At 37.7% G+C, this 72,089-nt stretch overlaps 2 protein-coding genes and 1 long non-coding RNA gene across 14 annotated transcripts; all 3 read left to right on the top strand.

Moving 5' to 3' along the window:
* The first annotated feature begins 5,434 nt into the window (after positions 1–5,434).
* On the top strand, positions 5,435–10,876 carry LOC108957552. Its single transcript, XM_039308183.1, has 4 exons — positions 5,435–6,164; positions 7,813–8,331; positions 9,226–9,532; positions 9,916–10,876. Exons 1-3 carry the CDS (start codon positions 5,802–5,804, stop codon positions 9,505–9,507), a joined length of 1,164 nt encoding a protein of 387 aa, XP_039164117.1. The 5' UTR covers positions 5,435–5,801; the 3' UTR covers positions 9,508–9,532; positions 9,916–10,876.
* Positions 10,877–22,116: 11,240 nt separating this feature from the next.
* LOC120286151 lies at positions 22,117–28,673 on the top strand. Of its 10 annotated transcripts, none has more exons than XR_005550014.1 (6): positions 22,119–22,837; positions 22,935–23,103; positions 23,606–23,631; positions 24,206–25,246; positions 25,359–26,218; positions 26,311–26,530. It is a non-coding gene; the product is annotated as an uncharacterized LOC120286151 (long non-coding RNA). The 10 variants fall into 10 exon arrangements; XR_005550010.1 differs by having other exon boundaries at positions 23,606–23,657; XR_005550008.1 differs by adding an exon at positions 28,315–28,673 and having other exon boundaries at positions 22,117–22,837; positions 22,935–25,246; positions 26,311–26,387.
* A 9,345-nt stretch (positions 28,674–38,018) lies between these two features.
* On the top strand, positions 38,019–55,265 carry LOC104431149. Of its 3 annotated transcripts, XM_039308065.1 has the most exons (10): positions 38,141–38,269; positions 38,365–38,465; positions 40,402–40,569; positions 42,276–45,160; positions 46,560–47,324; positions 47,576–48,322; positions 48,463–48,900; positions 50,179–50,838; positions 53,643–54,517; positions 54,941–55,265. In XM_039308065.1, exons 3-9 carry the CDS (start codon positions 40,554–40,556, stop codon positions 54,510–54,512), a joined length of 6,381 nt encoding a protein of 2,126 aa, XP_039163999.1. In that variant the 5' UTR covers positions 38,141–38,269; positions 38,365–38,465; positions 40,402–40,553; the 3' UTR covers positions 54,513–54,517; positions 54,941–55,265. The 3 variants fall into 3 exon arrangements, with proteins under 3 accessions (XP_039163998.1, XP_039163997.1, XP_039163999.1); XM_039308064.1 differs by lacking the exon at positions 40,402–40,569 and having other exon boundaries at positions 38,019–38,232; positions 53,700–54,517; XM_039308063.1 differs by lacking the exon at positions 40,402–40,569 and having other exon boundaries at positions 38,020–38,232.
* The last annotated feature ends 16,824 nt before the right edge of the window (positions 55,266–72,089 follow it).

Here is a 72,089-nt window from a genome sequence, read left to right as displayed (position 1 = left end):
TTTTGAATAACCTGAAATTCTTATAACAAGCAAAAGCAAGTAATAATCGAATTGCTTCTAACCTTGCTACTGGTGTGTAAGTCTCGTCATAGTCTATCCCTTCTTCTTGCGTATATCCCTTGGCCACGAGTCTTGCTTTGTTTCTTACGACTTTTCCTTTTTCGTTCATCTTGTTCCTGAAAACCCATTTAGTTCCAATAATAAATTTACCTTTCGGTTTAGGAGTCAACTCCCAGACATCATTAATGCTGAATTGCCTGAGTTTTTCTTGCATAGCTTCAATCCAACTTTCATCAGATAAAGCTTCTTCTATGCTTTTAGGTTCTATTTTAGAAATAAGAGCCACAGCACTACTCTTCGCGCCTTTTGGATCTTGTGCGAATTCCTTCATTAATGTTGCCAATAATGAGATCTTTGGGATGACTGGACTTATGTTTCCAGTTACTGGTTAATTTGTCAGGTTGATGATCACTTTCTTCATTTGAATCTTCAACAATCATTTGTTGCTGGTCTTTCGAAGTCTGAGTTGTTTCCTGAGATTCAGGCTTTGTAGAGTTTGGAGCAGATTCAGATTCTTCAAGATGACTCTGAATAGATTCTTTTTGCGTAGAATCTTGGAATTTGACATTCATTGATTCCTCCACAGATTGATTATTTTTGTTGTAGACTCTATATACTTTGCTTGTGGTTGAATATCCAAGAAAGATGCCTTCGTCTGATTTTTCTTCAAACTTGCCAACTTGATCATTTGTATTTTTCAATATAAAGCATTTACATCCGAACACATGAAAATATGAAACAATAGGCTTCTTTTCTTTGAATAACTCATAGGGGGTTTTTTCCAGAATTGGTCTTAGAAAAACACTATTAATAATATAACATGCTGTAGAAATTGCTTCAGCCCAAAAACGTGATGAGATGTTGCTTTCAATTAAAAGAGTTCTAGCCATTTCTTGAAGCGACCTATTCTTTCTTTCCACAACTCCGTTTTGTTCTGGAGTATATGGAGAGGAGAACAAATGCTGAAAACCAGATTTATCACAAAACTTTGTAAAATCTTGATTTTCAAATTCACCTCCATGGTTTGTTCTTATACTTGAAATAACATACCCTTTTTCATTTTGAACCTTTTTAGCAAACTTTTTAAAGTAAGAGAAGGTTTCAGACTTACTTGCCAGGAAATATACTCAGGTAAATCGTGGTAGTCATCCACAATTACTAGGCAATATTTCTTACCTCCAATACTTTGAGTTCTGGTTAGTCCAAAGAGATCCATATGCAGAAGCTGCAGTACACGATTAGTGGAAATTTGATTTATTGGTTTAAAGGAATTTCTTACCTGCTTTCCCAATATGCATGGTGTACATAGATCAGACTTTTGGTACGATAGATTGGGTAAACCGCGAACAAGCTTCTTTGCTGAAATTTTGGCTATCTGCTTCATATTGATGTGCCCAAGTTTTCTGTGCCATAAGTTCGCTTCGTCTTGAATTGAGATCAGACATTACGATTCATCTGGTTTCACATCCAAGAGGTAGATATTTCCATGTCTTCGACCGATGAATGACTGAGTAGAATCTTTACTAGTTCCTGAACATATTCCCTCTTGAAAGTTGATTTTGAAACCGATATCACACAACTGACTGATACTTAACAGATTGTAGTTGAGTCCTTTCACTAAGGAAACATTGCTTATTGTGAGGTTTCCAATATTTACAGTTCCAAATCCCACAATTCTTCCTTTGATGTTTCCTCTAAATGAAACCTTTCCACCATTTACTTGAACAAGCTTTACGAAACAATTTGAATCTCCTGTCATATGTCTTGAGCATCCACTATTAAGATACCATTTTACCTTTTTCTTGATAGTGACCTGCATTTAAAGAAGAAACTCAAACTTTCTTTGGTACCCATACTTTCTTGGGTCCATTGGTGTTAGTATTATATAAGGTTTTTGCCCATACTTTCTTAACAGGTTTCCAAACCATAGGACATTCTTTTTCAAAATGATCTGTACTATTGCATTTTGAACATCTGAGAGCATTGCGACCTACTGGTTTTACAAAGATATTTTTAAAATGATTTTTGTAAACATCTCTTGTGGGTCTTTGCTTAATTCTTTCCTTTACTTTAGGAAAATCAATTAAAGGAATGGTTTCCGCAGACATTCCCAAACCAGATTTATTGAAATAAGGTCTTTGAATAGAAAGAATTTTTCCAGTTTCTCGAGATCCTATAGAAAATCTTTTAGAAATATTTGAGATATCATTTTTCAAGAATGTATTTTCTTTTGAAAGATTGCCTTCATTTTCTTTCAAGGTAGAAACATTTTTGTCTAAAACCTTGACATTTTCTTTCAAAACATTTTCTTGTTGTTTTAGTGCAGAATTTTCCTTTTTTAGTTCGGAAATCATTTTAAGAGAAGTCTTAAGACTAAAACACAACTCATCAATGTATTTAGAAACTTTAATAGGGATTTTAAAGTTACTCACCTCAAATTCACTGTCTGAATCTGATTCTGTCTCGGAGTTTGTATCTGAATCTGATTGTGCCATCAAACATACATTGGCATAATCATCATCACTTTCTTCACACTCTGTATCACTATAGGTTTCTGCTTTAAGAGCCTTTCGATACTTTTCAGATTTTCCTTTCTTCTTCCTCAGAAGAGGACAGTTGGGTCTGATGTGTCCCTTTTTCTTGCATTCAAAGCAGACTACATCTTTGTTTGTTTCATCATCCTCAACAGACTTAGTTTGTTACTTTTGAAAACTCTGTTTCTTTGGATTGAATCTTCTTCATTTTCTGTTTAGTTTTCTGAATCTTCTTATCATGAGAGCAAGCTCTTCGTCATCCATATCGTCTTCAGAATCTGTGACATCAGAATCATCATTAGATTTTAATGCAATGGATTTCTTACCTTTAGGATCTTCATCTTCGTTGATTCGCTCTACTTCATAAGACTGAAGAGTCCCAACCAATTCATTAACCGAAAGTGGCATGATTCTTTGTGTCTCCCTTATTGAGGTCTTTATGTGATTCCAATCCTTAGAGAGTCCACGCAGAAGCTTGTTTACTTTCATGGGATCAGAAATTGGTTGTCCTTGATTTTCAAGGTCATTCACGATCTCTGTAAAACGACTAAACATGTCAGTGATAGATTCTCTAGATTTCATTTTGAATGCTTCATATTGTCCGAGCAGAATGTTGATTCTGGTTTCTTTCACTCGATCAATTCCTTTATAAGTGATGTGTAATCTATCCCAGACTTCTTTAGCTGTAGAACAATAAGATATTCTATTATATTCAGTAGGTGACAATGCACAATATAAAGAATAAATTGCTTTTGTATTAAAAACTTGTCTCTTGATCATCTCTTCCTGAGTCATTTCACTAGACTCAACAGTATCTTTTCCTCTCTCTGAGATAGGTGCAGCTTTAGGAATGATTCCTTTGTCAACAACATCTCATTCCAGAGGATCCTTTGATCTTAGGAATGCCTTCATCTTGTTTTTCCATATGTTGTAATCATTTCCATCAAAGTAAGGCGGTCTGGTATTGCTTTGCCCTTCTACCAGCCCTGGAGCTAACATACTAGCCATGGATCTTTAACTCTGAAGTAAAATACTTCAAACAAAATGAGTACACATGCTCTGATACCAATTGAGATTGCTAGTACAAGCACCTAGAGGGGGGTGAATAGGTGAAAATAATTCTTCGCGATATAAGAACAATACTAAGCGGACAATAGAAATGAAGTTCTTCTTTAACAAGACGAACTATGATCAAAGTAAAGCAGAGAGTAGGGAAGAGAAAATTGAACACAAGGTTTATAGTGGTTTGGCTTATTTCAAGCCTACGTCCACTCTTCCGCACTGACAGCCCACCGGCTGGATTTCACTATGAACAAAAGAGATGTTACAACAGGTCTTTCCCTTGATTCCACAGTGTAGATAGTCTACCACACTTCCTCAAGGTTTCTCATAATATAAACTCTCTTTTGCGTACAAGATTTTGCTCAACAAATGAATTGACTAAGAACAAAGAGCTTCAGATTTTGGAATTCTTCTATCGTGCACCCACTCAAATAACTAGAACGTCTTCCTTTTATACTCCTTTATGCCATCATACCCATTGGCACTTACCAAAGGAATTCCTCCAATCTACCCGTTGGACGAAATCAATGTGGAAGATCATTCGAGCTATTAAAGGAACATGTCGATAGCCCATCAATCATGCTCGCCCATACGATCAGGATCTTGGTTTCCATAAGTAGAACCTTCCAAGTATACTTCGCCAATCATCGGATCCTTAATCATAATCAAATAAAAGATTCTGTTATATCATATCCAGGCAAGAGATCTTCTCTAGTCGATAAGGTTAAATCCTTAATAAAACACCCAATTCTTGATAACCCTTCTTCGACGGTCTAGAAACTGTCAATGAGAATAGACTTTGAGTCTTGAGTCTGGCAGTCCGAAGGTCTTCAGACTTTGAATAGAAGAGTCTGCAAATCTTCGGACTAGACTGATGGAAACGTTTTGTCAGCTTCAAAATATTCCAGGAAGATTTCTCCAACAGAAAGCACATATAAAGTTAGGTTTAGTTTCATTGAAAGTGGAGGAAAATCATATAATAAGAAAAGGCGGAGAAACTAGAGAGAGATGAAAGAGATAGAAATGCTAACTCAAGCAAGGAAAAAAGATTCATCATATAGGCATACTTAGTAATCAAATCAATTCAACATTAAATCTAAAGAAAATTATCTTCTTGGTCTATATTTATAAGAAACTTAAAATAGAGAGTTCGACTATTAGGAGAAATAATTCTAGATCAATATCCTAAAACTTCCAATAACTCAACTAAAGAACCAATCGGCTAGTGACCTGCCCTCTACCATCCCGTGTTAATTGTTGGATTTCTTTGTTCAGTATGTGTCATGTTTTCTTGGAGTCTATACTTTGTCGCAAAAATTTTGAAGTGTAAGATCCATGTAGCATGGGTTTGTACTAATTGGTTTTTGTTTTACCGTTATCAATACCTAATAATGCACAAGCTATATATTTTTAAAATGTTTCAAAGAAATGGGCGAGTTCATTGGCTATTGTGCATTTGTGTGTTGTAACGAGTGAAATCTAAGATAGGCTAAATTTGAGGTTTATGGGCAACATATGACACGCGAAATGATTATGCTCGTCTAACTAAAGTGGTTATGAGTCATGCTACTGATTAAAGATAGTGCTTGATATATATTAGATGAATATATGCTTTCTATTAAAAAATAGTATGGCAGGAGAATGGTTTTTAGGGTGGCATCTGCCAAAAAGAAAATAATGTGCATATGATTTTCCTTATTCTTGAAACTAGTCTTCTCCTTTTTTAGGGGTACAGAGAGTCGGCTGTAATTAATCAAATTGAAAAATTACAGGTTGCATTTCCTCATATGGAGTCAATGAAGATCTCACATATGGATAACACAAAGAAGATCTAGCTTGATGATCTTCCTTCAAAAGCCTTTAGCAAACTCAAGACATTGGTAGTGGAGTATTGTGAGAAACTTTCATCCATATTTTCATCTTATACTATACTCACAAGATTTCAAAACCTAGAGGAGATAACTATAACCGATTGTAGATCCTTAGAAGTGGTATTTCACATCCAAGACTTCAATTTTAGTGAAGCTTGTTCTACAATCACTTTTCAATTGAAAAAATTAGTTTTGACGCAACTCCCGAAAATGAAAGCACGTGTGGAGTGGACTTCCTCAAGTAGGTCTTACCCTTGAATGCTTAGAATGCATAATGGTTGACAAGTGTGAGAGTCTCAAAATTTTATTTCCAAGCTCAGTGGCAAAACACATGACACAATTGAAAGAACTAGTAGTGCAGGATTGTGGGGTGGAGCAAATTATTGTGGAGGAAGATGGAGTAAGGATGAATGTAGGAGATCTCTTCTTTCCACGATTAACAGACTTGAGATTATTTGAATTGCCGAAACTAAGGAACTTCTATAGAAATAGTCATACTTCAACATGGCCATTCTTGAAGCAATTGCGAGTGAGACATTACAGCAAGATGAGGTCATTCTCATTTGCCTGTGAATTCCATAGCAGCCATGGTACAACTATTGAAGAGAACCAACCTATACTCTTTTCTATTGAAAAGGTATTGTCCTTAATTCTAGCGCTCTCTGTTGTCTTCATTGGTTTATGTTCGTTGTTTTTGGTGCTTTGTTTTTTTCTATAGGAGATTGAAATTGACAAACATTTCATACGTATTAATATTGACCTAAACACACCTGTGAATTGCTAAGAAATTCAAAGATTGTTTGCATATAATTATTTCTGGCTCATATTCTTCAGAATGATCCCCTCTTTTACTTTGAAAAAAAAAAAGGAAAGCTTATTTTTATTGAAATACTTGCATAGATAGTCATGCTTCTAATGAGTCGCTCGTATCTTATAGCTAGGTTTTACCCATTTAATTTAATTTGATCTACACTGTCCACCAAAATTCAAAAAAATAATAATAATAATATTTGGCATATTGCTAGCTTAGCTATGGAACAAAATTCCATGCTTGAACATCAGGAACATAGTTGGTAATTGTCAAGTATCGTAAATAACTTGCTTATCCAGTCACATGTTAGTAATTTATCAATAGGCTTTGAAAAGCACGAACCTTTTTCTACTTTCAAAACTACCAACTACTTCAATGATATACCAAAATTTATTCTTGTGGCTCACCATTGTATTTGACTTTACTAACTTTATTTGAATTTATCCAACTTAATTTGATTGATGTACCAACATCCGTCACATTAAGATACAAACTAATTTTAGTTACTTACTGACCTTTTATCTTGTTAGGCTTTGAAAAGTTCCCACATTTCCAAAAGTACGAACTACTTTAATGATCGATCAATATTTATTTATATATATATATATATATATATATATATATATTCTTGTGACAAACCAACACCTCTCAAATCACTAATTTTAATTTGAAATTACAAACTACAATATGATTATTGTACCATCATTTGTCAAATTATAATACCAACTGATTTTAGTCACTTACAAACTTTTTATCTTATAGATCTTGAATAGTACTTATATCTCTTTATACTTTCATGATCATCAACTACTATAATAATCTACCAATGTCTATTCCGATGGCTTACCTACGCTTTCGAAGTTACTAATGTTTCTAGGAATTTCCAACACAGAATTAGCTTCTGTTTCACGAAATGCGGAAAATGCCCGTCTATTTGGGCTTATCTACCTTTGGTTTGTTTCTTAGGTTGTCTGATGTCTTATTGGCAATCATTTGCTCACTTTGAAGGCATTCTTCTTAGAGTCGTAGAACAGTAAAGCCATGTGCTACTCATGATCTATAATAAAATAGATATGAGAACTGCAGCTTAGAAAACAAAGTGCAACCTACTAATACAACATCTTACTATTGAAACACATCTAGTTACTATATATGAATCACGATTTGGTAAAACAAATAACTTTTGCTTCAAGATTTTGCTATGAACTTGTTGAAATTCACATATTTTTACGTTTGGATTGAATTAGTTGACAATTGAAATAGCTGAAGTATGATTGACAAATAACTGTCTTCTATCCAAATTCACGAAACATATTTTGATTGAATTGGGCGAACCTCAAACAACAAACATCCCTTAAATAGTACTCTTGGGTTGCTTTTCCTCTTTTCCCTAAAACGGAACGACATTTTAGTCATTGGGCCGTAGTTGTGCCCCTTGTCACTTCTGGTGGCCTAATTAAATGCATTCCCATAGGTCATTCCGCAGTTGGAGACATTGAGATTAGCGAGGGAGGATGTTGTGATGCTGCAGCATTACATCTTTGCCAATCTCCAAGGGCTGGGTTTGCAATGCTACCATGATGAAGATGTCGCTTTTCCCTCCAACTTCCTTCTCCAGAGATTCCCCAATCTAGAACTTCTTACTTTGTCTTGTAGTTCCTTCAAGGAGATATTTCCAGAAGATGCGTCTGGATATGGGAGAGCACTTGGAAATCTGAAGAGACTTTGGCTAGAGAAGTTGTGTAACCTGAGGCGAGTCTGGAAAGATGGCTCCTTGATGGTTGAAATTCTCAAACAGATTGAAGCTATGTGGGTTGAGGAGTGCCCGAGTTTATCGATCGTACTTCCATCCCCGACTTCATTCCAGAGATTGATGGATTTAGGCGTAAAGGATTGTGCTGGTTTAGTTCATATGGGGACTTGCTCAGCAGTGACAAGTCTAGTGCATCTTCATTGGCTATCACTAAGAAATTGCGGTGCAATGGAAGACGTGGTTGATATTGCTAGTATAAACACCTAGAGGGGGGGTGAATAGGCGCACAAACAATTTTTCTCAAATACGGAAGCAACAGATTGAAATACGATCGATGTAGAGAGAGTAAGGAAGAGAAAATCAAACACGGGATTTATAGTGGTTCGGCTTATTCCAAGCCTACGTCCACTCTTCCGCACTGACAGCCCACCGGCTGGATTTCACTATGATCAAAAGAGAAGTTACAGCACAGCTTTGCCTTGATTCCACAGTGTAGATGTTCTATCACACCTCCTCAAGGTCTCTCACAAATATAGACTCTCTTTTGTATACAAGTATTCGCTCAAGAGATTTATCTAAACAAATAGGAGCTTCAGACTTTGGAATTCTTCTATCGCGCATACTCCTTAAACAACTAAGAACGTCTTCCTTATATACTCCTTTATGCCATCATACCCGTTGGCACTTTCCAAAGGAATTCCTCCAATCTACCCGTTGGACGGAATCAATTAGGAAGATCGTTCGAGCTATTAAAGGAACGTGTTGATAGCCCATCAATCATGTTCGCCCATACAATCGGGATCTCGGTTTCCATAAGTAGAACCTTCCAATAATATTTAGACAATCATCGAATCTTCAGTCATTGAATCAATCTTGATCAATCAAAGGATTCGATACGTCTTCTCCAGCCACGAGATCTTCTCCATATGATAAGGTTAAATCTGAACAAAACATCTAGTTCGGGATAACCTTTCTTCAACGGATCGTGTCACAATGAGGATAGACTTTGAGTCTTGAGTCGGCTGTCCGGAAGTCTTCAGACTTTTAACCAACAGAGTTTGCTGACCTTCAGACTAGACTGACGGAAACATTTTGTCAACTTCAAAACTCTTCACGGGGATTTCTCCAACAGTGGTGACAGATGATGGAAATGGAGTAGAGGATATCTCTTTCCCTGAGCTGGAAGAGCTGATACTTGACGGTTTACCAAGGCTTGAGAGCTTCTCGCCCATGAATCGTGCCTTCAGATTCCCGTCATTGGTGCGTATTGTCATCACAAAGTGCCCCAAGATGAATATATTCTGCAAGGGTGCCTTGAGGACACCAAACCTAAATAAAGTACTCCTCTTCGAAGAGGATGATGAAGGACGTTGGGAGGGCGACCTTAATACTACCATCCAAACCTTATCAACTTGAAACAATCTACAATGAATTCAGTAAGGTAGGTGAATCTATTTGCTTAATTGTGTCTGCTTGAATCTAGTGCTAAAAGGAAGAAATTTGCATTCTTCAAATTCTATATTAGCTCATATGAAGTCGGTCTTTCTAAAAAGAATGTTTGACTAGGGTTTTAAAGGAATTGTCAAACGATTCGACAATTAGGGCCTGTTGAGCACTTAGATTCCACAATTAAGGCCTGTTGAGCACTTACTCACCCATACATTCTAGCTGTTTGACGGAATGCTTAACATGAACTCTATCGCTGCAGCTTCGAAGATTGTGAGGTTTTATTATATGGGGATGTATTATTACCCACCTTTCCGGTTAATCTTGAGGATTGTCAGTAGTTAGACATTTCTTACAGACAATGTTTGCTTCTTTCAGGTGTCATGCTCCCTACGATCTAAGTGGCTGCTTTCATTTGCTGGAAAGTGTCTCCTATAGGAAGATGTTGATGGAGCTTTTTGTGACGTGTTCACTTATAGTGTGTTGATCATGGTGTTGATGCCTCTTAAGATGGCATCTTTGTGCTGACATGCGGTATTCACAATGAGTAGGTGCTTCATTGAATATTTCATTCTTTTTCTAGTTTGGAATGTCCTCTCTATGTCATTTCCTTGATAATGGTACTGGTGTAGCATAATGGTTGGAATGTGGGGGTGCTCTATCCTTTATCAAATTGTATAGAGATTTTGTATGAGTGTTGGCTATTGGGCAGCATTGTTGAGCACCAAGTTGTTTTTTAGAGTTGGACTATTTGGATGATGACAACAACAGCCATACACTCACCAAAAGGGGAAGAAGTCCAAGAATCCAAATAAGCAAGCAGCGGACCATAGCCTACATGGAGCCATTCAAGCTAAATGTTTTCATCTCCAAGCGCCTCGTCTCGGCTTCACTCACTCACAAGGTCACGTGTAGGCAGGTCGCTGTTGTGAGCACCAATTCTGAGGACATCAGGCTGTGCTCAAGTCTCAATTGGACATACCGGCATGTTTGGCCATAGGCTGGGTTTTGGCAGACCGGACGAGGGAAGCTGATATGTGCAAGCTTGCTATACTCCAAGATAGAGGGACAAGTTTGAAGGAAAAACCAAGGTAGTAGTTCAATCTCTGATCGACAGTGGCATTGATATTACAATTTATCTTAACTGATATTCCCTCCTCCAGCACAATCTTGTTAATGTGCACTACTCCTTATATCAAGATACTGACATCTTTGACATTGTTTTGAGAATATGCAAGATGTGAAAGATGTAGATGATAGTGACTGTTTGTTTGGCAGTAGGGGATTCAGATTTTGTTTTGGCTTTGTCAAAAAATTTACCTTGATTCTTGGATGAGCATTGTGGTGGATATCATAGCTTCATATATATTTCTCCAGTTTGACATGGTGTCGGCATTGACTCCTGGTCTTGAAACGTTATGGATGTTCATGACAGGATGGTTAGTTTGGTTTGACTTCTTTTGGCAGACAATTGTTACAAGGTTAGGTCCACAGTTGTTGATTATCCAAAGTAATATCATAACATGGATTGGCAAGTAATATCCCACACAAATTATTGTAACTTAAGTTAGTTTAGTTGTCTACTGTTTAGTTGTTTTATTAGAGTTCATAAAATAGAGATACATAGATATTACTTTGCCTACCTTCGTGATAAATAATCAATTGACTCAATGTGACATGATTTAGTTATTTTATTCATGTAGAAAATTTTGACACTGGATATAAGGTGTTGTTTAGTCATTCTTTTTGTTCTGTTTCTGAACTTATCTGATCTGCTGCTTTTTAAATGTAAATTATTGCCAATTTACTTTGGTGGGAACTGAGAAAAACATTTTGCACAAGTTTGATGCCATTCTAATATCCCATGGGTTTACCATAACAGTAGCATCGTCCATGTCGATACGAGAGTCTCTAAATTGCCATGAGTTCAAGCTAGAACTTCTTCAGACCATCAAAGAGAGAGAAAAAAGCCTTGGATCCAGTTTTCTACAGAATTCCTTTATAAACCACTCATCCCAGCTTTCTGACATTCACGAATCGCAATAGTATCCGCTTTTTACTCTGATCCTCTCCCCCAGAGGTCGGGCTTTATATCAGGTAAAAGAGAGATATGTCCAAAATCCAATATGCTCACCAGTAGCGTCCAATATTTCTCAAAGAATAGTGAGAGAGAGCTAGTTGATTGAAGGTGATATAATTGCTTCGTGGATCACCAATTTTAGATGCATCCCCTGCCAAAGCAGATGATCTAAGGATCACTCAGCTACTGAGCATACTGTAATTTCATATGTTTTTCGGAAGGTTGGTATGAAGAAGAAATGCCCACTCGCTAGTTGCTATTATCAGATAATGTTTGAACTCTGCTCTTCTGCTTTTGTTGGAGTTTAGTTGTGTTTATAGCTTTTGGTGCTTCATCCTCATAGCTCTTTCCATAAGCGCCAATGTGGACTATGTAATTGGTCTTTAATTGAATTAGGAAGTAATATTCTCTCCTAGCTAGGGAAAATATCATTTAGGGTCCACAATCTTAAGAGTTCTTAGTAATCTGACTCTCAATTGTTTCAAATGAGTTCATAAAATCCATCAAGTAGCTCACAAACTCAAAGTACCATAGTCATTACCATGACATGTTTGCACTTAAAGTACTGCATATCTCTGTACTAGTCAAATGTCCACAATTTAACATGATTTTTATACAATAAGAATGTGCAGTAAAATAATATTTATGAGTTTCTAGGAGAAGCTAGCTATATGCGGTCAGGGATATTTACTGTTGGATCACATTATGAAAATGTTATGAAAATGTCATTTTCCATGCACTTAGTTTCAGTGAAGTGCAAGTGCAAGTCATCTAGATCTTGTCCGCAGCATCTTCTCCTTTCTATTTTCCACGGATGATCGCAAAGCAAAGTCGGAGTTTGATCCTATTGCTTCTTAATAAAAATTTACAAGTAGGCTCGAGAAACCTGGTTACTCGGACTATCCATGCTCAGGAATGTGTTGCTTTCACGACCACTATTGAAATAATATTTCGCTGTTCCCAGTTTAGAAAACAAAGATTTGTTTCTGAAAGTGTAAGCTGTACAAAATCTCTCTTCAAATGTCCTGTTTGATATGGTTCCTTGCCAAATCTTTTCATTGCTTTATCTCTCGTACTCGGGTTTATTAGGATTTTTTCCTGAGAATATCCAGAGGAGTTGAGTGTGGGCTCTCGTCCCATTTCGTTGTCACCATATCCTCTAATATGTTACTTGAGGCATTAGTGACTTGACATCCAGTGAGACTTGCTGCGGGAGAATTCATTAGTCATTGAGTGCTTCGACTTCAATACTAGTTGGAACCATGCACATGTAGGGTAAATGCCTTTCCTCTCAACACCACCTTAGACTACCGGTCGCCTCGAGACATGTAATGGCACGGGACCCACACGGCCTCCATGGTCAGAGGCCAGAAGGTTCCGGACGTCTCAGCCTTCGGCAGGCTTGCGCGGGGCACCGCCACAGGCGGCACTGCTTGCTCACCTGACCATAAACAAGGTGTGTTGGGCGATCCCTAACGCGACCAAGCAAATGGAAGCCACTTGCTCTGAGGAGGACATCTTAGCAGCTATAGATGACACCATTGGTGGCGATGGAGTCGATGTACCGAGCATCTCCCTAGACATTGGCAAGCCTCTCCCTTACACTGAGGACTCTCTAGCCCTTGGCACGTTCCAGGAGATGAGAAACGGCGTCGTGGTGGCATGCGCCATGGGGAACGCCAGCCCTGCCAGGTCAACTCTATCAAACATGTTAATTTGCTCCTCGCTTATTACAGTAAACCTCAGAAGTCCATGGCAGATTTGGAGAAACTTCACAGAAAGATACGGTGCAAATCTTGCTTTACCAGCTTTTCATCAAGGCCGTGAAAATGTCTGTCATTCTTAAATAGCTTAATATTCCACATTCTAACGAGCCCTTTGATCATGTTCAACGCGAATTTTGCAAAAGTTGCCAATAAAGAAGATGATTATGTAGGTCCCAAGGAGTAGCATCATGTAAAAGTTCATTTTCAGGATGGAATCTTGAATCTAACATCTTATTGATTCTTTTTTGGTGAAAGACCTAAGTGTTGATTAAAACACGCTACGATAAGTTAATTTCCACAATGCACTTAAGCACATCTTTCTTAATATTTACATGTTTTTTTCTCTGGCCAGGGTCACTGTTCTTGTCTTACTCGGCATCACCATCTCTCTTATCGCAGCAAAAGAAAAATGAAAAATGAAAATGAATGTCCATAGTCGCAAACCTGCTCATAGCAATCACATAAGCGGTGCTGGTGATCACCATCGAGATTGCTTGCAAGCCATGTCTTGACAGATCAATTAACCTCGATTATGACCCTAGAGATCACGATGGCATGCTCACTTTTGTACCCTGACCCCCGCAACACCAGTTACGTGTGAATTTCAAATGACACTCGACCCCACCATGGCCACTGGCCTCAGGGCTCATTGTTAGAAAGTAGCTATGTCCAAGTCGCAATGGCACAATCAATGAAAAAAAAAGAAAAAAATAAATAAATTACTGTCTCTTTTCATCGGATGACATCATGTCTAATTTCTTCTTTTTGATAGCCTAGTTTGCGACTTGAAAATCATAGGGTGACGTTTGAAAATTTTATTTTTACTCATTGCAGAACTCCTAAAATACTTTGAAGCATGCAAATATTACTTGTGAGTTTTCTCATGACAATTTCAAAATCGTCAGTTCAAATGTTGCTTATTTTTCTTGCTTCATTCTTTAGATTCGAACCATTCAGTATAAATAGCTAGACCAGATGAACCAGTAGAACCACGTACTAGCCCATTCTCCGGTTCAACCTCTGCTTCCATTTTCAAAAAATTGGCTATAATCAAAACCGGAATAGTTGACTAAAAGCCATATGTTCTTTCTTGAAAGGTGGGTACATGAAAATCTTTAATTAAGAGCCCTCACCTTTGGTTCATATTTCTATTCATCAAATTTCTTTAATGGACGACCTCACTTTTAATTTATTAGAATACCATTCGAAGTAAAGTGCAAGTTTATATGTAGATTATAACAATGGGGAATCGGATATTGTTACTTAAAACACTGCTTCGTCCTTTTACTAAGCGAGTGGATCCACCAAAAATATACATTTCAAACATGTGTAAGGAGAGATAGAGTCCTATGCAAACACGTGCTAACCAAACTTCTTCGATTTGAAAACAAGAGAAAAAATGAAATTTACCATACTTGATATAAATGGCTATCTTTTTATACATTCCTAATTGTAGGAAATTTTCTCAAACCATGCCTTTAGTCAATGAGTTACAGATTATGGATCACCTACATGTAAAGAAAAATATGAGTGATTTTCATGCTATCTTGACTCGTACTTCATTATGCTTAGCACATGAAATTGCACATGACTACATTATCTAACTAAATTCAACCCAACTTGTTGGGACTCCATTTACCTCTCAACCTCATGTAATAATTGATGATAGATAAAATGTTGAAAATTCTAGTTCAACTTTCAGCTTGATTGTTTTGTTTGATACATTTGTCATCCTTTTTTAGATCAAGCCATCGTCCTCTTTATTCTGAATAAAGATCACTAGGTACCCAGTTACAATTAATAACTTAAAAGAAAAGAAACTTCTTACTTCTCCATAAACAAGAGAATATAGTAAGCATTGTTGAGCTTTAGGGAAAATCATCCATATCATAGCAAATCATTGATAACCTCAGTTATCTCAATAAGTATCACCAACTCTATACATGTCGTGTCCATCATGGAACAAGAGATGTGCATGATCGTAGATACATCTCCCAATTTTATTTTATTTTTGAATAATAAATTTTCTTAGGACGCATTTAATATTGATGATTATTCAAGTGAGATTTCTAAGTTATCTCCATTATTGAAGGACATTTTGAGAGAAATTAAAGGGGACAAATTATTTTAATAAAAGACAACTCAAAATTTTGATCGATATTTATTAAAGAAATATAAGAAATAGTGCCAAGAGCAACCGAGATCGCTTCACAGCTACATACCTCACTCCCAAAGTGCACAAAGCAGGGATTCAACGGAGTTTGAATTAATATGGAGATTAGTGTGGAGAAAAATTAAAAAAAAATGCAAGAAATATGTAAATTGCATTGAAAAGGCATATTTCCAGGAAAACAAAATGGTCTATTAAAAAGTAAAGATAAACATAGATTGTAGATATGCTTGATTGTGGAAAGAGAGAGCTTTACAATCCCAAAAACATCGGTATTTACAATCCAAATACTAAGAATAACCATTCCCTCCAATACGTACAAGAACCGCCCACATAACTCCAATTTTTCCACCTCTTTGGAGACTCCACCTTCAAAGACGAATGCTGCCACGTGCAAACTCAATCATGGGCTCTCCCTAGTTACTTCCCCCGACTTGCCTGTACATCTGCCTGATTTGTTGCTTGCACTTTCTCTGCTTTTTTCTTCCCCTCTCATAAATTTTGGATTAGCATCCATTATACTTAACTACATTTGGTAATGATAGCTAAGATTTTGTAATTGTTAAATTTTCATCATAGATGTAGCTTCTCTCTCACTTAGTGCTTATGATTTTTTTTTTTAATTTCCTAATAAATTTATCTTCAACAAAAGAGTTGCATCTCATCTTTAGTTCATCCGATCAATCTAAATGTCGCATTAATGGATGATACTTCAGCAACTTTGCAATTTTAACAAAAGGATTAACTCGATAAAAATTATATATAAATTAGAGACCATATTAGGAAAAAAAAAAAAAGTACGTGGACAATATTGAATAAGAAGTAAAGGCACTAGTGCTTCCATTATCCCTTAACATTCACATAAGTTTTATGAAAAGATTTTTCTAGAGGCTGTGTTATATGCTAGTGTATTGCTCCAAGTTCTTTTTCTACAATTGTGAGTGGTCTGAGACTTTCCAGTTCAATAATTGGAAGCCACTAATTCGAATCCTGCCAACTGCATACAAACCACTTTAAATTAAAACCACTTGCATAGGCGAAATGAGTGAACTCAATAAGTTCGTGACACATGTAGGTTCTTTCATGGACCTCCAGATAAATGGGTCTGCATGCTCACATTCCCTAAATTTTTTATAGAAAAATGATCAATCACAACTTTAAAGTCATCTATCACAAAATAAAATAAAAAAATTTACCAACACATCCCAATTAATTAAATCACTTATTAAAATCATCAAGCACAAATTAAAAAAACCTCAATAATGAATGATTTCACACTAATAATCAAGGTAAAATGTAAACCTCACGATCCTCCCTATTGCTTTGCACTTCCCTCTCCACAGTGATTCTGAGTCAAATTCGACATTGACCTTACCCAAGCTTCTTCCTAGAGATTTCCACAAAAATTTCAAACACGGCACAACTTTATTATATTTCTCAATTAATCCATCATCTTCGAAGCATACTACTCATCACCAGCGAAATTTGCCAGTAAAGCAGATGATTATGGGACCATAACATAAGTATTGTGATACATTTCCTTTTTGGCCAAAGACCCAAGCGTTGACCAAGAGGTCTTTTAGCAAAAGAACAATTATTTGAAAAGGTTTACAGGCAAAAAAACCAATTTGCGACCATGTGTTCAAATCAAACTTCTCGATTGCAAGTTGTTGTGTATCAACAAAGTTGTGGCTTCTTGTTGCCTTGTTCCGCTTGTCTTTGTACGATATGCAAATAATTCATTGGACAAAACCGCAATTCCAAATTCTGTCCCCATCAGAAAAAAAAAAATTCATTTTGATTTCCATGGCAACGTGATCCAATATATCCCTAAAGTCTACGAGATGGGGCATTCTCGTATAATCTCGTGTTAATGAGCACAAGGTAGCATTATATGATAGGAATTCTCCAACGACTCGGTAACTTGTTAACGAGCGTGTGATTTTGTACATGAAAATTATCTAAAAAATCTTTGACCTATTATATTTGTGTCAATTTAGTCATAAAATTTTTAATTTTGCCAATTTAGTTTTAAACATTTTCATATTTTTCCAATTCGGTCTATCTAGTCAATTTTGATTGGAAATCAATGATGCGAATATCAGTTGTTCGATATGACATAGCCACCATTGACGTAAACATTTTTAAATTTTTTAAATTTTTTCCTTTCTTTATTTAATTTATTTTTATTTTAGACTGAGGGCTAGCAAGGGTCACCAGCTGACCTCGCCATGCTAGCTAATATTGTTGCGACTCAAGAATTATCCGCAGCAAGTCCTTTGAATACATGAATCTTCTTTTTCTTTCTAGTTTCTGCATTAGTAAATCTATTTAGTTCCCCAAATGCCAGTTCCATTTCAGTCTAGATTAAGAATTCCAAAAAATTTCCTGTTTCGTGGACATCTGCAATGTAGCACCCTTCTATAGAGCTCAAGATTTGGTCGCAATTCTCTAATCAATGATCGGTCTCCAAAAAAGATACTCTAACACCTTCTCATCATTTTTCTGACGTGCATGTGTTCCTAAATAATTGATTGAATATTTATTAAAAATCATGGATGTCAATATTCAGTCTTCGAAAGATGTCAAACAGTAACTATGTGCCCCTTCATGTCGTTAACCAAGTGCTTCTTCTTCATGTGTTACCTCCGATTCTTTTGAAATACTAAATTCTATGATGTTTTGTACTTGTTGGAAATCAATTAGATTAGAAATTGGCTGGTCCCATGTAGAAGAAGTTGCACTCAAGCTCTTCCTATGAGGTTAACATTCTGTTTTAGCACGATCCCATTGTTAACACCTAAATTTTGACTATCAAAATTGCATAGAAAATTATGGACCAATTTGACTCTAACAAAAAAGATTTTCACATCACATAGGCATTAATATTATTTGCATCAACTAAGTTTTATTTTTGTTTTATTTCCCTTATTTTACTGCATTTTGAATAAATATAATTTTTTTAAATTATTATTACTAATTAATAAAAAAAAAAATTGGTTTTGGGGGGGCTGGGCCTAATCCCAGCCCCTTTTCTCTTTTCCGCGCGTGCCCAGGGCACGTCTCGCCCGCCAGCTCGGTGACTTCGCGGCCTGGCCCTCATCTTCTCCTTCCTTCAGTCCTTCCTTCCTTCCTCGGATTGAGGGGATTAAGGAGAGAGAAATCGGGAGAGCTATTCAGAGAGTAAGTGAGATCTGAGAGCTGTGAGGTGGAGGTGGAGGAGAGAGAAATCGGGGGGTGTTCTAGAGAGCGAGGCCAAGAGAATAGGAGAGATCCAAGGGCGGAGAGTGAGATCTGAGACAGAAAACCGAAAGCGAGGTTGAGAGCGAGTGTTCTCCAATGACATATACACTTGAAACCCGGCCGACGATCCATCGACGTTACCCCACTTCCTGAACCAAACCCACGGTAGGCTGTGTTCCGATTATTTTGCTTGTGCCGACTCGGGGTCGGCTTCCCATGGATCTCGGCTTGGGGACGCGCGAGGCGGACGGACGTACCCCGATCTTCGGGCTCGTCCGCCGTCCGACGCCGTGAGGCGGGTAGGGACCCACGGCCGAACATCCCCTGTTTCGTGCCCTGTTTTGCCCCGTCGCGAGTTTCGGCGTTTGTCCACCGCGCATGATTTCCGGCCCCGTTCGTGTGTATGCTGCGACTCTTGGGTTGTTGCTTGTCAATTGTTGTTAGCTTCGGCGTGAGTCGGGGCTCTGTTGGTTCGTTTTCCCCCTCTTTAGTTAATGCGACTTACCTGTCGATGAAACGCCTAACTCAAGCGTGCGCGCTTGTTCTCAGTCCTTCGTCCATTTTGGGCGTTCGTGGTTGGTGAAATGCGTTTTGATAGATCCACGCAGCTGTTCCTTCGCTTCTTACGTTCCTGTTTCGACGTTCCTTTTGCGCGTCGTGTTTCCGCAAGCAACCGACTCTTGACCGGCGAGATTGAAGGGTGGTGGCGGCCCCGGTCACAGTGATGGCCGTGCGATGATTGAACACGACCGGCAGCGGTACCGGAGCTTTGGTTGAGTTTTGAGTTCCTCTTACCACTTGAATATGCTAGCGCGTTATTGGTTCGGTCGTAAAGAAGATGGTCGCGGAGGAGAGGAGGGTAGCGTGAAAGAAAGGAATAAAATGAAAATGAAAAGAAACGGAAGGGGGAGGAGGGGCGACAACTTTATTAAATAAAAAAGTCTCTCTTTTTGTCTCTTGGTCAATGGTCACTAGAGTACAAAGGCGCGGCTCTGTATGACCACACGCACAAGATAGGACAAGACAAGAGAGAGAAAGCCAAGAAGAATAAATGAAAAGGGACAAAAAGGGGCTCTTCTCTGGCCATCCGGATGCGCGATCCGGGTCAGGTTTATATTATCTTGTTATTTTAATTTTTTAATAAAAATTTTAAAAAATTTTAAAAAATTCGAAAAATTCTCAAATTAGAGAAGGCCTAAAAATGTTTTTTTGGAGTTTTTTTAATGCATGAAAAATTTGTCAAAAAAAAATCAAACTTCAAACTTTAAACAAAATTAAGTATCAAAAGAACATTTGTTGATACTTAGTATGATCAAATTCTTAATCTTAGTTTCTTTGAATGCGTAGGAGTAAAATATTTCTCTTAATATTTTATTTAGATTTCTAATCGACTCACCCCAAATTAATTAATGACGACTCATAAATAAAAATGACTTGCAAGTTAAAAACTCATATCATAAGTCGCGAATTAATGGACTTTTAGTGGTTTTTGCACACAAATGCAAGAGGAGCTTTGCACCTTGAGTTTATCGTCGACCTATAAAATATAATGGAATTTCTTTTCTTATCAGTCATCTGGTTCTTTTGTTACATAGTACTAAATTGTGTATCTATACTATGTTATTTTCCCCTTGTAGATATGTGCGTTGTAAGACCAACTTTTGAGTTAGATTCAGCAAAATTTGGCGAACATCAGGCTTTGATATCAGGTGGCATTGAAATCATCTAGGTTGGTTTGTCTGAAATGCTCATTGCTTTTGGTATTTAAGAGACTACATTGAACCCTCCCACTATGTTCCCCATTGACATTAGTATACTTGTTTGTGGGATTGTTCTTTTATGAGGAGAATATTGATGATTGTGAAAGAAGAACGTCTTAGATTGCGTGATCATTATCGTTTCCAGCAAGCTACCAATGTTGCATAGGGGTGATCGATTCACAGTCCAGTCTAGTCCCACCTAAGAATCGGGAACCGAACTGGGAGGATCGCTTCCCACTATTTGGACAGGGGAGTAGACAAACTGAACCGGTTGGTCTAGTCTAATGGAACTTGCCATTTAACCTAAAAAAAAAAACTAGAGTTGTTACTATTATAGGGTTTATTAATATTTTTAAAAACATAAGAAAATATTTTTTTTAAAGAGTTGGTCCAGTCCAATTCTCCCTCGAAACCAAGAACAAGACCAAAAATCATTGGTTCCATTTTTATACGGAAAGGGAGATTATATTTTAAAGGAAATAATCTATCAAAAAGTGTTAAAAACTTGCTATTTCAATAGACAAGTTTGTAGAATTTGAGGGATGATTTTCATGTTTCATGCTAATGTCATGGGTTGACAATTTCCTTGGCCGCGGAACAACCTGTATGGTGCCTGGCGAGCGGAATTCGCCGAGCCAACCTTCTTTCTATAGCTGTTCCAGCAAACAATACAATAAATGCTTCTCTATACGAGATTGTACCATGCCTAGCTTCGCTTGGACATCTAGTCCATCGAGTGAGATAGCAGATCTCTTTAGGCTCAACAACTGGTTTCGGCCTATCATGGCCTTGTCTGGAGAACAACATCAGCTTCCGACTAGTTTGTGCACAGAAAGCTAACCCTACCTTCAAAGCTCCTAAGTGATATAATCCTTATATCTTAGAATTCCTAGCACCAACTATCCTAACGCCACTCCCACGGACCAATTGTATTCGTACCTTCTGCCTCTTTACTCTTCACTAGATAATCTCAAACACCGCTCACAAGTGTCATGAGTACGGGAGGATTCACCAACCGTGATACTAACATGAATTAAGGCAAAATTTAAACCTTGGGAACCAACAAATTGCTAGCCTCCCTAGTCAAATCTGCAATTTGCCAATATATTCGACATGTTACTAACGAGAATATGAAATTTACGATTCTCATAATTGATGCGAATAATTAAGATATTAGAGGATTTCCAGTTTGAGAGTCGAAAGTTATATGTGGATCTCATAAGTTACGTAATAAATTGTTTTGTGCTAGTGCGGCTTGCACATGCAAAATGAAATCTTTAAATCATGAATTAAAAGATTTTAATTACTAATGCTTTCATGCTAACATAAGCGTAGGCAAGAATGTGAAAACCTCACGCTGTTGCCATAGCTCTTCGTGCCCCCTCTGCAAAATTCAAGAAAGAAATCAGCCTAAAACAAGGCGACGGAAAGCCAGCAGGGAGGCGGGAGAGAGAGACCGTGAACAGAAAAGGGGGCCGGTGGGCCCAGCGAGGGACACGTGTCGCGCAATCTATGGCCTATTACAAAAAATGAGGTGGCATAAGAGGTGCACCCTATGTTTTCTCAGCTGTTCCGCTCTACAGTGAGAAGCGTCACAGGTCATCATCACGGGTCTAACTTTCCTCTCTACTCGATCCCCTGCTTCCTCAACAAAGGAGATGATGCGGCATCCTGGTCATGGTCATCATGTTATGGAATGTCGTCGAATGGGGGAGATCAGCACACGTCGAACCGAGCTCTTATCTCTCTATATGGCAACGAACTTCTTCGAGAATCCCAGAACACACGCAAAGCCTTGAGCTTGATTCACTTCCGACGCCATTGGCGGCCCTTCAAGAGGAAACCGATTTCAGGCCCCGTCGCTCTGCACGCGGATCGTTCGACGTGGGTTCGTTTTGTAGATTCGGATAAGGCCGTCGTAGTTTCGATCGAGTCGCAACGACCGATCCCCCGCGCTAAAGGCAGATAGAGAGAGAGAGTGGGCGCGACAATATCCAACAGGAGCAGTTCTCTGTGAAATTTGGGCTTTTCAGGGGGAGAGACGAGAAGCGGTCGATGACGGGGGTTTTTCGAGAGGGATTTGTGGGAGTGGATCGAATCGGCAAAGGGGTTGAAATTGGAGTTTGATCGAGAGACGGGAGGAAGGAGGGAGAGAGGAGAGAGAAAATGGGGTGTTGCTTTTTCGGATGTGAGAGGAGGAGGCAACGGTGGCGTGCACAACGACGCCGTCGACCACCTCTTCCGAGCTCGCAGTCAACCCGCTCTCTTCTCGCAAATTGAGGTTTGCGCTTTTTTAAATGTGAAATTATATCATGCATGATGCATGCATTCACTGTCGCTGTTGTGATATACTGTGGTGATATCTTCGTTTTCTTCAGACCTGAGTCAACGTTGTCGGCATTGTCGGGCGAGACAATGATTTGGCCAGAAGAAACCAGTCTATCAGAGGATTGTTAGCAGAAAAACTGAGAAGCATTCTTCACAGTGGGGATTCTCCTCAAACCTCGCCACTGGACTAATTGATGTTGTATTATCAAACAACTTCTGGTGATGTGTTTCCAACGTGCTCGTCTAATTGGAGTTTTCTTCTTGTTTTCCTCATTAGACTTGACTTAAGGGGATTTCTTTTATTTTCTTCAAACCAAAATATTAGTCTGCCTTGCGAGCTATGACCTGTCGAAACTCATGCAAATGACAAGAATCGCATGCCACTGCAAATTTAGTGGGAATGATTTGCATCAGTTTGTTCAAAAGGGGTGATGGTTTAGACATAGTCTAACTAAGCTTTGCACTTGTACTCCTTGACAATGTTCATTTTTCAGAAACAAAGTTACTATCTGAATTATGTGTCACCTTTCAAAATCTAAACTTGGCGTCGCTGATTAAGCATAGATGTGAATAGGATATCTGGGTAAGAGCTAGTACAAATTAAGCATATCATACTTTTCAACAACAAACTTCCTGCGATGCAAATAGTGTAATCATGGGCGTCAATCTTGAAATTCAATGCCCATAGTTTGTAAGATGTGTGTTATTGTCTATGCTGCAGTTATCCTGGCTGACGTCATGTCAAAGGTGAGAAACTTCATTAGCATTTTCAGGTACATCTTGCTACTAGTATGTAGTTTTTCTATTTTGTCTGCATCTTGCTTTCACATTCACGTGGGATCTTCTTGGTTCTTTTTTATTTGGTTGTCATAGAAGGGTGTAACTTCTTCTTCTTCTGAAGTAAAATTTCAACTACATAACTTAAAACTTGATTTTCTGTCTTCTTATGCTTGCAAAAATTTAGGACATCACAGTGTATGATGTATGCATTTCTGGTTGGTGCCTGTTATTTATAAGACTGTCTTTGCATGCATATGTCATGCTATTTTCTGCATAACTTGTGTGTGGCAAATCTCTTCTGCCAAAATTTCTGCAAGAGCAACTTCAGCTTTTGTCAAAACTTGCATATATACTCTTGATCAAATTACTCTTGATCAAATTTCAGGTTGTGTAAGAAACCTGAACTGATATAGTTAAGTAGCTCATAATTACAATAAATGACTAATTCCTGTAGATTTTTGCATGTTTGTGTTTCCTTCTTTTCTGCCCAAATTCGAGCTTGCTTAAAGGTTTATGAACTTTGATCAATGGTTTCTTGTAGAATGATCCAATGGTAGCTGTGTAGTTGAGGAAAAGAGAAGGAATGCTTGAGGAACTTGGGAGGACAAAAGTTATATTAAATAGTTTGGATCCTGCATGGATTGAAAGAATTTTTAAGCTTATCACTTTGAGACTGTTCATCATCTGGTGTGAGCTTTCCACGTATGGCAAAGTATAATTTATTCAGCCCGTGTTTAGTCTTGACTATATTATGTAAAACCATTTGTTTGTTTACGTTTCATGTATATGATGTTGACACAAAATGTTGCAACGTACCTGTGAAGGTGTGTCAGTTATTTTAATCATTTCACATAGTTTGATGTTTCTTTTTGGATTTTCAATAACATTGTTTCTTTTTTCCTATCTTTGGTTTATTTTCCCCTCTGAATTTTATGGGTGAAGCCAGAGCTATGCATGGCCTTTCCTGGTTATACATGAACAATGTATCCAACTGCAATTCTATGTTCTACGTCACATTTCAGTCAATCTTCCTTAGGGTCTAACTCAAATTCAATGAAAATGGAGAGACTGTTTGGAGTAATATAAGGAGTTGTCTCAGATTGATTCCAAAGTTTCTCCAACTTATATACTAGCTACTTTTACTATCATTATAGATCAACTGCATTTTTGGTTTTGTCCTAAAGTAGGAATTATAAAGACAAGGGTTCATCTCTTTTCTTACCTTTGATGTTCAAGTGTGGTAGGACGACACTTTCCCAGGTAAATTGGTTTATCTGTCTTGCAGTCTACACAATGTTATGTCCATGGAATTCTGGAAATACAAAATGAATGCATTGGACAATCTTATTTTTGCATGGGAATTTGAATGTTAAATGGCGTTTAAGTAATCATGACTTGCAATCATGCTTATTTGGGAAATATGTACTAGTCCATTCAGATTACTTGGGTTTCTATTTGCCTTTTGTCTTTCCATGTGAAGAAGAAGAAATCTCGATAGAATCTTGATCGGGAGGTTTCAGTGCAGACGTTAAAGCTGAAGGACCAAGAGTTTTTAGTAGAGGCTAGCCATGTGCTGTCAGAGGTACTTACTCCTGGCTCTCATTGTTATTGTGTCAATTCCCATGCATATGGGTTCAGTAAAGTACAAGTGTAATCCATCTAAATAAGCATCTTCTCCTTTCTATTTTCTCCAGATAGTCACAAAGCAAAGTTGGAGTTTGACCCTGTCGTTTCATAATAAAAATTTACTAGTAGGCTTGAGAAACCTGGTTACTCTTGACTGCCCATGCTGAGGAATCTGTTGCTTCCAGGACTGCTGTTGAAATAATATTCTGCTGCTCCCAGTTGGAAAACAAAGATAACTTTTCTAAAAGTGTAAGCTCTTCAAAACTCTCTTGAAAGGTCCCATTTGATATTGTTCCTTGCCATATCTTTTCATTGTTTTAGTCTTGTACTCTGTTGTTACCTCTTCTTAGGATCCTTTTCTGAGAATTTCCAGACTAGTTGAGTCTGGGAGTTCTCTTACTATTTGCTAAACCGAAGTTATCAAGGACAAGTTTTACACAGAACCTGCAATCATATTGTCTAATATTTACTGCACTAGTGATTTGGCATACTGTAAGACTTGTTGCAGGAGAATTTATAAGTCATTGATTGCTATGACTTTGATACTACTGGGAACCATGCACTCATAAGGTCAATGCCTACTCTAATGCAATATGTAGTACTTAGGCTTTTTGTATGCTAATTTGCTTCTCGTTTATTACAGTAAACTTCAGAAGACCATGGCAGACTTGGAGGAACTTCATAAAGAAAAAAATGTTGCAAATTTCACTTTACCAGCTTCTCATCATGGCCATGAAAAGGCGTGTGTCATTCTTAAATAGTTTAATACTCTTCATTCTGATGAGCCCTTTCAGGTTTATAACTTCTTTGTATAGGTTCTAAAGAGTCAGCTTTTCATGGATCAATTTTGTGAGAAGCAACAGTACAGCTTTCTTGATTACATTATCACGTGGTTTTTGAGCTTCTATAATTGCTGTCAACTTTACAGGTACATGATCGTTTGGATATTTGTTTAACCTATAAAACTTTATCTCTTTGATGCTCGATCTCATTTCATTCTGATGCTTGTGGACCTTTCAGCTTCAAATGGAAATCCCAGAAATCCAGATTCCTTGCATGACAATGATCCTTCAGGAAGATACAATTCCTACTGGCAGGTAGATTTTAATTTGCCTCCTAAACCTGGTCACTTGTAACAATTTACTGTAGCCTTTTTGGTGACGTTTTAATATGGAATGACTTAAGATGTTATTTTCTTTTCTTATAATCTATTGATGTTATAGACTTATTTATTTAGTAATTCGTGGTGCAAACACTTTAGGCCATAATGAATATTGGAGAAGTGATTTAGTCTTGTGATTCAGATAGACGGTTTACTACATGGGGATTGGGAGGAAGGACTTTTGATGGTACCATATCACACTATTTTAAACTGAATGGAAAGTCCGAATGGCTATGAGGTAGATGGATGCGATGCAATTGAGTAGGTCATGGTACTTGTGATGTTATTGAAAAGCTAATTAGCTGAAAGAAAAGGGTAGCAGGAACAAGGCCATCTTGCTCATAATAAGAAATTTTTCTTGGAATCTCCTTTAAGAATGAATAAACGAGTAGATTATAGGTCCAATTTGGGCAGGGAGAAGGGATCTGGAGGGCTAAGCCAATAGATGAGAATTCTTTTCGTGAGGTTAAAGCATAGAGGCTATGGAAAGAACCAAATTTAACTGGACCAAACCCAAGTGCAAATGGGTTGGAGAAGGGATCAGTCATTTCCTCCTTGAGCCCAGTCCCCAAAGCTAGGCCTTCTCTATCCTGTTATATTGAGTTTAATATTCTTTTTTCAGTCGTGCTGGTGCTTGAATATTTAAACCCGATATTAGATTGATCTGCCCATTGATCCGTTCTAAACTGAATATTAAAAATCAAATTTCAGAGCGTTTCTTTTTTTCCTCGCAAAGGAAGGTAATGTCTATGTCTATACTGCATATTAAGGGAAAAGTATAGAAGTTGGTCTCTCTTTTGAAAGTCCAATTATGCCCTTCAAAAAATAATCATTAATGGTTGAAGATAAACGAAGGGGTTTAAAGTGGAAAATGACAACTAGCGGTGGTGATTTGACCATCTGCTTCGGTTGGTGGTTTAGTGGGACTTAAAGTGAGGGAAAACTACCTCTAGCAATACAAGCAAATAGATTTTGTATCAAGACAATACCATCATTCCTTACCAAAACTGCTCTATTCTATCTCGATGACAATATTATGATGACGTTACCATTTTTGAATATATCATGTAACTCACAATTTTGCGCTTAAATGGTCCAAATGCCCATTTCTCTTCATAGGGAGGAGTAAAGGCAACTGAGGATTTCATTAGATAATTTATATCTAAGAGAAGAAAGTTACCAAAAAAGTCCTAACATTGTTATGATTGTGTCAATTCAGTCATAAGTTTTTTGTTTTTTTGTTTTTTTTTTCAATTTAGTCTAAAAGAATGTAGGTGTTTGGATAATTGACCTGCCTTCATAATAATGAGCCGGACTTCCCTAACTTTTGACTCCACTTTCAAGGATTGCTAGGGAAATATTATGGACAGTAACAACATCATAATGATGGTCGTGCTTTCTAGTATTCTAAAGAGGCATATTAAAGCCGTGTTTGGTAACGTAACTGTTCTCGAGAACAGATTCTGATAAAAAATGATTTTTTTTATTATGTTCCCAAGAACAATTTCTGAGCAAAAAAATGCGTTTAGTAACTATACAAAATTTCTGATTCTAGAATATAAAAAGAACAGAAATGTGTTTGGTAACTACATAAAATTTATATTCAAATTCTAAAATTTTATCAAATTATAGAAATTATATTGATTAATTATATTTATGCTAAATAATAAACATATTAACTAATCAAATTTTTATTAAATAGTAAATAATAAACTATAGTATAAACTATAAATATGAATACTAAATAATAAATTAAAATACAAAATTAAATATGTATTTTATAAATAGTAAAATTTCAATTCATACTTCATATCATTTTTTTATTTTTAAATAATTTTATTTTTTTTCTTTCTTTCTTCAAGGTGGCCGGTCACTAGTGCCAGCGACCTCACCAAAGCGTTGCGGCTCTCGGCGAGGTCGGTCCTCATCAACCGAGCCTCGCCAGATCTAGCGAGGCCGAGCATTGCCGGTGGCCAAATGGTAGTGAGGCCGCTTGGCTACCAGCAAGGCTGGGCAAGCCTCACTGGGGCTAAGCAAGGCCTGCTTGGCCATCGACGAGGCTCAGCCTTGCCAAATCACGAGGCATGCCTAGCCCCGCCGAGCTTTGTCGGACTTCGCTCTGGCCTGGCGAGTCTCCGGCGAGCTCGTTGGACTGGTTGCTGGCGACCAGCAGCGGTGGGCAGTGGACGGTGGCGGACGGCAATCGCAACGGTGGCGGTGATGAGAAAAGGGAAGAAGAAGAAGAAAAAAATTGCTTGATTCTTAGATTTGTTTCCAGGAATAAGAATCAATTTTTTTTTTTATTCTTGATTATGTTCCAAATTTACTTCCGAGAACAAAAAAATAAAAATTTAGTCTCGGAAATAAAAATTTTACCAAACACAATTCTGTTCCAAAACTATTCCAAAAAACAACAAATTAGAGTTAAGGCCTGTTTGGATAGTTACCAAATAGGCTCTAAGCATATTTAACAGAAAAATTTGGGAAGCAATTTACCAATGTGAAGTATCTTTCATCGGAATAGGTACATTAACTATGTAGCAAAAGGCGCTCAATGATCCAGTAATTTTGCACCATTTTTGTCTAGTGCCATGAGAAATACTTCCTTATTGCAAAAATTCAAGTGCTTAGAAAAACTTTATAAATAGAGCGGCAGATTAAAAAAATGCATCTTGATAAGACCAAATTAGATGAGAGGACGGAATTGACAAGTTAGAACTTTGAATAATAACATTGAAGTCCCTAAAAAAGAACATTGTACCATGTTATGGTGCTCCAGACCAGCATTGAACAGAAAAACAAGATACCAACCAAGATCGAAATGATGACTTAAATTGTCCTTTCTATTTTCTTTCAGGGGAAAAGGAAAAGAACGACTCTCCATGATGGCCAATACAAGGCAATTGAATGAGGGTACCACTCCAACCCCACACAGCCCACCAAAAATCCTAAAGAAAAAGACAAAGAAGGACAAAGATCAAGCAAAAGAAACAACACCAGCTGCACTACTGATTGCGCAGCTATAGTAGCTGCAGAGCTAATCAAAAGGAAACTTTCTTCAATTTCCATGCTTCTCGAATTCCACAGACATTTCAGAAATTGAGCTCAACAGAGAATGCAAAAATCCCATCCCCCCACCAAAAACCAACCCACTATGCCTCATAAGTTAAACGCGCCCCCTGCCCCGAGGGATGAAACCGGTCAGATATGCCGAGATGTGTCATGAGAATCCACACATGAGTGAGTAGCTCACCTCCCCTTCCAAGTTGCCGAGCATGATGATTCCACCGGCAATGACACGCGGTGTAGCGCAACATCTCTACCCACACCTCGATCATCACTTCCCACTTGTTTTGGTTTCCCGTCTCCAGTGATTGCAGCGATGCTGCGAGCCTGCACGCATCGTACAGCACGGACTTGCTCCCACCTGTTCCTATTTTGAGCGGTGGCTCAGCGGTACCCACCTCAAGCAGTTTCTCGCAAGCGAGGCTCTTGTTTAGGTTATCTTTCCTATATTGGACCCAGTCCTCGGCCTCGGCGCGGGTGTCTTGGAGCCTGATTTGGCTGATTCCGTCAGGCAACATGAAAGGACGCTTCATTAATATGAACAACATGTAATTCGATAGTACTCTGATTGCTTCTCATCGTGAGTTACTCGCGATATCTGGATCCTGGTCACCACTCTCATCATGCTCGAGACAGATATCAGTTGCAATGTGCCAGAGGATGATGCTTTGATCAAACTCCACTTCGATGCTCCATCTGAGTTTCTCCAGGCCCTCATACTTTTCGAGCACCCCTTCACCTCTATAAGAGCATAACTCCTCGCGACGTTTGAAATCCCCAGTTTCGTCTGACTTCTTCAAGAGCTGTTCGAAGACTGACTCCTTTAAATAATCTGAAACTGGCTCCATCTGATCGTCTTGGTAGTCTTCTAGCTGTTTGTGTATCCAATGTAGGAGTCCACGGCCCCTGACCGTCCGATCCTCCAAGCAAGAGGATAACATGTTGTATTGGGCGACACAGTTGGACCACCTTTTGTCGATAGACAAAGAAAGAACGCGAGAAATCAACCCCCTCATTGCTGCTCCTAAATTGTCATGCCTGCTCATCCAGATCATTGTCCAGTCGGATGAAAGGAGCCCAAAAATCGCATATAGCTCAAGTCCAATAGCTCCGACCAGCAAGATTAGACTGGTTCCCACGTTTGCAGAAGAGTAGCCAGACAAATCAATCAGGCAGAAGGCTGTTAAAGCAGCAGCAGTAGATGAAAAGCTGATCGATCGGAGAACGCCACCCCAGAAATGATGTACGATCGTGGCTTTGGTGAAGAGCACATCATACATGAATCCGAGTTCCATTTCAATCACTTTGAAAGCATTTTTGTAACTAATTCCTCGGAAGAATGATCTGCTCTGCCAGAGAGACTCGACCTGAGGATGAGATCAGCGAATAGGCGCTTGGAGATGAAGAAAAGTTCACAAGCAACGATCAATGCATCGCGCTCTTCATTTAAGTGGCTATTTAGAGGCTTCAAATGAAACACTCCTCCACCTACACCCCGGTACTCCTTGCTTCTTTCTGAAATAAGATACTCCATAAATTTCACAAGTTTAGGGCCAGGGTTAGGACGTGGAAGGAGTGATCTTCGGAATTGCTTACTGCTGGCTGATCTAAGAACCCAAGTCCTTTCGCCGTACTTGATCAACCCTGCAACCAATATCGGAATGGCCAAGAAATTGAGCTGAGTAGGCTTCATGGACCTGACAAAGATGTATATTGCCACTGCAACCTCGACAATTAGCCCGAGCAAGTGCCGAAGCCATAATTCATTATCTTCCGGTGAGTACACGGTAATTGTATCAGGGCCACCGAGGTGAAGGAGCAAAAATGGAGCCCAGAAGGCCATTATTACGTACTCAAGATCTACGAAAGAATCGCCGCATTTGCCTTGGCTACGTGAGAGGATGCCAAGGGAAATGATTGCTATGGAGTCCGCAGATAAATAGGCGAGCCATAAGACGAATGCAATTTTGTTACCAGCTGAGTACTTTCTTCTCTTGCCTAAACCAATGAGAATAATCTGTAAAATGAGACTTGTCAAAACGAGCAACTGCAGCTCCCATTTCTCCCAGAGTAAGATTAAGCTTTCAAAGAAGCTGTTAGATGCCATTCCCTCTGTGAAGACCAAAACCTTGACAGTTGAAGATTTGAGATCGGATATACGAAAAATCTTATGGATGTCATAATTAACCATACAAATCAAACCACAGATAAGGTCCTTACTCAACATAGACATTATACTTTTGGAAGTCAGAGCTGTAACTGAGGATTTCATGTGCCAAACTTTTGATGAGTAAATAGTTTTCAAAGAACGTATTAGAACACTGACCTTGATGGATAACATTAAGGCAGAATCAGATGACCTATCTGTAGAAACCCATTGAACTATCTGTCAGTCTTGATTCACTGGCTCACTGGCATTCGGTAGCCCTTTGCAATTTATGCCACTAAAGCATTAACAAGCCGAAACAAAGATTCTTCTGCAGCTTTTCATTTTCCTAATTGGAAGCAATAGCTGCATAAATTCCCCATTGGTAACTCATTCTTGTGGTTCACTGCTTCATCACTTCTTAACTGTAAAAGCTTTCCAACAAATCATTGGTAACATTAATAGTTGGCCCCCCTGCCCCTCCCCCCTCTCTCTTAGAAAAATCGATGAAAAGAAAAATATATCCTATTAGCATTTCTAAGAGCGCCTACTAAAGGGATGACAATCTTTATTATTATAGGAAGTTTCCCTTCATGGTAAGATGGACGGTTGTGATCTAAGATGACGACCCAAATGAAACACGATTACAGTTTCTTTTATCATGGGAAGAGCCCTTTCTTGACATGTCCAATGTTTCGGTATCAGTAGGGCAAGCGCAGAACTCATCTTCAACAGCTGACACTTAGACTGATAGCTGCAATGAACTCTATGTGAGAAGGGCGGCTGCAAAAAGAAAGAACAATTTTTATATTCGATTTAAAGTCAATGCAGTTAGTATAACAACTCAACTCATTTGACGTCACTGTAGATTATGATAAAATATAGAGTGAAGTTTATGATAAAAGTCCTAAAATTGTTATAATTGTGTCAATTCAGTCATAAACCCTTTATTTTTTTTATTTTTATTTTATCAATTTAGTCTTAAATTTTTTATATTTGTACCAATTCAGTCTAAAATAATGTAGGAGTTTGGATAATTGACCTGCCTTCATAATAAAGAGCCGGACTTCCCAAACTTTCGACTCCACTTTCAAGGATTGCTAGGGAAATATTATTACCAGTAACAATATCATAATGATGGTCGTGCTATCTAGTATTCTAAAGAGGCATACTAAGCATATTTAACAAAAAAAATTGGGATGGTACTGGCGTGAGATGATGACTTGAAGCAATTTACCAATGTGAAGTATCTATCATCATAACAGGTACATTAACTATGTAGCAAAAGGCGCTCAATGACCTAGTAATTTTGCACCATTTTTGTCCAGTGCCATGAGAAATACTTCCTTATTGGAAAAATTCAAGTGCTTAGAAAAACTTTATAAATAGAGCGACAGATTAAAAAAATGCATTTTGAGAAGACCAAATTAGATGAGAGGACGGAATTGACAAGTTAGAACTTTGAATAATTCAGCGAGTCTAGAAGCCGCCAGACTTAGAATTTTATAGGCGGCAGACAGAGAAAACACTCAAGTCATCATAGTTACCACCATTCTCTGTTAGACTTTTCCAAAATGGTAGCACAGGCACACGTGAAAGGGGCCACACACCGACAAAAGCATCTTGAATATCTAGTCCCCACTAGACTACCTAGTTATTATCATTTTATATCTTTTGACATTGGCTTTTGGACCTTCACTGACATTGTATCTTCTTTGTATCTCTGGTTTCTTTTCCCCTCTAAATTCGACATCATTAAGAATTTGAAGTCGTGTTTCCGTGTGAATTCGAATGTTAAATGGAAATTAAGGAAATCAAGTGAAATTACACTTGCAATCATGCTTCTATTTGGTAGATATCAACTAGTCTTATCAGATTACTTTGGTTTCTTTATGCCTTTTGTCTTTCTGTGGAAAATATTCAGTGGCTCGAATCATCCGCCTACATTTCGCCTACGTGGTGCACGTGAGCTTAAGTGGCTCCACTCAAGGGATGACATGTGCCGTTTGATGTGGAATAAAAAAATAGAACCTGAGATCACTTTTATCTCTTTCCCACTTGAAAAACCTTCTTCCTCTTTTCAATTTTCAAGGCTTTTCCCGTTTTACAGAAGAACGACAAAGTGAAACACGTCCTCTCCTTTCTCCAGCATGTCCCACCGCCTCTGCCTCCCCCAAAAGCCTCGCCGGTCACAGCTGCTGCTCAAATTTGCCTTTGGCACGTTGCCTCCCCCATGGGCCCTTGCCGGCTGCAGTTGCTAGGTCCCGAGCCCCTCCGGCTCTGGCTGATTCCGACACAGCCATCAAGCACAAGGTCTACGCTCGTGTTACCTGGGGAACCCTGGGTCCGCTGTGGCCGCACATCTGTCAAAAGAAAGATTGTTCTTTTCCCTGTGAGTTCGAATCCTGAATTTTTTTTTTCAATGTTTTTCTGGATTTATTATAGTCATTGAAGTTTTTATAATTCCTTCATGTTTGTGTGGTAATGAAGAAATCTCAATGGAATATTAAATCGGGAGGTTTCATTGGAGACGTCAAAGCTGAAGGACCAAGAGTTTCTAGGAGAAGCTAGTTGTGTGTGGTCTAGAGGCTTTAGCTTCTGTTAATTCATCTGAATTTAAAAGGCACATGTCCATTTTTCTTAAGACGTCTGATAGTAAGATCTTAAATAAGCCAATTTATATGTAACAATAACTGAAATCTAGAAGATATTTAAGAGGGGTAGAGTTTGACGATGCTCAATTATTTAGGATGTCAACATGCCATCTAATTCTAGAAGATATTTAAGAGGGGTAGAGTTTGACAATGCTCAATTATTTAGGATGTCAGCATGCCATCTAATTTTGGCTGGTGTGCATGATTCACTCTTTTCAGTTGACTATTTTTGCTCCGATTAATCATGCATAATGCACCTCTTTTTGAAAATTTTTGAGTTAATAGGGTTTTAACAAATGCTCCAATTCTTCGCACTTCAAATTTTTAGTATGAGATTCTCTTTAATTTCCGCTTTACATGCACACTAGATATTCTCTCTCTTACGTGTGAGTGTTAAACAGGGGCCAATCATTGCCAAAATCGATACATGACCTCCACTTTTAAGAGTCATCGAATACTTCTTTTTTATCCCCAGTGCTAGATATGGCACTTTCTCACCTCATTTGTGCACTCAATAAAGGAATGAATCAAAATGTACATACTAAAACCAAATTTTTGTACTGCACATTTTCAAGCCTTTTTTTTTGGATTTAGGGGAAGTAATCACACCAAGCACTCATATGATTCAAGCAAAATAAAATTCTTGTGAGGAGTACCAAATTAACTAACATAAGCGTCGCATCAGTCCACACGGTCCAATAATATAGGCTTGTAATCTATTACAATATAGCTAGAGTAACTGACAAATGATTTTATTTTATTATGTGGGAATCAAAGCTTAGAAAAAGAAGCATTAAGCTCTTTTAGGCTCTTTCCACGCATTCACATGGAAGAAAAAAGTCTTGGTCCACGGGATCCCACCACACTGCACCATAATTTGTCTTTGTCATATGGTCATCAAAAAACTATTGATCTGGACAAGTTGGTCAGAACCACAGCGATGAGTTCTGTCCTCATCATTTCTGAATATCCTCCATATTAATTTGCGTGGCCTGATGGTCCAATTACCAAAGAGAACTAAGAGAATACCCTTGAAGTCCAGAGGAAGTGCTTGTTCAGCTGGGCTTGCTCGGAAGGAGAGCGTTGAAGAAGTTAATTGCCTCGTCAAACAGAAGCAACTACCACAAAGATTTCATATATACTAAGCACGACTGGTTCGGCCTTTGGGGCTGGAGAAAAGATGAAGCTTTGTTTAAGTGCAGGGGGTTGTGCTTGAAGAGAAGAAACGCATCAGTAAGAACACCCTCCCGATCACAAGAAATCACCGAGATGCTCCTCTTTATTCTGATATACTGGTTTCATAACTCCAAGTTGAGACGTGAAGGTGATCCTCCTAATTGTACTATCTTTCAGGACTCGGACACAGCTTGGTCTACTCAAAGCTTAGTCTCGAACTCAAAACCCATTGCAGTGAATTCATCTCTGCGTTGCTCCTCCAGGTAAGCCCGGCCTTCATTCTCTAGTCTATTATAATTGATAGGATAAAAGACTTTTTTTTTTTACTCATTGCAGAACATCTCAACATCCTTTAGAACGTGCACATGACCTTTTTAATGATTATCATCACATATATTGCTTATTTTTCTATGTTCCTTTTATTCAAACCCGTCGCTAAAGATGACTGGTCCGGTTGGACATGGTGGAATTGCTTGCTGGCCCTCACTCCGGTACGGTTGGAAAACATTACCTTTGACCAGACACCGTAATGGTTGACTTTATAGTCAACCTTTTTTTCTTCCTTGAAAGGTGGGTTGGCGAAAATCTTTAATTAAGGGACCTCAACTTTAGTTCTTGTATCTGTGCATAAAAATTTCTTTACTGGATGAGCCCGCTCTTAGTTTATTAAAATTTCATCCTATGATCCCAAAGTAAATTACAAGTGTATATGTAAGTTATACTAATGGGGACTTGGACATCGTTGCTTTGAACCTGCTTCATCCTTTATACTTTCTTGTCCTCTTGACATATATAGATACATGTTTATTTGATGATGTTAATACAATTCATATGAACTCTAAATTTTATCTGAAGGGAATCTTTCTTGTCATAAATAAAGGAAATTAAGAAATTTATTTTTCCTTGTGAAATATCTTTTTTATTAAAAACATGGAGAGCAACACAGAGGTGGTTACACCACCGGTCGTGGTGGCTCAGACGGGTAGGCTTCAGTGATCCTTTGCGAGAGGTGAGGAGTTCGAAGCCCTTGCAACGCAAGGAGGTCGAAAGAGTTACTTGGTGACTTAAGAGTAACGCCGTGGTGGTGGGTCCTGCGTTAGCGTCACTAGGGGATTTACGGTGTGGCTGTCGGCTGCAAGCTGGTTCCTTCTGTCAAAAATAAAAAATAAAAAAAACACAGAGGTGGTTACTCGTTATGGCAACGCCACGCTTACCTCGACGGTGGCACGGGCAACACTGCCAAACACACCTCCTTCCCCTCTCTCAACTTATGGTTATTGTTTTTTTTCCTTCACTTTGATAAAAATCAGTTTTTTTTTAGTTCCTAATTATTAATTTATTCTTTTTACTTCTCAAAATTGAAGAATGATACCATGTAAACGTGGTTTGTCTCGTTAGTTGCCATGTAGGTTCACTTTCGATTAAAAGTACGTGTATTTTGTTGATATTTGAAGGGCTACTTTTATCCCTACGACATATATTGGTACGTCCTTATTTGATGAAAGGAATCTTTCTCGTCCTAAATAAAGAAAATTAAAAAAATTATTTTTCCTTGTGAAACTTTTTTATTAATTAAAAGCATGGAATGCCTTAACTTTTAAAGTCGACTATTCCACATGAATGCACATAAATCCCTGATTTGATGCATATCGGGACATATCAAGTACTTTATGAAAGGTTTTTGTAGGAAGAAAAATCAGAGAATTCGAGTTGATGGTTCCTAAAAGCTCAACAAAATCACAGCATAGTTTATTCGGATCAGATGCGGAAAAAGCCTTGATTTCATGAAACACTTAGAAAATGTATGCGGCACCAGCACCCGTTGGATCGGAAAAACTTTTCGTCAAGAGTGGAGTTAGAGCAGTACCGAGTCAAAATAACACAAATTGGTCTATGGCCAACCTTCAGCCGAAGAGAGATATGGTCTCAAATTGGTCTATTGCTGTTAGACGTTCTCAAATAATTGGTCTTTTGCTGAAATAAGTTTTAATTTAATCAACGTTAAAGTCTTTGGCCAAAATACAAACGATACTTACGTTAGTTTCAGGATGTTAATACTAGAAATTAATTATTAAATGATGTTATTCTTTAAGATTCACGTAACCATCTCCTTTATTGACGAAATTATGGTCAAGGTCTTCTGAGTTATTTCTTTCCACTCAACCAAAAGGCATGATTCCTTATTGACCAGGCTTTGCGAAAGTCGTGGAGCGGTGGGGTCCTGTAAAGTAAGGCGTTTTTCCCCGAACCTTCCCTTCTAATAAAGACAAGCTCTGAATAGCGAGCAATAATTTACATGACCACGTTATAAGATTCCCCTTTCTTGCTCATAAACGCGTGGAAAGAGATTAATATTTCTTTTTTGATGCAATGGTTAGTACAAGACAGAGACATAATCGCCGAGGATTCTAGTTATCTATAAAGGATTCCTAAAGTAGAGTGAATAGTGCTCCTTATGATGATGGCCAAGTGGCTGCTTGCCCTTTAGCCACTAGTTCCTTTTTTATTGATTGTATAGTCACCGGAAGAGCGAAAGATGGTATATTTTATTATCCTAATATACCTAAAAGTATGTTCAAAGAGTTCCCCTCTGATCTGCTTGCTCTTAACACAGATTGGTTTTAATATATCATCGGCCATTACATGTCTGATCCTGTCTTTCTCTCCATCGTTGGCCCATTGCAAGAACTGAGCATAAAATCCCTTCATCATCTAGTCGTTCCAAGTCGAAGCCAAAGGTAGTGGAACATCTTCCTCGATCAGCTTTCCTCTTCGGTGAATTTTCAGTTCCCCGTTGCTTTCTTCCTCGACAGGGTTCACTTGTTTTCAGATTGCGCTGACAGTGTCCACATATGTTCTGTTGTTGTCAGGACCGATGTTGGCCAGAATTCCTCTTCATCCGTCTTGCTGACAAGCCAGCAGCCAAGAAATCTCGGCTCCTCTTGCATCCTTTACAGTGTAGTCACTCCTGGTATGTCCGTCATTACGTATCTACTTTTGGTGTCCTATCAGCGTTTGTTTCACTTTCACCCCTCTTTGGTAATCTGGTTCTATTGATTATATCCCAAAAAGCATAGAAGCATAAAAATGGGTGAACTAACTGCAACATGAACTCATTTCAGAGGCACCAATATTGATCTCTCTGAGCTTTTGTATGTCCCTAAAATGGTCATTGTGTGACATCATGCTCAACCATCTTCTTGTTGGTAGCGTAATTTTTAACTTGAATACAGTATGGTGAACTTGGAAAATTAGCAAGTCTGTGATCACAGATTCTCTCATTGCAAAACGTGGATCCTTTAAAGCATGCGAATATTACCTGTTTCGAACAAACATTTTCAAAATTATCATTACATATATTGCATATTTTTCTTGCTTCATTCTATGTACTGAAACCAGTTGGCATAAACGGTAGGACGGGTTGAACTAGCGCATACTTACTCTCTCTCCAGTTCAACCTCCGGTACCGTTTTCAAAACATTGCCTATAATCAGAGAACGGAATCGTAGACTATAAGTCCTCCAATTTTTCTTGAAAGGCGGGTATATGATAATCTTTAATTAAGGGCCCTCACCATTGGTTAATATATTTTTATCCATAAAGGGGAATTGGACATCGTTGCTTTAAACCTGCTTTGTCCTTTTATGAAGCGAGAGGATCCAAAAAAAAAAAGAAACTTTTCAAGGGGAGAGAGAGAGAGAGAGTCCTATGCAAATTAATGCTGTCCAAACTTCCTCCATTTGATAACAAAAAGATAAATGGACATACATATACATATACATATATATATATATACACACACACACATAATACCATAATATATGCAAAGGTCTTTATTTCCCATTCCTGATTGAAGGAAACTTTCTTGCATCATGCCTTTGATCAGTGGCTTACAACAAATGTTAACATGAGTGATGTCCATGTTGTCCTGACTTAATCCTTGTAATTTATTATGCTTAGGACATTGAATTGAACATGACTACATTATCTTACTAAATAGGGCCCAACTGGGAGCCTCAAGCTCACAACCTCATGTGATAACTAATGATAGAACAAATGTTGAATATTTGGCTTGATTTTTCTGTTTAATACTTTTTGTCATCCTTTTCTAGGTCAAGGCCTCATCCTCAATATTCTGAATGTAGATCAATAAGTATCTACTTGCTGTCTAAAACTTGTTTAAGCAAAGTGAATGCTTATCTTCTCCATGAACAAGAGAGTATAGTAAGCATCGTTAAGCTCCTAGGAAACTCATCCGGATCATAGCAAATCATTGATATCCTCAAGTTATCTTAGTAAGTGGCACCTCTGCTACCCTTGTTGTGTCCACACAAAACAAGGGATGCACATGATCACATACGCATCTCTTAGTTTTTCTTTGTGAGAAATAAATTTTCTCAGAATACATTTAAAATCATGGACAAAATGATATTTATCCAAATACGATTTGTAAAGTTATCTCTCAATATCGATGCACCCTTGAGAGAAAATTAAAGGGGACAATATGTCTCAACATAAGACAAACTAAAGCTTGACCAAAATCTATTAAATATGACAAAAGAAAAATTGCGCCAAGAGCAGCCGAGATCACTTGACAGCTTTATTACTCACTCACAAAGTGCATGAAGTGGGGATTTAACGGATTTCCAATTTATCTGAAGCTAACTGTGGATAAAAATAAATCATTGCAAGAAAACTATAAATTGCACTGAGAAAGTAAATTGTGAGAAAATAGGTGTAGTAAAAAGTAAAGATGGTAATAGATTGTATATTTTCCTGAATAGCTAAAGAGAGAGCTTTACGACTCTAAATCACTGGTACTTATAAACCTGTAATAATCACCGTCCCCTCCTATACTTGCAAGAACCACCCACACAGCTCCATTCTTCATTCCAACTCTTTTGCAGCTTGCAGCCTCAAAGATGAATGCTACCACGTGCAACTCATCATGGTCTCTTCCTTCATAGCTACACCTATATGACATGAGACTTTTGGTAGAGAGAATGCTGTTGCCAGCAATGGACAAATTTCATTTAATGAAGTCTTCGCTTGGGGTTGCATGGCCAAGATAATAAGTACGTCTCTAAAGCCACAAGTTCTTATGTTTTAATAGTAGCCCGCTTTTGTTCCTGTTGACACGTACTCGGTTCGTTTGAGCCGTGTAACATGCTCGTAGAATGTAGTATGTAATTTTCCTTTGCACACTTGCTCGAATCAACATAGCCGGTCTGTCTGAATTCTTTTGTTACATATCCAAAAACACCAAGTGAACTAGCGTATCTTGCCTGCCAATTACTAAAACGAAAGAATCTATTTGGTGAACCGGCACCCGTAGGAGCTTTTATTTTCAAATGGAGAACTTGCTTTATGTGTTAGCGATTATACCTTGCTCCTGTGTGCTAGGACAAGGTGCTCCTAGAAATAATTTTGTACTTTTATATATTCTTCACGATCGTCTATTTCTTCTAGAGGCTCAAATGATGGATTAACATTATTCCCTCCAATTTGGCTCACGAAAACATATTGACTTAAAAGACTCATATTATAAATTCATTGATAGTGCTATTTCTAACCTCTTGTTCATTGGAGACACATCTTTCATTGTCAACTGACGAAAATAACATTCGACGTATGGAAACAACTGAAGAACTAATATACCTATCTCTACCCTTCTGTTTTTGTTAAATAACTAATTAAAATAATTTTATGTTTCATACCAAAAAAACAAAAATCTATGTTCGGAAATAAATAAGTTGTTAATTAAATCAGCTCTACGATCATGGAAAAATGATTTTATACAAAAAGAAAATATATCTCAAGTCACCGAATTAAACTCACTATCAAGGATGTCTCGGTCCATGACTTCTTACTTTTTATTTATCATGTTTTGTCCCCCACTACCGCCACTGCTTCTCCTTTTTTAATACTTTATAAGTTTATCATTCTGAATCTCCCTTTGTATTTCAAAAAGAAATAATCATTGGAAAAATAATTAAATTCACAAATTCTCCGTATTAGTAATCTCCACAAACTTGGGAACTCTTTTTCAAATGACAGTAATTTCATTAAATTTCAATTGTAAAATAGCATGGTACCAATTAAGATTGGCATTACAAGAATATATGATTTTGAAAAATCCCATAACAATTATACTAGCTTAAATTTATCTTATTTAAAATATGCTAAAAGTTTTGTCAATTTCCTGAGAATGACTTAGTACTTAATTATAGTAATTTGTTGGTCACTTTTTTTGTACTATTCACTTAATAAGATTTCTTATTCTACCTTCGTTTTATATTTTTTATATTAAGTCAGATTTTTCTCTAATGAGTTATAGTCCATATTTCTCCACATTGTGAACTATTGCTGGCAATTCAAATACATTAGAGTAACTAAATATAATATGTTAGAAAATCACAAATGGGAGGAGTAGCGGGGCGGGATAGGGCTGACACACTTGAACTCTCACTCATTAACACTTTGAGAGCGTGGAATTGTGAAGTAAAATTTGTTGGAGCCCCCGAAGAGTTATCCCCATTGTCAAGAAACAAAAAAATGAAGAAAACAAGGACAACAGAAGAAATATTTAGCCTTTTATTGCTCGTCGTAGACCAGTAACGTGTTGCGTATCCCCGTAAGATCATCTGCATATTCCTCAGTCTCTCTGTCTCTCTGTCTCTCTCTCTATCTATCTGGTTTTGTTCCACTGTTCTCGTTGTTTTATCACTTTGCTCTTTCTTTCTTTTCATACGTCGAGTGATTAGTTCCGTTCTCTGTTCAGTTCCTTTCGCCCCTATTTGTTTAAGCAAAAGAAGGAGACATAACAAGAGGAAAAAAAGGGTTGGAAAGAAATTTATAGGAAAAAAGGAAGACATGATCGAGGATTTTGTAGCCGGCATTGCATCAAAACTTGGTGAGTATCTGGTTGCTCCCAACGGCCGCCAATTTGGGTACGTGCTGTTCTACAAGAGTTACGTGGAAGATCTCAAAAATGAAGTCAAGGAGTTGGAGACTGCAAGGCAAAGAGTACAGCACGTTGTTGATGAAGCCTGGTGTAACAGAAAACCTATTCAAACTGCTGTTGAGGATTGGTTGGAGAGTGTGAAAAAGGAGTCTAAGGAAGCAGAAAACCTGTTAAAACATGGCGAAAGTGAAAAGAGTGCTTGCTTCCGTGGGTGGCTTCCCAATCCTGTGGTGCGCCATCCAATTGGTAGGAAGGTGAAGAAGATAACTAAAGTCATTCATGGACTCCATCAAAAAAGCCAAAATAGTAACTTCGAGAAGGTCTACTATGAGAATACTCCGATAGGATTTGTCAATGCCACCACTTCCACTGCAAGACCTGTTGACAAGAAAGAAGATGGCCTAAAGTCGAGGGCTTTAATCACAGGGGATGTAATGAAGGCTATAGCTGATGACAGGGTGCGTGTGATTGGGGTGTATGGACCAGGAGGGGTTGGCAAGTCCAAGCTTTTGGAGGATGTCGAAAGGCGAGTTAAAGAAGAGAATTTGTTTGATGTGGTTGCCATGGCAAATGTATCACGCAATCCCAATCTAAAAAGAATCCAAAAAGAAATCACTGACGTACTAGGCCTGCACTTGATGAATGAGAAAACTGTCCGTGGGAGAGCATATCGTTTGCGTGAGGCATTAGAGAGTGATCCTAAGAAAAATGTTCTCATCATTTTAGATGATCTATGGGAGAAGTTAGAGTTGAAGGAAATTGGAATCCCTTGTGGAGATGATAATAAAGCAAGAGGCTGCAAGCTATTACTTACATCAAGAAATCGAGATGTTTTGCGTATTGCCATGGGCTTTGAGCAAGAATTCCGACTCGATGAGTTAAAGCATGAAGAAGCCCGAAGACTCTTTGAAAGAACAATGGGGAATAGAGTTAATGATCCTAAGTTTGAAACCTGGGTAGATGGAGTGGTCAAGAATTGCGGAGGCTTGCCACTTTTGATTGTTCCGTTGGCAAAAGGGTTGAAGCACAAAGATTTGGCTGCTTGGAGGAATGCTTCAACTAATAGAGACCTGTCGGATGTAAAATCACTTGTGGAACTAAGTTACAATGACTTGAAAGATGAAAGGATCAGATCATTGTTCCTGGTTTGTGCTCTAACCTCTGGGAGAATTTCCATGAGGGATTCCCTTGTCTACTGCATGGGTTTGGGTTTGTTTAAAAAATTCAACAACACCATCCAAAAAGCTAGAGATAGGTTGATTGAGGATCTACATACCCTGCAGGACTCTTCGTTGTTACTAGAAAGTGATGATATGGAACGATTCAAAATGCATGACATATTTGTTGACGTGGCCAGCTCTATGCATGATGAATTTATGGACATGAAATGGAATGCCTTGGTCGGGAGGAAGGATTATGGGTTTAAAGAATGGTCCGAGGATGAGCTAAGAAAATGCACCACGATATCCTTCCCTTATGTTGGCATTGATGAGCTCCCTGAAAAATTGGACTGCCCAAACTTGAGGATGCTTCTGTTATTCGAAGACAACCCATCTCTCAAAATTCACGATTTATTTTTTAAATCTATGAAGAAGCTCCAAGTCTTGGACTTGACTGGCTTATCTTTAACCTCTCTACCTTCGTCGATTGAGTCCCTTGAAAACCTCAAGTCGCTATCCCTTGATTTCTGCCATTTGGATGATGTGACTGTTCTTGGAAAGCTGAAAGGATTACAGTTCCTAAGTTTCCTAGACTCTACAATCGCTCGGTTGCCCCCAGAAATAGGTGGACTAACAGAATTGAGATTTTTGGACTTGAGAGGGTGCTCTAGGCTTAAAGTTATTGAACGTGGCGTGCTTGGAAGCTTGGTTAATTTAGAAGAACTATACATGGAAGACAGTTTTGATCAGTGGGAGGCCGAGGATGAACCATCGCAAAGCAACGCCAGCCTGGCTGAGTTGAAGAGTATGAAAAAGTTGAGCACTTTATACATCGCCATTCCTCATTCTGCTAATCTCTCAAGAGATCTGCCATTTGGGAAATTGAACAAGTATAAAATCCAAATTGGGGATGTTTGGGATTGGTCAGGTGAATACAAAGAATCCAAAACTTTAAAGCTCAAGCTGGATTCAGGCAATCTTCTTGAAAAGTGGGTGCAGAGATGTTTGAGGATAACACAAGATCTCCACTTGGATGGATTGCAAGGTGGCATCGATACAATTCACGATTTGTGCATCGAAGGTTTCCAAGAATTGAAGCATCTTCACGTTCAAAATAGCCCATCAGTTCAATACATTGTTCACTCAATGGAGAATGTCCAGTGCACTGCATTTACGAAATTGGAATCGTTGTTTCTCGAGAATTTGAACAAATTGGAAAAGATATGTCGAGGCTGTCTCTCCTCAGAATCCTTAAGCAAATTAAAGATTGTGAAAGTGGACAATTGTGGTGAAATCAAACATTTGTTTACATTTCCCATGACGAGGATATTCTTGCAACTCGAAGAGATTGAAATAAGCAGATGCCACTTAATGCAGCTGATTGTTGCCGATGCCGAGGCAGATGAAGACAAAATTGAAATAAATGATGATCCCACAGTGAATTCATGCAATTTGCGTAGGCTGACATTACGCAACTTGACAAAGATGGCGAGCTTCCATGAAACTGTGGATCATTCAGTCGTATTTTTTGATGCGCACCAGGTAAATTTCATGCTTCATAGAAGGGTCATGTTTTTCTACATGGGGACCATCCTAATTGGAGGAAACCTTCTTCGATTAGATTTGTGATCATAAACATGGACATTACCTTCAATTAAATCTGTCGGTCACAGAAATATACTTGGTTAAAGCACGGGTTAACTCATTACTTAATTAGCGATACCCTCGTTAATGAAATCTGGGGGAAGACAAATAAAATAACACGAATGAAGGTAGTAACATTTGGATCTTTTACTATTTTGTGTTAAAAAAAGTATAGATTTTATTCAAATGTGATTATATAGATATTTCATTTATAAACACATTGAAGCATTGACTTTAGAATTCCCTCAATTCACTTCTGATATGTGCGTCTAAATTATGAGTACTAATGTGATAAATAATTTGTCTTTGAGATTCTGCTTTCTAGGACAATTAAGACAAATAAAAATTTAATTTTTCAAATTGGAATTTCTATGTGATATATGATCGCATGAAAAAGAATTATATATTAGTTTATTACCTCGTGCTTTATTTGTGTTAATGTTATCGACATAGTTAAATAAGCACCATGCTATATATAGATGTTTTAAGTAGTCTAAACATTTATCATTTTTTAATGGCAAAATTATATATGTGAACACATACATTCATGGACATATTCTTTTTCTTGGCTAGATGACTAAGCTTTCCACATAGATCAACTTTCTTATAATGAGAAAGAGTATCTTAGGTCCTTATATAGGTAAAACTCCTTGATGAAATTGACGACGATGCCCACATGGGTGCTGTCGTGACTAATTCATTAGTTCATGGATCTTATAGTGAGGAACCCCTTCTTTATTCTTTTTTTTTTCTTTTTTCTTTTTTGACCTTGTTTACTTTCAATCTTTTGATAAGAGATTTTTTTTTCTTCAAATACTTTGAGAAAAAAATTCCAGACTCACATTGCACTTGCAAATCAATTGAAAATATAGTTTTGAGATATTTGTCAATTCAATTTAAAGCTATTGGTTAGAAATTATATACAACATGAATTTGTAAAATTTAGGCAGAAAGCACAAAATGTGAGGGTGAATTCAATAACACCAGTAATTCAGGGATTCTAAAGTCTCTCTTATTATTATGTATATGTCATGACGTCCGAATACATATAAGGTAAATGACAAGTAAATATAAAGTTTTTAAATTATAAAGAGAGAATAAGTTAGAAATAAAAAAAATTCACTCCTCTGCCTTTTCTTCCATTATCTTTAAATCTATTATATGACATACACACAACACTTGTTCATAATTTCTAGTTGCACGCATTTTAATGAAATTATGTGGGGTTATTCACCCCTCCCAGCTAAAAAAGAATGATGCATATGCCTTCGTAACGTTATTCTCATGGCTTCTTAAGGTTTCATTGCCATGGTTGGAGTCCTTGACACTGTCTGAACTTCCCAAATTGAAAGAGATATGGAACTCTCAATTTCTATCAGATGTGAGCAATCTAAAATTTCTAAAAGTAGAGGATTGCATGTTTCTCTTGAGCATCATCCCCTCAAGTTTGCTAATGAAGTTACAGAATTTGGAAGCCATAACCATTGAGAGATGTCAACTAATACGAGAAGTATTTGACCTTGAAGGATTGACAATCAATGGGGATGTTGAGATTCTATCACGATTGACCAAATTAACCTTGAGTGACTTACCAAGTTTGGGACACATATGGAACAAGAATCCAAGAAGAGCATTGTGTTTCCGAAACTTAAGGGCATTGAAGGTGCAAAATTGTGAGAACCTGAGGTTTCTTTTTTCTTCTTCCATGGCTAAAGCACTTGGGCAAATGAAAGAAATAGAAGTAGTGAGCTGTAAACTGATTAAGGAAATTATGGAGCAAGAAGAAGAATCAGAGAAAGCTACGACCATGGACACTTTAGTGTTCCCTCTGTTAACCTCCTTGTCTCTTGAGGCATTACCAAGTCTCAGGACATTCTCTAATGGAAAGTTCTATATTCACTGTCCATCCTTAACAAGACTGAGAGTATCTGGATGCCCCAAAATGATGACTTTTTCTTCATTTGAAGGAAAGCAACAGTCAATGACAACTGATACAAGTTTACAACAAGCATTTGGTTGTATCAACTCTGGCTTGTCATTGCCTGTCTTCTTCAATCAAAATGTGAGTAAACATTTTTGGAACTTTCTATTTTTGTTTATCGTAGAAATTATTCTCGGTATACCAGTGGAAAACTCGGCCAGTTAGCATGTACTATACAGCCTCTTGCTCCTCCATGCATATGTTGTTTTTTCATGCTATTGGATAGTCTTGGGTAATCAACTTGATGAGAATATACTAACATATTAGAGCATCCAAATCAGGACTTTTAGGAGTTCAATGTCAAGGAACTAACATATAGTCCTGTCATGCAAGTTCATTTTCCAAGCTTGGAAGAGTTGACACTCCTGTCATTGTGCGGGTTGAGGAGAATATGGCACAACGAAATCCCTGAAGAATCATTCTGCAAACTAGCATCCATCTCGGTCAAAGATTGTGAAAATCTGTCTCATATTTTTCCATCAACTTTAATAGAGAGGCTCCAGAGCCTGAAAATGATTGAGGTGGTCGAGTGTACTTCTTTGGAAGCATTAATGGAACATGTCTATGTCAATACTAAGAAAAGGCCAAAATGTCTGACCTTCTTAGACCTAAAAGAAGTGAAGTTGTGGCACCTGCCAAGGCTTAATGCGATTGTGACAAGCAGCACCAAAGCAAAGTTCAGTCTTCCTAGTCTGATTGATGTTAGCTTGCGTTGTTGTGACGAGTTGAGATATCTCTTCACAAAGGATACAGCGAGAACTCTAGATAAACTTGAGATGCTAGATATTTCTCGTTGCGTTAACATGCAGCAAATAATTGCAGTGGAAGAAGGTGAAGAGCAAAAGTTGAAGGCAGTGAAGTTCTCTCATTTATGTACATTGAAGCTTTGTTCCCTTAAGAGCTTGACTAGTTTCAGCTCAGGAAGTGGTGCATATGAGTTTCCCTCCCTACAAAATCTCTCAATTATGGAATGCTCTGAACTCAAGGCATTTATACTGAGGCCGCTTGCAGCAAGCAAGGAGATGAATGAGCGAACTGCTGGTTTTGACAAAGGTCCATATTGTTTATTTGACAAGAAGGTTTTCCTCTTTCTCTTTCCTTTCTCTCAGCAGTATCGCTACTCATGTGATTTGGTTTCTTCTTTATGATGTTCTGGATTTGTAAGCAACTTTACTTCTATATCATTCATTGTGACTTTAGCCAAATGACTTTTCTGTAGGTCATACTTCCCAATTTAGAAGAGCTACGCCTAACAGGAATTGAATCGAGAGAATTATGGGAGAGTGAGTCCACTTGCTTTCACAGCCTAACTTCTATAAGAGTTGAGGACTGCCCGTGTCTGAGAAACCTTTTTACAATGTCTATGGCCAAAAGTCTGGGACATCTCCAATCTCTTAGTCTAGGTGGTTGTGGAGAGATGGAGTACATTGTTGGCAGAGAAGAGGAGAAATCTGAAGAAGCAGCCAACAAAATTATTATTCCTCAACTTGTCACTCTATATATTCACAACATGCCAAAACTCAGAAGTTTCTGTCATGAGAAGCATATTTCAGAGTGGCCCTTGCTGAAACAGTTAAGTATTGAAGATTGTAAAGCTGTGAAGGTGATTCTAGGAGATACATGCTATAGAGAGCAATCGCTTTTGCCAGTCGAAAAGGTTTGCACTTGTTTTCTTTAATGGCATATCTAGAATTCTTGTCTCTGATGGTATGAGCTTGACAATGTGTGGTGATTTATGCTCAGTCATTGTATTCTTTTAGAAATTATAGAATTTTATTTAATTAGAAACTTCTCTGATGTAAACATATTAACACATATCTAAACTTATCCTGATTTCAAAAAATTAAATATTTTCATTCATTTTAAAATTTAGACTAATGTAACGGTAACACCGTAACTGAAGTACAAATATTGCTGAGAGGCCAAGCTCCTTAACTAATTTAGAGTCTTTACTATGCTACAGAGGGTGGCTCGAATTCAAATCTTATTTAATGTAAGATCAAGGGATAATGACACGATGAGTCCTAAAACTTGTCCAGTACTTCATTTAAGTCTTTTTTTTTTTAATAATAATTCAAGTTGTAATATTCACACTCCTTACGCATTTCGGGACTTGTTAAGTCCATCTGTTTTTCAAATCTGCAATTTTTATCATATTTTCTGTCCTACATTGATTCCTTCTGTCATTATCCCTAAGATAAATTACAAAGATTATGACTTAAACTGCAAGTAATTAACTTAATATTTTTCTTTTTGGGTTCAAAATAGTGAACTCAATCAAATGCTAAACAGAGGAGCTTTGGTGTTCAGCAACTCTGTATTCGTGGCTCCACAAGAACCAATAATTGCTATGCATGACAAGAGAATTTGCTGCTACAAATATTATATGCAAATATCTTAATTGCAGTGACATGGAATCTAAATTCAATGATGGTGTCATTTTACTACTATACGACACATATGTTAGCAATTAATGGTATGGAATGGAAGTGCATAGCAGGGTAGGTTCAGAATCATAAAAGTTCATGGGAAAAAAGATGCTGGCTACATTTTCTAAATGGTACAAAAAAATGGCAGAGTATATTTGCTATTGTGCATGGTGTGTGTTGGAACGAGTGAAATCTAAGTTAGCCTAGATTGGAGGTTTATGGGAAATATATGATGCCTAACTAAGGAGGCTATGGGTTATGCTACTGCTCAAACATAATGCGAGATACGTATTAAAAAGAATTCTACTTTCTACTTTAAAAGAAAAAATGTGTGACAAATGGATTTCAAGAGGTGGCGTTTGTTCAAAAGATGTATCTTTTTTTCTTTTCTTTCTATTCTATCAATAATATTTATCCTGTGATTTCTTTATTCTTGAAAATGAAGTTCTCTCTTTATGGAAGAGGCCAGAGGGTCAACTCTAATGAATTATGATGAAAAATAACAGATTGTGTTTCCTAGCATGGAGTCAATGTGCATCTCGCACATGAATAACGTGGAAAAGATATGGACAGATGAGTTTGCTTCAAACGCTTTCAGCAAACTCAAGATACTAATGGTAGAGTATTGTGAGAAACTTTCATCGATATTTTCATCTGACACTATCCTTACAAGATTCCAAAATCTAGAGGAGTTAACTATGACCGATTGTGGTTCTTTAGAAGTGGTATTTCACATCCAAGAGTTAAATATGAGTGGAGCTCATTCCACAAGTACTTCTCAATTGAGAGAACTATATTTGGAGCGACTTCCAAAACTAAAGCACGTGTGGAGTGGACTTCCAAGCTCCGTGGCAAAAAGTATAACCAAGCTTGAAAGACTTGTAGTACAATCTTGTGGGGTGGAGGACATTATAGCGAGTGAAGACGAAGGAGTAAGGATGAGTGCAAGTGATTTCTTCTTTCCGCGATTGACCACCCTGACATTAGATGAGTTACCGGAACTCAGGAGCTTCTACAAGAATAGTTATACTCCAACATGGCCACACTTGAAGGAATTGCTAGTGAGACATTGCGGCAAAATGAAGTCATTCTCATTTGCTTCTGAAATCCAAAGCTGCAATGGTAGTACTACCAATGAGAACCAACCTTCACTCTCTCTAGAAAAGGTACAATACTTAATTCTAGCTCTAGCTCTCTACCTCTGTCATTCATTGGTTTATCAACAGACTACTTGGGTGCTTGTTATTTTCTTTTGGAAATTGAAATTGTCAACCATTTCTTGCTTACTAGTGCTCACCTAACCTCACTTCTGAACTGGTTAAAATCTTGGAGAACGATTCAAGTTAATTATTTCCAGCTCATACTCTTTGGTATAAATTCTAGGGATCCTAGTCATCACTCTAGAAAAATAAATGTTTTATTGGATTAACTTGCATAGAGAGTCATGCTTCTAATAATCCGCTCGTATGTTATCTAGTCCATTATGTTGCCGGCACGTCTAACAGCTAGTATTTACCTTTATAGTTAAGTTGACCTTCCTGGTTTGCCAAAATCTAAAAATTTATGTTTGTTCGGTAAATTGCTGATGTTCTGTAGCTCTAGCTATTGAACAGAATTTTATGCTGGTACATCATGAAGATGGTTGGTAACTGTCGAATACCATGGGCAACTTGCTTATCCAGTCACATTTTAGTAATTTATTGACAGGTTTTGACAACTACTGACATTTATCTATGGTTCAAAATTACCTGCAATTACTTTTGTGGCTTATGAACGCCTTGAAAGTTACTAACTTCTATTTAAAATTACCAACATCAATTTATTAATGTACCAATCAAATTAAAATATCTACCAATTATAATCACTCACCATTTTTTTACATGCTACCTACATTTATTATGTGATTACCAACAATTTTGAAGTATTAATATTTATTTGAAATTACCAACCATAATTTGACTAAGATACTAGCATTCGTCCCATTGACATACTAACTAACTTTATCACTTACGATTTTTTTATCTCGTTAGGTTTTGAGAAGCACAAAAAAAAAAAAAAATTACACTTCCAAAATTACTACCTTAATAATTCACCAACATTTATTCTTGTGACTTACCAATGTCTTTAATGATCCACTCGTTTCGCAGAAAATGTAATGCTTTTGGAAAATGTTTTTCAAGAAATTATTTTCTAGTGTTTGACTAAAACCTAAAAATGAACTGAAAAATATTTTCCACTATTTGGTATGGAAAATTGGATTTGATTTTCGTTCGTGCACTTTGTTTAATAATTTTTTTAGTTTTTATTTTTATTGGGTTAATACCACGAAAAATCATAAACCGGTACACATGTGACAATTTTACCCCAAACTAATTTTTTGACCATTAAAAATCCTAAATGGATACATCTGTGATAAATTTATTCCAAATTAATTTTTTGATTGTAAAAATTTTATGATAAATTTATCCTCTGTTAGTTTCTGTAAAATTATATTAATACCACGAAAACTACAAATTAATGTACTTGTGATAAACAAAGGAAAAAAAAAAAACCTCAAATTAGTATACTAGTTAACTATCACATGTCACCAAACTCAGTAATTTAGTAATTTGATAATAAAATTTAGCAAAAACTAATAAAGTGTAAATTTGTTACAAGTCTATCAATTTGGGTTTTTGATGATCAAAAGATTAGTTTGAGATAAATTTATCATATGTGTATTGATTTGAGATTTTTCGTGGTATTTCTTTTTTTTTTTATTTTTAAAAAATTGAATTTGAATTATTTTTTCTTTTTTTTTTTATTTTTTCTCTTTTCCCTTCTTCTTTGGCTAGTTGTCGGCCACAATGATGGCCAACAATCAGCCATAAGTGGGCTCAAACCTTGCCAAATCGGTGAGCTTTGAGCTCACAAGAGGTCGGCAAGGCTTAAGCCTTGATGGCTTTGGGCAAAGATTGTCCCTCGTTTGGGGTGTTGTCATGGGCGACGACTAGCTATAGGCTGATGACGGCCACCGGTTGGCCATACGTGGGCTCAAACCTCGCCAAATCGGTGAGCTTTGAGCTCACAAGAGGTTGGCAAGGCTCAAGCCTCAATGGCTTTGGGCATGATTGTCCCTCGTTTGGGTTGTTGTCATGGTGACGATTGGCTGAAGGAGAAGGAAGAAGAAAAGAAAGAAAAGAAAATTATATAAAGAGAAAAATAATTAAAGGTTCAATTTTTGTTTTTAAAAGAGAATAGAAAAAATAATTAAAATGAGTGCACTAAGGAGAGCGTACTTGGTCTAGTGAAAAAAAGAGGACAAAGAATGATAGAGAAAATTATTTTCCTCATTTTTGAATGTGTTTTTTTCCATTGATAGAAATGTTTTCTTGACTCATTTATATTCTATAAATTGAACATCAGAAAAATCTGAAAATATTCTCCTAAAAAATTGTTTTTCGTGAGACGGATGGGGCCTAAAATTGCTATTTTTTATTCAAAATTACCAACCTTAATTTGGGTGGTGTACCGACATTCATCGCGTGATGATGCAGATTGAATTCAATCACTTACCAATTTTTTATCCCGTTCGTTTATGAGAAGTACCAACATTTCTTTATATTTTCAAGGTTACTAACTGCTTTTATTATCTGCCAATATCTAATATTGTAACTTACAACACCTTCAAAGTTACTAATTCTTATTTGAAATTACCAACTTTAATTTGATCGATATACCAACATACATCACATTAACAAACCCACTTCTATAACTTATTGACTTTTTATCTTGTTGGTTTTTGAAAAAGTATAACATTTTTTACGCTTCCAAACATATTTTGATTGAATTGGGCACACCATTAGCAACAAACATCCCATCTACAATGGTCATCATGCTTGGTCTTCTGGCTCCAAGAAGGTTAAACATTAAACAGGCAAAAAGCGTACCGTATGGACTTTTGATGGCCTTATTAAATTGATTTCCATAGGTCTTTCCACACTTGAAGCGATTGACATTAACGAGGGAGGATGTTGCGATGATGCAGCATGACATCTTTGGCGACCTCAAAGAGCTAACTTTGGCATACTACCGTGATGAAAATGTTAGTTTCCCCTCTAACTTCTTTCTCCAAAGATTTCCCAATTTAGAATATCTTACCGTGGAACATAGTTCCTTCGAGGAGATATTTTCAGAAGATGCGTTTGCACATGAGGGAGTGACTCCATGTGGAGGAATAATTGAGAGGGAAAAACCTCTCAAGGCATTTGGAAATTTGAAGAGACTTTGGTTGCATGACCTATGGAACTTGAGGCGCATCTGGAAAGATGGCTCCTTGATGGCTGAAATTCTTAAACAAATTGAAGATCTGTGGGTTTGGCGATGCCCCGGCTTATCAATCCTATTTCCATCTCTAACTTCAGTCCAGAGTTTGACGTATTTACAAGTGCAGAATTGCGAGGGATTAGTTCATATGGGGACTTGCTCAGCAATGACAAGTTTGGTGCACCTTACTCGGCTAATACTAAGAGAATGTGGTACATTGGAAGACGTGGTAACAGATGATGGAAATGAAGCAGAGGAGATTTCTTTCCCCAAGCTGCAACGGCTAACACTTGATGGTTTGCCAAGCCTTAAGAGTTTCTCTCCGACGAATTCCGCTTTTAGGTTCCCATCATTGGTGTGTACTATTGTGACACAGTGCCCCAATATGATTATATTCTGCAAGGGTGCCTTGAGGACACCAAAACTACATAAAGTACTCCTCTCCTATCAATATGACGAAGGGCATTGGGAAGATGACCTTAATACCACCATCCGAACTGTGACGGCAAGAGAGGATCCATACAAAATTCAGTAAATCAGGTAAATGCTTTCTTTTGATGACAATGTTATTGTAGAAATCATTCTAGGATAGAGTTCTCCTTACTCTAATCAAATCCCAAGTCTCCCATATAGTACCACAATTAAAAAAATATCCTTAGCAAGTCCTTCAAAGACCTGAATCTTCTTATTCTTTCTAGTTTTTACATTCGTAACATGTTTAGTCCACCAAATGCTTGCTCCATTTCACTCCTATTTAAAACTTAGTGACTTTCCTATTCCGTCGACATATGTAAGGTAGTACGCATTTACAGAGGTCAAGCGTTGGTCGCAATTCTCTATTTAGTGATCAATCTCCAAAAAGTTGTCCAACCGCAACTATGTGCCACTCAGTATCATGAACCAAGTCCTTTATATGTTACCCTTGATTCTCTCAAAATATTGAATTTTGATATTGTTTTGCAGTTGCTGGAAACCAATAACATGATAAATTGGCTCGTCCCGTATATAAGACGTTGAACTCAAGATCTTCAACTTCTATTGATCTTCATCTTGCGTAGCCACGAAATTCTTAAGGATTGCTTGGACCTTTTCTTTTGATATCTTCTCTTACCTTTTACTCTAATTTATTTGATAGCTTATCTAGTGGGGAATCTGCTTAATTATCCTGGGGATATTTCATTGGATTTACAATGTAATGCTCCCAGCACACATCGCTATGGACTGCCATTTTCTTGGCGATTTGACATGTAGCAATAAATTTCTTCACCCACTCAACTATAGCGAGAATGATGGAAAAATTATCAAAAAAATAATTAATTTATTATAATTATGGCAATTTAGTCAAACCTTTTTTTTGGCCATTTAGTCCTAATTTAATGCTAGTGATTTAATGTCCTTTCAATACCTTTGTTCTTTGTTTCAAAAAATAGTTTGCGTGTAGTCTTTATCCATTTTTTGCCATATGCCACTAACATACGAGGCATGTGAATGCCCAATCAATAAAGTAACATCCAATAATCAAAGTAATAAATAAATTCCAAAAAAATTAAAGAACCCAATGAGCTAGGCAAAGCAAAGCATATCACCACCTATCATCACATTTCTAAGGCCTATGAGCCCTCGCCTAGAGCTAATGAGGGTTGTGATACCCTCGCCTTAGGTTGTCGACCCTAGTCAACCCTTTGCCCAATAAAAAGGTAAAGAGAATGAAAAGAAAATACAAAAGAAAAAATAAAATTAAAAATTAAAAATTATTAAAAAATATCAACATCAACGTTGATTATGTCATGTAGGACGATTAGCATCCATGTCAACGATTTCCCATCAAAATATGCCAAATAAATTGAATTGACACAAATACAAATGTATAAAATTGAATTGACACAATTACAATACTGAGTTGATCATTTTTCTCTAGAATGACTATTCCAACTTTGCTTATAAGTCACTAAACTTTTAGGAGTGCGTGTTAACACCTAGAATTTTGCCTATTCATATAGGGTTTAATTATATAGAAAATTAGGGATTAATTTTTAACCCTCAACAAGAATAATTTTGCTAGTATTGAAAATTGAAAAAATTATTTTAAAAATTATTATTAATTATATTAAATTATTAAGAGAGAGAGAGAGAGAGAGAGAGAGAGAGAGAAAAAGCGAGACCGGGCCGGGGGAAGTCGGTCCGGCCTCTTGCTTGCTTCCTTCCTTTATTTTCTCTCTGCCTGGGCCGGCCCAACCCACTTTCTTTTGTTTCCCCAGCTCAGCCCTTACGTCTTCCTCCTTCCCCTCTCCACGCGTGCGACGAAAAAGCAACATAGGACAGCAAGAGGAACGACGACGGAGAACGGATGCGGAACAGGCGTCGACCGGGAGTGGGTGGTCGGGGCAAAGCCAGCAGCGGTAGCTGGCAAAGCAGGAGCCATGCACGCTTGCCTGAGGGGTTAAAGGGAGAGGAGGAGAGCGCAAGTGGGGAGGGGGCTGAGAGAGAAATGGAGAGGGAGGGAGAGAGAGAGAGAGAGTGAGAGAGAGAGAGGAAAGCCAAGAGTGAACGAGAAGAGAGAGAGCCGAAATCCGCCTCGGCTGAACGTTGCTCGGTCGTCCTCGACGCAAACCTCCCCCTAGCCGGCACCACCTTGCTCGCGGCCGCTCCTTCTCCACGGTTTCAGGTTTTTTGGTGAGTTTCCCGTTTATGTTTTTGTTCAATCGGGATGATGGATTCCCCAAGGATACTGGCTCGAAGGCTTGCGAGGCGACACGGACAACGTCCGATTTGTCGAGCCCGCCCCCCTCTCGCCGTCGCCGAGCCGGGGAGGGACTCCACCAACGACCGCCCGTTTCTTTTCCCGTTACCGAGCGCCCTGTTTTAGGCACGTCGGGCCGGACCTCGCGGCCGTCCGGCTCGCGGGAACTCCGGCCCCGTTGACCCCCGCATTTTGACATCGTTGGTCTTGGTGCGTCCTACGTCAAGGGGTCCGACGAGAGTTTTGAGTCCCGGATGAGCCGGGAGTCCCTAATTTTCGTGTCCCCATTTTTGGTCAAAATCAAGTTAACCACACGTGTTGCGTTCTATTATTATGTTCCTGTGATATTCGGCGATTCAGGCACCGCCGCTTGGTCGTTTGGCCGCCCCCACCACCGCCATCGTTTACTTTGTTTTATATTTCATGCTTTGTGGCCGAGAATGGCAGTCCAACGACAAGAGGAAATCGGCAAGGGGAGGCTTAATGATGAATGCTTATGAACCATATGCAGTTCATGTTTCGGGAATTTGGCATAGGAATCAGTAGTTGAAGTTGTTCTCGGTTGGTCGTGAGGTTTAGAACAGAAGTTGAAGTTCTGGGAATGGGAAGCCAAGCGTAATCGGTGACAGGAGGAAATGTCGGGGAAGGGAAAATAGAAAATTCAAAAAAAAAAGTAATTACAAAAAAGAAAAAAAGAAAAAAGAAAGTAGACGATATGGGGAGGAGTAAATAAGATTGGCTTAATAGGCTTAATTAAGCGGGGCCCAGTTTGGTCTAGTGGGCTAGGTTTTGTTCGTAGTGAATTGAGTTTGTTTCATTTTTAGTATTTTGGGTAGTAATTTAGATGGGCTTGGACTGCACTATGGGTTATATTTGGGAGGGGGTTTAAGAGTTTTAACTGAAGTGGGCTTGATTAGTAAGCCCATTTATTGTGTGACCTTAAATTATACACATGAAAGCGGATGTTACTTGCCACGTAGCAGCATATGCGCTCTCGCTCTTGTGCGAGCTTTATCTAATGATCTAATTCTTATTGTTATTTTAGCAAATATTTTGTTAGTTTACTTTAAATTGAAGACTATGATGAGTTCTTATAAAAAGTTTAACAATATAGAGGTACATATTGTGATATGATATCCCTTTAACCCTAAATTGCGGACTCTCATAATTTGGTTAATAGATTTTCACAATATTGAAAACCAAATATGACATGATAGCCCATAATTGATTGATGATATTTGAGAATCAATAATAATAATAATAATAATAATAATAATAATAATAATAATAATAATAATAATAATAATAATAATAATAAAAAGAATATCCTTTGCTACTAGAAAATTTCATCACAAAAAATTAATTGCATGTATTTTGCAAATAACTGAATATTAGAAAACGATGATAATAATTATTAGCAAATGAATAGATATAGTTACCCACCATTAAGAAAATTTAAATTAGAAAAAAAAAACAAAAGACATGATTGCACATAATTTCGTATACAAGTATGATAACTCCTGGGATTAAACTGCAAAATCTAAGAAAATAGCTATTGCTAAAATTAAGGCATTGTTCACCGGGGAAATTTTCCCTCGACAAAATCTTTCATTGAAGGGGCAAGGTTTTGGTTTTATTGTTTCTGATAGGTTCTGTGTGGCTCCAGAAAGAAAGCAACTTATCTAAACTACTGGCAAAAGTAAAATGCAGGAAAACAAGAGAAAAGTAAAATATGATTGAATGTAAAAGTGCGATAAAATGAAAGATAACAATTAAAAACAAAATGATCGATTGTCAATTTTGGCAAAATGATCGATTGTCAATTTTGGCAAAATGATCGATTATAATGGTAATCCACAAATAACTGCTTTTAGCTATTATCATTCTGATATTTAAAATGTTTCGGAAGCCTCATCTCTTTATCAATAACCGCTCGGCCTTGCCGATATATTCGCTAGTGTCGACTCCCGTAGCAAGTTCCCCTGTTGCATCGTTCAAGACTTCTATTTGTCAATTGTTTGCGTTCGGCCTAATCTACGTAAATTCCCGTGTATTGGGCCTACTCTGTTCTTTTCGAATTCCGAAGGCCAATAAGTTAATTTGAGCTCCAACAGGCATGCCATAACACTTTCAACTGTTGGAGAATTTAGCTATGACAAATCCTACACTTTCAACTTAAGATGCTCCTCTTTTCTTTCCTTTGATGTTTTAGTGTATTAGGGCGACACTTTACTCGGGATGGATTGGCTTTAGCTGTCTTGTAGTCTACCTTTTGCAGTGTCCATGGGATTCCGGAAAAACAGAGTGAATGCATTGGATGATCATACGTTTGCGTAGGAGTTCGAACGTGAACTGCTAATTAAGCAAAATGACCTGCAATTACCCTCGCAGTCATGCTTATTTGGGAAATTTTTACATGTCCATTTAGATGACTTGGGTTTCTATTCACTTGATGACTTGGACCAAGAGTTTCAAGAAAAGGCTAGCCTTGTGCTGTCTAGAACCTTTAACTTCCGTTAAATCTTATGAATTAAAATGTCTATGTCCATTTTTCTTCACATGGCAGCCGGTGAGATTTTGAATTAGCCAATTAATATCATAATACTTGTTGAAATTAAAAACATAATCATAATGAATGGAGGTCGATAACCCCCGATTGTTTAGGATGTCATGGTGTCATCCAATTCTGGTTAGTGCTCATGACCCAATCTTTAAGAATCAAACAACTTTAAGTAAAATTCATTTCACATAAAAAGGCCCAAATTCACTAACAAAAGCTTCACATGAGCCCATATGGGGACTTGTTATCGATTAGAGCAATAGTGGTCAATATTCATAAGTTTAGATATTTTCAAACATAAAGTAATTAAGAAATATATATTATATATATTCTGTTATATTCTGTTGTGTGCGTGAGTACGAGAAGATGCACATGGCGATGGAGATATTATTATTTAGGCTTTTTAGGTAATGTCTTTCCTTGTATAAATCGTGGCTTAGGAAAAAAAAAAACGTTTGTTTTTCCACGCATTTGTTAGGGAGAAAAGGGAGTCTTAGGGGGAGCTCGGTTATTGAGGAAAACGTCTCGGCTTATGGGATCCACAGCTGCACCACAACTGTTGCTGTGTTTTGTCTGTTTCTGTTCCAGCAATTGCAATTATTTATCTGGACAAGGTGTGTTGGAGAAATCTTTCTAGAATATTTTGAAGCTGACAAAACATTTTTATCAGTCTAGTTTGGATAAGTACAGACCTTCTGTTTAGAGTATGAAGACTTTCAGATCACCGAGACTCAAGACTCAAGACTTAAGACTATTCTCATTGACAGTTTTTCTAATCCAGTGGACGAAGGCAATCCGAGCCAAAGTATTTGGTTTAGGATTTGGTCTTATCCTCTGGAGAAGATCTCTTGGCTGGATAAATATAATAGATTCTTTTATTCATAATCAAGATTGTTTGAAGATCCGATGGTCAACGAAATATTCTTGGAAGGTTCTATTCTTGGAAACCAAGATCCTGATTGTATAGGCGAACAGGATTGATGGGCTATCGTCAGGTTCCTTTAATAGCTCGAATGATCTTCTTGATTAATTCCGTCCAACGGGTAGATTGGAGGAATTCCTTTGGTAAGTGCCAACGGATATGATGGCATAAAGGAGTATAAAAGGAAGACATTCTAGTTGCTCTAGTGCATGATCGATAGAGAAATTCCATAGTCTGAAGTACCTTGATTATTAGTCGATACATTCTGAGCAAAATTGTATACACAAAGAGTGTCTATACTTAGTGATACCTTGAACGAGTGTGGTAAATCATCTACACCAAGAAAGCAAGGGAGAACAACACTGTAATATCTCTTTGTTCATAGTGGAATCCAGCCAATAGGCTGTCAGTGCAGAAGAGTGGACGTAGGCTTGACATAAGCCGAACCACTATAAACCGCGTGTTCAATTTTCTCTTCTCTCAGTCTTACTTTGTTTATTGTTTGTCTCAAAACCATCAACTGTCTAGTATTGTGCAATTATCGAGAAAAATCTTTTTATACCTATTCACCCCCTCTAGGTACTTATACTAGCTATATCAATTGGTATCGAGCACATTGTGTACTCACTTTATTTGAAGTGTTTTACTTGAGTAAAAAATCCATGGCTAGTATGCTAGCACCGGGCTGATGGAAGGGCAAAGCAATACCGAGACCACCCTACTTTGATGGAAATGATTACAACATCTGGAAGAACAAGATGAAAGCTTTCCTACGATCAAAGGATCCTCTAGAATGGGACGTTGTAGAAAAATGAATTACTCCTACAGCTGCATCAGTCTCTGAAAGAGGGAAAGAAACTATTGAGACCAGCAGAATGACTCAGGAAGATATAATCAAGAGACAAGCACTCGATGCAAAAGCAATTTACTCTTTATATTGTGCCTTGTCACCAACTGAATATGACAGAATATCTTCTTGTGTTACAGCAAAAGAAGTTTGGGACAGATTGCATATCACCTATGAAGGAACAGTCAGTGAAGGAAACCAGAATTAACATTCTCCTCGGTCAATATGAAGCCTTCAAAATGAAACTAGGAGAATCTATAATTGACATGTTTAGCTGTTTTACAGATATTGTCAATGGTCTTGAAAATCAAGGACAAACAATTTCTGATCCCATGAAGGTAAACAAGCTCTTTGCGTGGACTCTCCAAGGATTGGAATCACATAAAGACTTCGATAAGAGAGACGCAAAGAATTATGCCACTATCGTTGACGAGCTGATTGGAACTCTTCAGTCTTATGAAGTGGAACGGATCAATGAATATGAAGATCTAAAAGGTAAGAAATCCATTGCATTAAAATCAAATGATGATTCTGATGATACAGATTCTGAAGATGATATGGACGATAAGGAGCTTGCTCTCATGATAAGAAGATTCAGAAAACTGAATAGAAAAGGAAGAAGGTTCAACTCAAAGAAACAAAGCTTTCAAAGACAGCGAGACCAAGTCTCTGATGATGAGGAACCAAACAAAGATGTAGTCTGCTTTGAATGTAAGAAAAAGGGACACATCAAACCCAACTGTCCTCTTACAAGAAGAAGAGAGGAAAAGCTGAAAAATTTCGAAAAGCTCTCAAAGCCGAAACACTGGAGTGATACGAGTGTGAAGAAAGTGATAATGAATATGCCAATCTATGTCGATGGCACAATCGGACTCGGACTGGATCGGACTCGGACGGTGAATTTGAGGCAAGTAATTTTAAAATTCCTGTCAAAGTTTCTAAATACATTGATGAACTGTGTTTTAGTCTTAAGACTTCTCTCAAAAGAATTTCCGAACTTAAAAAAGAAAACTCAGCTCTAAAACAAAAGGAAAACGTTTTAGAAAAAAGAGTTAAAAGTCTATACTTGACTGTTTCCACTCTTAAAGAAAATGAAGATAATCTTTTAAAAGAAAATGCTCTTTTAAAAAACTGACTTATCAAATATTTCAAAGAAATTTTCAATAGGGTCTGAAAAACTTGAAAAATTCTTTCAGCTCAAAGACCTTACTTCAATAAGTCCGGTCTAGGTATGACGGCGAGAAACAATTCCCTTGATTGATTTTCCTAAAGTAAAAGAAAGAATTAAGAAAAGACCCTCGATAGAGGCTTACAAAAATCATTTCAAGAAAGTTTTTGTAAAGTCTGTAGGTAGAAATGCTCTCAGATGTTCAAAGTGTAACAGTACGGATCACTTTGAAAAAGAGTGTCCTATGGTTTGGAAACCTGTTAAGAAAACATGGGCTAATACTGCTTATCTTACTAACACCAAAGGACCCAAGAAAGTTTGGATACCAAAGAAAGCTTGAGACTTTATTTTAAATGCAGGTCTCCGTTAAGAAAAAGGTAAAGTGGTATCTTGACAGTGGATGCTCAAGACACATGACGGGAGACTCAAATTGTTTTATAAAGCTTGCTCAAGTAAATGGTGGAAAAGTTTCATTTGGAGGAAACGACAAAGGAAGTATTGTGGGATTTGGAACTGTGAAAATTGGAAATCTCACAATAAGTAATGTTTCCTTAGTGGAAGGACTCAATTACAATCTTCTCAGCATTAGTCAATTGTGTGATACTGGTTTTAAGATCTTCTTTCAAGAATGAATATGTTTTGGAATCAGTAAAGACTCTACTTAGTCTTTCATGGGTCGAAGACATGGAAACATCTATCTTCTGGATGTGAAACCAAATGAATCGCAATGTCTAATCTCAATTCAAGACGAAGCAAGCTTATGGCACAGAAAGCTTGGTCATGTCAACATGAAGCAATTAGCCAAAATCTCATCAAAGCAGCTTGTTCGAGGTCTACCCAAATTACCATACCAAAAGACTGATCCATGCACTCCATGTATTCTGGGAAAGTAGGTAAGAAATTCATTTAAGCCAATAAATCACGTCTCTACTAATCATGTACTGCAGTTGCTGCATATGGATATCTTCGGACCAACCGAACACGAGTATTGGAGGTAAGAAATATTACCTAGTAATTGTGGACGATTACTCCCGTTTTACTTGGGTATATTTCCTTGCAAGTAAGTCCGAAACCTTCTCGTATTTTGAAAAATTTGCTAAAAAGGTTCAAAATGAAAAGGATGTGTTATCTCAAGTATAAGAACAGATCATGGAGGTGAATTTGAAAATCAAGATTTTACAAAATTTTGTGATGAATTTGGCTTTAAGCATGTGTTCTCCTCTCCATATACTCCTCAGCAAAATGGGGTTGTGGAAAGAAAGAATAGATCTCTTCAAGAAATGGCTAGAACTCTTTTAATTGAAAGTAAGATTTCTTCAGGATTTTGGGGAAGTCAATTTCAACAAATGCTATATCATCAATAGAGTCTTCTTAAGACCTATTATAGAGAAAACCCCTTATGAGTTATTCAAAGATAAGAAGCCTATTGTTTCATACTTTCATGTATTCGGTTGCAAATGTTTTATATTGAAAAATGCAAAAGATCGAGTTGGTAAGTTTGAAGAAAGATCGATGAAGGTATCTTCCTTGGATATTCTACATCAAGCAAAGCTTACGAGAATCTATAACAAGAAGAGCCGGTCTGTGGAGGAGTCAATGAATGTCAAATTTCAAGACTCAACGCAAGATGAATCCGGTCGAGACTCATCAAGAAGAGTTTGAACTGCTCCCCGGACCCTCCAAAGCTTACAACTCAAGAAGCATCTCGGACTGGAAGACCAAAGCATCAGGCTGTTTGTGAAGATCCAAATAAAGAGAGATCATCAACCGAGACAAATCAACAAGTAGCCGGAAGCATAAGTCCAGTCACCCCAAAGATCTCATTATTGGCGAAATTAATGAAGGAATTCGCAGCAGATCCAAAAGGCGAGAACAGTCTAGTGCTGTGGCTCTCGTTTCTGAAATTGAACCAAAGAGCATAGAAGAAGCTTTATCTGATGAAAGTTGGATTGAAGCTATGCAAGAAGAGCTCAGACAGTTCAACATTAATGATGTCTAGGAATTGACATCCAAACCAAAAGGTAAAACTGTTATTGGAGCTAAATGGGTGTTCAGGAACAAGATGAATGAGAAAGGAAGAGTCGTACGAAACAAAGCAAGACTTGTGGCCAAGGGATATACGCAAGAAGAAGGAATAGACTATGATGAGACTTACGCACCAGTAGCAAGGTTAGAAGCTATTCGACTATTACTTGCGTTTGCTTGTTATTTTTGGATCCTCTAATGAAAGTCTGTGCAAGAAATTTTCTAAGTCTATGCAGGATGAGTTTGAAATGAGTATGATGGGAGAATTAACATTCTTTCTTGGTCTTCAAGTAAAACAATTGAAGGAATGAACTTTTATTTATCAAGAAAAATATGCTAATGATCTTGTCAAAAGGTTTGGACTAGAAAAGTGCAAAAAGACCGACATACCAATGTCAAGTTCTTTGAAGATAGACAAAGATGAAGAAGGGAAGAAAGTTGATCAAAAGCTGTACATGAGCATCATTGGTTCACTTTTTTATCTTACCGCTTCTAGACCTGACATTTTGTTGAGTGTTTGCATCTGTGCTAGGTTTCAATCAGATCCTAGAGAATCCCATCTCAGTGCTGCGAAACGTATTATTAAATACGTTGCTTCATCTTCAAGCATCGGTCTTTGGTATCCTAAGAAGGAGACTTTAATCTTATGGGATATTCGACGCGAGATCTGGCGGTTGCGAGTTGATAGAAAGAGCACTTCGGGAACTTGCCGGTTGCTTGGAAGCATGACGGTGTCTTGGTTTTCAAGGAAACAAAGCACCTTTGTGGCTCTTTCAACAACGAAGCAGAGTATGTAGCCCTTGGAAGTTGCTGTTCGCAAATTCTATGGATAAAACAACAGCTACAAGACTTTGGAATTGAAGACTCATGCACATAGATTAGATGTGACAACACCAGCGCAATCAATCTCACTAAAAATCCAATCCTTCACTCAAGAGCAAATCATATAGAGATTCGCCATCACTTCATTAGAGATCGTGTTCAAAATGGAGAAATCTCAATTCAATTTGTTGATTCAAAAAATCAACTAGCGGATATATTCACAAAGCCTTTGGAGAAAAATCAATTCGATTTCATCCGTTCAAGACTCAACATTTTGAAGCTTGAGGAAGTTAAAGTCTAGAGACTCTCCAGACTCAACATTTTGAAGCTTGAGGAAGTTAAAGTCTAGAGACTCTCCAACCCTCAGACTCAGACATTCATGGCTATCGACTGTAAGTTGTTATTATACTCAATCTCGAAAAGGTACGATCATTAGTTTATAATTTCCATGAAAAACTGAATCTTTTCTTTTAAAAGGGATTAACCTCTATTTGGCATTAATGATTTTAAAAGAGGCGTCTTTCATTCATTTTCCTTTGTGTCGATTGATTTTTCCTTTTTAAAGCGAGTTATATATATACGGTTTTCCTCGCTTACACTTCAAAACCCTAAAAGGCATTCTCCTCCCAATCTTGTTTCTACTTCGTGTTTATCTTCGAGAAAGTTGCCATCTTTTCTTGGGAAAGCAAGTCAAGGAATCTTTCAACGACAAGAAAGGATGTCTTCCTCGAAAGTCTTCAAGAATCGCAAAGGGGGACCACGAGAGAATGAGGGAGGGACCTACCCATTTCGATCTCACGAAGAGGAAAATTTACCGAGTCGGCAACAGAGCCCGATTCACTCTCCACCACGTCACTCTTCATTATCTACCCCACAAGATGTGAGTCATCAACAGGAGGAAGAAATAATCGAGGACCCAGACCCTGTAAGAGTCCAAAAACCCTTTTTTATTTACAAGCGCTATCGTGCAATGAAGAGCATTGGGACTCCGCTGAACTATATAGATGATTTCCTTAAAGATAAGAATTATGGGAATGAGTATCTATTTTTGCGAAGAATGGAGGATTTGGGAATTTTTCCCAAAGGAAAGGCTGAGGAAGCACTTGCGAATATTCCAAGTGACCCTCGTGTATCGGGACCGAATCCCACTGACGGGAACGATGATGATAAAATGTTCAGAGAATTTCAACCTCTAATGGGAGTTGTTGCGAAGGTGAAAGGAAAAAGAAAGGATTTGTTTAAATCGAAGGAACATGAGAATCTGTTCTTCAGACTATTGAAACAAGGGGTGATAAACCCCAGGAGTGTTGATTTCGATTTCCTGGATGCCATTAATGTGAACTTAAGGGAGAAGTTAAATCTTCTTCAACTTGAGCAATTCAGCTCCGATACCACAGACGGTTATGTGCAACTAACAGCATACTTCTATTCAAATCTTAGCTTTTTGGATGCGAATAGAATATCATTTAGTGTTCGAGACCAAGTCTATGAGGTGGATGTGGACATGTTGGCGAGATATAATTGGAGTTGAAAGAGGACGGTATAGACCAATCAAGGTTTCAATCGCTCGTACCACCTTTGGAACTTGTCAAAGACGGAAGTACGAAGGAAGAGTTACCTATTCAAGAATGCATGCCATCAACATTTTGCTTCACAAAATTGTGATCAAGCTATGTCAGCCAAAGTCTACATCAAAGACGCGTGTCTAATTCCGAGGCAAAATTGATGTATGCGATCAATTCGGGGAAAAAGTTCTCTCTCCCTCACACCATTCTCTTTCACATGTACGAGCAATGGTGAAGGACAAGGGCCAATTGCCTTATTCTGGTCTTGTGACCAAGATCTTCGAACACTTGAACATTGAACCTCCACATACTCTTTGTGTTCAACCATGTGATAAAATGGTGGTGGGTTTGAAAATGCTGTCTAAAATGCGTCGAAAGAGCTTAGTAAGGCAATGGAGAAGTTCAAAGTGAAGACTCCGCATCTTCTGCATCAAAGAAAAAAGGGAAGGAGCCCATGGGTGCTCCATCCAAAAAGAAAAGAACTCTTATCTTGGAGGATGAAGATGAAGAGGAAGATCTCACTATCCCTGCATTGAAAAGAACCAGACATTCTATACCTACATCAACAGAACAACAGAAGAAGGGAAGAGAAGAAGAGGGACAAGCAAAGGATAGAGAAACAGAGGAGCAACAAGAGAAAGAGAAAGAAGATGAAGAGAAAGAAACTGAAGCAGAAGGAGAAGCGGAAAAAGAAAAGTCTGCAGATGAAGCTGCAGAGGAAGGGAATCAAGGTGCAGAAGAGTATGACCATCACTCTTCCCCAATTGAGGTCTTAGAGACAGGGGGAGATGGTGAGCAAGGAAGGACTACACCACATGCTGTCAACAGTGAAGGTGTGAGTCGCTCACCAGCAAATCCAGAAGATTTTCAGGCTTCTCAAATGCCTGAAGAATGACATGATACGTCGACACCAAATCTGCTTGATTATAACGAAGTTCCATCGTCTGCCTTCACTTCATCTGAAAGAGCAAATGCAAGCACACAGACGGACAATACAGCAGATTTTCATTGTATCCTTGATGTTCTTCTGGAAATACAGGGTCAAATCTATGCTATGGAATGTGAACTTCAAGTCATGAAGAATGCTGGACAAGCATCTTATGTTACCCTGGGAGATCAAATGAAAGCCCTCGCTCTTCAAATTCAAGCCAATGCAAAAGGAGAAGAGGTGGCTCATCTACGGGAAGACTTGAAGAGGCTGGAAGGCATCGTCCAATCGATGGGAGATTTCCAGATTGTGCGCGTTCCCAAGAAGACTGGACTTTTTTCTCACCTTTTCAATGATGACAAAAAGGGGGAGAATTGCAATTTGAACTCTTTAAACTCTTTAAACTCTTTAAACTTTGACGTGTTTGAATATTTGAGTATGACTTGGGTGTGAACTTGAATTTGACTGACTTGTGTGGATTTTGATGTCTCGACATTTTTTGCATTTATATCAAGTGTTGTTATATGGTCTTACTCATGAAAACTAACCAATTTTCTGTGGGTGCAGAGTCTAGTTGATTTATTTTATGAGATAGCCATATTGCTTGAGTAATGTTTTGCAGGTCAAAGTTGTTCAAATTTACAGGAAAGTTTTGTCACCATCAAAAATGGGGAGATTGTTGGAGAAATCTTTCCAAAATATTTTGAAGCTGACAAAACGTTTCTATCAGTCTAGTCTGGATAAGTACAGACCTTCTGTTTAGAGTTTGAAGACTTTCAGATCACCAGACTCAAGACTCAAGACTCAAGACTCAAGACTTAAGACTATTCTCATTGACAGTTTTTCTAATCCAGTGACGAAGGCAATCCAGAGCCAAAGTATTTGGTTTAGGATTTGGTTTTATCCTTTGGAGAAGATCTCTTGGCTGGATAAATATAATAGATTCTTTTATTCGTAATCAAGATCGTTTGAAGATCCGATGGTCGACGAAATATTCTTGGAAAGTTCTATTTTTGGAAACCAAGATCCTGATTATATGGGCGAACATGATTGATGGGCTATCGTCAGGTTCCTTTAATAGCTCGAATGATCTTCTTGATTGATTCCGTCCAACGGGTAAATTGGAGGAATTCCTTTGATAAGTGCCAACAGATATGATGGCATAAAGGAGTATAAAAGGAAGACATTCTAGTTGCTCTAGTGCATGATCGATAGAGAAATTCCATAGTTTGAAGTACCTTGATTATTAGTCGATACATTCTGAGCAAAATTGTATACACAAAGAGTGTCTATACTTAGTGATACCTTGAACGAGTGTGGTAAATCATCTACACCAAGAAAGCAAGGGAGAACAACACTGTAACATCTCTTTGTTCATAGTGGAATCCAGCCAATAGGCTGTCAGTGCAGAAGAGTGGACGTAGGCTTGACATAAGCCGAACCACTATAAACCGCGTGTTCAATTTTCTCTTCTCTCGGTCTTACTTTGTTTATCGTTTGTCTCAAAACCATCAACTGTCTAGTATTGTGCAATTATCGAGAAAAATCTTTTTATACCTATTCACCCCCCTCTAGGTACTTATACTAGCTATATCAAGGTGAACTGTGCCATGTGATGAGTTCCGTCCTCGCCATTTCGAAATACCATTTTCACTCCGATCTGTGTGGCGACGTGGCCCATTTACAAACCGAACTAAGAAAATATATCCTGCCGATTAACAGGAAGGGATTGGAAAAGAGGAGGCCTAAAGAAGTAAATTTGCCTCGTTTAAGATTTCGTTTTTAACGAGCACTTATGGTTCATCCAAACGTACCGCCCCTCAGAATTCGGACACAACTTTGATATGCTCCAAGATGACTTATTCTCAAACGCAAGAGCCGCGACATGCCTTCCACCTTCGCTTTTGTTTTGTCTTTGTTCGAGGGTCCCTTTCAATTATTTCATCTGGGACAAGGTGGACAGGACCATGCAACGAGTTCCATCTGATTGTATCGCTTTTGGAGACTTGAACACTTCATCTTCTTTCCAAACATAAACCCATTACGATAATCTCATCTTTCTGTTGCTCCTCTATAAAAAAGAAAATAACACATTTCAATTTTATTCATTGTGCAACGCGGAACATCCATTAAAGCATTCGAATACTTCACATGTGACTTTTTTCAAAATCATCATCATGGTGCTTCTTTTTCTTAGTACATTCTTTTTATTCCAACCCTATTAGTACAAATGATTGGACCTAGTGGAATCACTACCGGCTCGATATGATTCTCAAAACATTACTTTCAACTAAAGACTGGAGTGGTCGATTTATAATTCACCCATTTTTTTTTTTTGAAAGGAGGGCACACGAAAATCTTTATAAGGGGCCCTCAACTTTGATTCACATATACATGCAGAAAAATCTCCTTATTGTACAAGCGTGCTCTTAATTTACAAAAAAATTGTTAATTTTATTCAAGGTATAGTGTAAGCATATAATGGGGATTTGGATATCTTTGCCTTACACTAGTTTCGTCCTTTATTCAAGGTTTACATCATGTAGGACGATTAGCATTTACGTTAATAATTTTTAACTTAAATTGACGGGATGAATTTGTTAAATATTTCAGCAGTTTTGAAATATTTATTGAAATTATTATTGTCATGAAAGTCATCATTCTTGTAATGGATTTTTAATGGTCATATAACGACTTTCTAATGGTTGTATAATGGTTGTCTAACGGTTTTATAACTTTTGATTTATTACTTCATAAACTCTTCATTATTTCGTAACGGTCATCTTTTTAATTACCAATTAATATAGGACGACCTCCTAACGACTCTTTCTTTTTCTTGTTTAAATAGAAATTAAACTTCAAACCACAATCCTTGTAGATACAATATGTTCTCATCTTTCCATTTCTTTTGCTAGGTTATACACAAAAGTTGTTATGTTTCCTTCTAATATTCAGTGCAGAATATAGATGAAGATCTGTTGTATCTTGGGAGGATAACCGCTGAAGCCTTACGCATCGAGTTTCATACTTTGAGGGGCGGAATTATCCTTAAGGATAGTGTTTGCATGCCTAAGACATTTCTTTTTATTTTCTAATCTTGTGTAATGTATTTCCAATAATAATTATTATTTTATGTATTCTAATACTTTTTCCAACAATCTTAAGGATAATTGCCTTATAGCTTTCAAAATTGGAATTACTTGTGCTTCCACTGACCTTGGAATTGAACAAGGATTTGGAGATGGTGAAGGAAAAGTATCACATATTCTTCGATGGTTTGTCATGGGACAATATCAAGCATTAACACAAAATAGCTTTTGGTCATTTTGGTAAGGTTATTGAGTCTCAAGTAAAGTCGTTTTTTTGGAAACTCTAAATTAATGCTTGAAGGAAGTAATTGCCATTTTGGCGCGCTGTTTCCACATTTTAAGGAATCATCATCACATAGGTCAAGATCCTTTCATTCTAATATTTGAAATTTGGCGTCATGAGCTTGTGTGTTCTCTTTAGATTTGATTTGATCTCGTTAGACATATTCCATGAATGTGTGCTCTTATACTTTTACGGAAGATGCTTACAGATTTTCAAAATTACCCATGTAGAAAATCTTTAAAAATGGCATAGTGATTCCATGTGGCTACTTAAAAAGAAATAGAAAAGAAAAACCATAAAAGAAATGGAAAGAAATTGGGCTAATATTTCTTTTATATATTTATTTTATTTTGGGGCTTCAATACCTATAATTTTTTTTTTCCAATAGAAAGTCGGACGTGTGTAGGTGTTTTCTCTCTCAGGTTCGTGATTATTTTAATAATCATCCACTTAGGATTGGAAATTGGGGCGCTCATCTATTACTCAAAATAGTTTCAATTTGTCCTTAATTCTTCCTATTCTCCTGCTAAAATTTGTTTAATGTACATTCATGAAGCCAGTTTATAACTGTTTTTATTTGCTATTTAATATGTCTTTGGCTCCACCTCTACAGAATCTTATTGAGCTTGCCCATGTTGGACTAGGTTATATATAATTTTTTTCAGCGAAACAATGAATGCTGTCATGTGGGATTTCTATATTTTACCCCTAAAATTACGCTATTTTTTCCTTATATTATTGTGCTTATAGATTTTGAAAATATGTGTCATTTGACTTTGGAACAAAATTCTTCAGTATTCCTCATAGTGTTGTCTCGTCATTCTTGGGAATATGCTAGAGTGAATACAATCATTAGTCGGTTGGTGATGTCCATGCCAATATGCTCAAGTAAGTGTGGACACGAGCTTTTGTTGGTATTTGGTGGCATGTCTTTATTCATGCTTGCTTGGGAGTGCAGCATGGGCCACTATCTATGTATATGCTCATACATGTGTTGGTATTTGTTGCATGACAATGTGTTTGTTTGATAAATACAAGAAGATATGATAATTCTCTCTCGTCCATGCACATATAGAACTTCTCTAGCATTAGAATGGTGGCAGATTCTTGCCTTATTGACGAAATGGAATTATGCTTGATAGAAGGGGAATGGAGACCCAATT

Source organism: Eucalyptus grandis, chromosome 3, assembly GCF_016545825.1.
Source record: "Eucalyptus grandis isolate ANBG69807.140 chromosome 3, ASM1654582v1, whole genome shotgun sequence".
Lineage (NCBI taxonomy): Eukaryota > Viridiplantae > Streptophyta > Magnoliopsida > Myrtales > Myrtaceae > Eucalyptus > Eucalyptus grandis.
This window is presented reverse-complemented; position numbering and strand designations above follow the sequence as displayed.

What these genes read in the sequence shown, in the direction of transcription:
- LOC104431149 (XM_039308063.1), top strand. Translation starts at nt 38,138, where the DNA reads ATGTCTGATCCTGTCTTTCTCTCCATCGTTGGCCCATTGCAAGAACTG. An exon ending in GTTCCAAGTCGAAGCCAAAG is followed by an intron (nt 38,233 to 38,364) that starts GTAGTGGAACAT and finishes TGTTGTTGTCAG; the next exon opens with GACCGATGTTGGCCAGAATT. An exon ending in CGCTTTTGCCAGTCGAAAAG is followed by an intron (nt 48,901 to 50,178) that starts GTTTGCACTTGT and finishes GAAAAATAACAG; the next exon opens with ATTGTGTTTCCTAGCATGGA.
- LOC108957552 (XM_039308183.1), top strand. Translation starts at nt 5,802, where the DNA reads ATGGTTGACAAGTGTGAGAGTCTCAAAATTTTATTTCCAAGCTCAGTG. An exon ending in TACTCTTTTCTATTGAAAAG is followed by an intron (nt 6,165 to 7,812) that starts GTATTGTCCTTA and finishes GCATTCCCATAG; the next exon opens with GTCATTCCGCAGTTGGAGAC. An exon ending in GCGGTGCAATGGAAGACGTG is followed by an intron (nt 8,332 to 9,225) that starts GTTGATATTGCT and finishes TCTCCAACAGTG; the next exon opens with GTGACAGATGATGGAAATGG.